At 42.8% G+C, this 72,089-nt stretch overlaps 2 protein-coding genes across 2 annotated transcripts; one reads left to right on the top strand and one right to left on the bottom strand.

Moving 5' to 3' along the window:
* The first annotated feature begins 26,152 nt into the window (after nucleotides 1-26,152).
* On the top strand, nucleotides 26,153-46,135 carry LOC124695280 (transcription factor BHLH6-like). The gene is made up of 5 exons (XM_047228139.1): nucleotides 26,153-26,258; nucleotides 26,337-26,550; nucleotides 26,623-26,913; nucleotides 27,082-27,252; nucleotides 45,926-46,135. Exons 1-5 carry the CDS (start codon nucleotides 26,212-26,214, stop codon nucleotides 46,001-46,003), a joined length of 801 nt encoding a protein of 266 aa, XP_047084095.1. The 5' UTR covers nucleotides 26,153-26,211; the 3' UTR covers nucleotides 46,004-46,135.
* Nucleotides 46,136-61,898: 15,763 nt separating this feature from the next.
* LOC124694541 (probable serine acetyltransferase 2) lies at nucleotides 61,899-67,068 on the bottom strand. Its single transcript, XM_047227517.1, has 10 exons — nucleotides 66,811-67,068; nucleotides 65,583-65,780; nucleotides 65,431-65,490; nucleotides 65,106-65,183; nucleotides 64,996-65,020; nucleotides 64,143-64,237; nucleotides 63,345-63,511; nucleotides 62,545-62,618; nucleotides 62,384-62,443; nucleotides 61,899-62,288 (listed from the first exon to the last, which is right to left on the bottom strand). Exons 1-10 carry the CDS (start codon nucleotides 67,066-67,068, stop codon nucleotides 62,242-62,244), a joined length of 1,062 nt encoding a protein of 353 aa, XP_047083473.1. The 3' UTR covers nucleotides 61,899-62,241.
* Between the last annotated feature and the right edge of the window lie 5,021 nt (nucleotides 67,069-72,089).

Genomic DNA, 72,089 nt, shown 5'->3' with positions numbered 1-72,089 from the left:
CGAGGGTGCTTTGAGAAGCAGTTCTTGCAAGAACGCAGGCTCGGCTAGGTAACCAAACGGGCCAAAAAAGCTGGACCGATGCGAGCCAATGGCCACGCAGGCTACCAAACGCGCCCTAGCTAAAGCGTCTGCAATTTTATTACATATCCCGAGAGCAAAAAAAAATCGAAAAAGAACTGAAATTTAAACAAGCTAAAGCCTTAATCTCTCGAAAGAGCACACCATTCGGTGCAATATCAAGCTTGTTTGACTTAACTGCATGGACAAGCATCTGGGTGTCAGAAAGTATCCAACGATTTGAATAGTATCTCTTGTTGTGTTGCCGACCATTGATCACAAAGTTAACCGGGGGAGCATGACCCTCAACAAGCTTGGAGAAGATCGGCGAGCACTGCAAGACGTTAATGTCGTTGTTGGATCCCGGCATACCAAAGAAGGACTGCCAAATCCAGAGATCATGGGTAGCCACTGCCTCAAGTGTCACAGTGCAGCCTTTTTTGTGACCCTTGTACATTCCCTGCCAGGCAGACGGACAGTTCTTCCATTTTCAATGCATGTAGTCAATGCTTCCAAGCATCCCTGGAAATCCTCGAGCTTCACTAAAAGCGAGGATCTGAGCAGTGTCTTCGACAGTGGGTGATCTCAAGTAGATGTCCCCGAACACTGCTATCACCACCCTGCAGAACCGGTAGAAACAATCAAGGGCGGTGCACTCCGCCATCCGAAGATAGTCATCAGCAGAATCACCAGCAGCTCCATAGGCCAACATCCGCATAGCCACCGTGCACTTTTAGAGGGCGAAAAGCCCTTCCATACCGGTGCAATCCAAATTTCATCTGAAATAGGAGTCGTACCCTCGAAGGGCATACACAATTCTCAGGAAGATCTTCTGGCTCATCCTGAAACGACGCCTAAAAATAGCCTCACCGTGCAATGGACTGTCGGCGAAGTAGTCGGCGTAGAGCATGCAGTAGCCCTCCATTCGCTGCCTCGGCTTGCACTTCCGGTGACCTGGTGCCGACCCACCGTGGCGACCAATGGCCTTCTCGGTGTACAAGCTGGACAGGCAAGCTAGGATCAATATGTATTCCTCGTCTTAGGCGACTGACATAAGCATCCCAAATGGGCCTGCCAAACATAGTACCCGGGGTTTAATGAAGGCCCACTACCCGAAGAATAAGAAGGTTCGAGAGCCCAAGATATATTAAAGAAAGTAGAGTTGTAATAGGAAGTGTTGTTTGTAATCTGGCGGGATGAGTTAGAAACCGTCCCGGACTGCGTAACTTGTACAAAACGAAACCCTCGGCTCCATCTCTTATATAAAGGGGGAGTCGAGGGACGAGGAGATCATCGAATCATTGTTCACAAACCCTAGTTTTCATAATCGTCGAGTACTTTTCGGCTGAAACCTTCGAGATCTACTTGCCCTCTACTTCTAATTAAACCCTAGCCTATAACCCGTAGGCATTAACAAATTGATACCTTGTCAATTGGCGCCGTCTGTGGGAATTAGAGGCGTAAGGATCTGATCTCGATGGCACGTTCAAGATCTTCGACATCGTCAACCGGAAGCAACACAATGGATCGAGGTAAACGGATCGGCTGCTGGTCCTGTCGATTTTGTTCCTCACCCACCCTCCCGTTTGGATGCATATGCATATATGGCGGAGCCCATGGAGATGACGTTCGGAAGGTTTCACTTTCGCATCGAGAAGGAAGGATCGTATCGTGTCGAAATTCCGATTTCGTCGGGATCGTCGGCGGTCGATTCCGATTTTTCAAGCTATGCATCGTCAACCGAGTCCGGAGAAGAAGAAATTTCGGCAACACGTTACGTCGGCACCGAGCAAGAGAGAAACTCGCCAAGATCTTCAGCGACATGTCGTTTGAGTCATCTGCGGACTCATATATAAGCGATGGCTCAAGCGATGTCGACGGTTACGACTTCATCGACAAATCTATCACAGTGGGCAAGGTTTTCATCAATCTCAACAATGATGTCACCAAACCCAACATAGATCTGAGCATAAAATATCATCAGATTTATGCCATTGAAAATCAAGAGGAAACATCAGAGGCTTTCGACGATTTGGGTAATCCCTATGTCGATCCCTCAGATCTAAGGAGAGGTATGGGCACTAAATATGTCGGGCCCACACCACGCGTCAGAGTTCAACTTCCACAAACGGCCTGGGATAGGGCTGCAAAAGCTGTCGATGGTTCAGAGCCAATGACGACAACGCGCCACGGTCCAAGAATTGCGAGGCTTATCAATATAGACTCGCACGAGCTGCCGAGAGAATTGGAAAAACGAGACGACTGAGTTGAACGGAAGAAAGGAGGCAGCTTACGCATCCGGCGAGGAGAAGGGCAGATCTAAGTCGACAATCTAGAACCTCGGGAGATAGTCATAGAGAAGCTCGGAACAGAGCAAGATCCAGGTTGCAACACATACCTGAAGGAGAAAGAGAGTACCTGGTTCAAAATCTCGACATGTCTTTTATGTCGATAGACACAAGAGGGAATATTATCCCTAAAACACCAGAAGCTGGGTATATGGCGACACAAGCTTTTATCCTTGCATCCGGGCCACCTCCAGGGAGATCCAAGGGAGGCTTTGTACAACATGGCGATAGCGAGGACAAGAAGTCATGGGAACGGCGTTTGTATCAACACCACCAGAAGGAGCTGCAAGGCAAAATAGTCCACGACCTACGGCAGCAGCAGCAGCAAACGTCGAAGGACCAAGTGGAGCAAGAGATACGACAGCACAAGCAAGGGTAGACAGAGCACGGCAAGGCAGAAGGGAACATCGACAATCCCCAGAACTAAACGATGAGGATATGTGCGGCTTGCCGTGCTTCACAAGGAGAGTACGAAAAACTCGAGTCCCTTCGGGATTTAAGTTGCCTGACCACTTCAAAAAATTCGACGGCCTGCAGGATCCAGAGGATTGGTTAGTTGATTACCTCGAGACGGTGAAGTTAACTGGCGGGACTAGGGCAACAGCCATGCAAAGTATTCAGGTGCACTTAAGTGGAGCTGCACGATCTTGGATCAAAAAGCTTCCTCCAGGATCTATCGACAGTTGTGAAAATTTCGAGGACGTATTCGTCAAGAACTTCAGATCTACGTGCAAAAAACCTGCGTCGTTAGAAGAGCTGAGAGCATGTCGACAAAAGCCAGATGAGTCAACGAGAAAATACATCCAAAGGTGGAACATCATCAAAAACTCGGCAGAAAATATATCTGACGAGATAGCAATAGATGCGTTTGTCGCAGGAATTAGACGTGGAGATTTTGTCGAAGACTTGGGAAGGACCAATCCAAAGACAGTATTCGCGTTGATGGAGATAGCAAATAGATGGGAGCATGGAGAAGATGCTGTCCACAATAAACGGCACAGGTCGCCAGAGGAGGACCGTGGTCGAAATTATCAATCGAGGCGACGATTTCCTCGGCGATGCCCGAACTATGACGCCCCGGGGCAAATTTCGGCGGGATTTCGGGCAAACACGGGAGGAAACAATAGAGATGATTATCGAGAGAAGCAATGAGCAGCGAAGCGATAATAGGGACGACTCCCGCAACAGACAAAATAGCGGGCCAAGGTTTCCAAGACCTTTCGTGTCCCCAGAAGAAATGCTTGAACGGACCATGCCGGATGCATTTTTCCTCGACGAGCAACGGGAAAAGACGGTCGGGGCACCTGCGGAAGAGCTGTCGAAATTTTCGGGCAATGTTCGGATATGCGAGAAACGCTCACGCTCGAGCAGCACGAGAGAAATCCTCGGGAGCCCGGGAGCGAGGTTCACCTACCACCACCTCCCGCTATTACGGACGACAATCGGCATCGGCTCGGAATAGCGGCAGCACCTCCACCACCACCTTATGTCGATCCTAACTCAAACGGAGCGGTGTCGATGATTCGGAAGGGAAGGCCGTCCAACGGAACTCAAAAAGTAATCTCGAGACAGGTGTTCATGGCGGAGAAAATGCCTCCACCAACGGTTGAGTACCTCAATTGGTCGGGGCAAGACATCGGCTTCACCATAGCGGATCATCCGCGAGCAAGTTCCTCGACCGGGGCGATCGGCACTTATTCTACCGGCGGTTATTACGGGATTTGATGTTTCTCGAGTATTCATAGATGGTGGCAGCGGCTTAAACCTTATGTATGCGGATACATTGAGGAAGATGAACATATCTTTAGCAAACTTGAAGCCAACGGACACAAGGTTCCACGGCATCACACCGGAGAAACCAAGTTACCCATTGGGGAAGATCAACCTCGACGTTCGGTTTGGAACCCGAGAAAATTATAGAATCGAGAACCGGAGTTTGAAGTCGTGGATTTTCCATCGCGAGTATCACGCTTTGTTGGGACGACCAGCATATGCTAGATTTATGGCGAGTACCACACTATACATACTGTTGTGGAGATTGCCGGACCAAAGGGACCAATCACGATCAAAGGAAGCTTCGCCTTAGGCGATAAGTGCGACAAGGATTTTCATCGGTTATCGAAACTTTCGGGATGCAAGCTGAGTATTTGGCGTCAAAAAGTATGACTGATTACGACGTATCGCCGGACGTTGGAAGGCCAAATAAAGAATCAACTTTCAATACGAGAGAAAAATTCTAAGGAGGTGCGGATTCACCCGACGGACCCAAAAAAGACGACATCTATCGCAAACAACATGGATATCGCATAGGAAAGCGCGCTCGTCGAGTTCCTCCGTGAGAACTGGAAAATCTTCGCATGGTGTCCAGCTGACATGCCGGGAGTACCCGGGGAACTTGCCGAGCACCACCTAAATTTGGATCCATCGGCGAGACCAATCAAACAACCTTTGCGGCGTTTTTCGGAACCAAACCGCAAAGCTATGCTTGTCAGAAATCAATCGACTACAAGAAGCTGGTTTTATCAAAGAGATATTCACAGAAGCCACATGGGTAGCAAATCCTGTGATGGTGCCAAAGAAAAACACTAAGGTCCTTCGCATGTGCGTCGACTTTACGTGTCTCAATAAACACTGTCCAAAGGATCACTTTCCCCTCCCGAGGATCGATCAAATTATCGACTCCACGGCTGGATGCGAACGTCTTTCCTTCCTGGACGCGTATTCTGGGTACAACCAGATCAGGTTGAAAGAAGAAGATGAAGTAAAGACAGCGTTTATCACACCATATGGCGTGTTTTGTTACAGAACAATGCCCTTTGGTCTAAAAAACGCGGGAGCAACATATCAGAGGATGATGCAGAAGTGTTTGGCGACACAGATTGGGAAAAACGTGCAAGTATACATCGACGACGTCGTCATAACATCAAAAGAGGGGACACCACTGATCGAGGACCTCAAGGAAACGTTTGACAACCTCAACAAATTCTGCACTGAAGTTGAACCCGACGAAGTGTTCCTTTGGCGTTCCAGCAGGAGAACTCCTGGGGTTTCTAGTCTCAGCAAGAGGGATTGAAGCAAATCCCGATAAAATACAAGCTATCGTAACAATGTGAAAGCCAACAAAGTTGAAAGAGGTACAACAGACTAGCCGGGCGAGTCGCGGCTTTGAGCAGATTCGTCGCCAGGTCGGGAGAAAAAGCGTTACCATTTTACGCTCCGATAAAGCAAGGAGACAAATTCCGGTGGAACGAAGAGGCCGACGAGCCTTCGAAGATTTGAAGCGCAAAATCTCGACACCACCAATTTTGGTGGCGCCGAAGGAAAAGGAACCTCTCCTGCTATACATCGCAGCCACGCCCCAAGTGGTAAGCTCGGTGCTAGTTGTCGAAAGAGAAGAAGAAGGAAAACTCCACGGAGTACGAGAGGCCGATATACTTCGTCAGCAAAGTTTTATCGCCATCAAAACAAAGGTACCCTCAGTACCAAAAGCTAGCATACGGAGTGTTCACAACAGCACGAAAATTGCGCCACTATTTTTCGGCACACCCGATCATAGTGGTCAATGAAGCTCCCTTGTCAAATATACGGGCCGTGTCTCCCTTTGGGGAATAGAACTTTCCCCTCGGGACATCACGTATGAAAAACGAAAAGCAATCAAGTCGCAAGTTCTGCCAGACTTCATCGCAGAGTGGATGGAGCTGCAAAACACAGGACCCCCAGACTTGTCGAGAACCTGGACCATGAATTTCGACGAGTCCAAGAGAATAGAAGGAGCTGGCGCAGGAGTAGTACTTATATCACCTGAAGGCGACAAATTGAAGTATATCCTTTGGATGACGTTCCCTAACGCATCTAACAATGAAGCAGAATATGAAGCCCTCATACATGGGATGAAGATGGCGAAAGCATGCGGCGCAACTCGACTAAAAATCTTTGGCGACTCACAATTGGTAGCCCAGCAAGTCATGAACCAATGTGATGCAGTCAACGATAGCATGGTGGCATACAAGGAGGTCTACAATGAACTCGAGAAGCTATTTGATGGATGCGAGGTAAACCACATCAGTAGATTGAGCAACGATGAAGCTGACGTCCTCGCAAACATCGGGTCGCAGTGTCTCCCAGTCCCGCCGGAGTATTTTGGGAAGAAATAGCAGAGCGATCTACGAAGCCAAAAAGGGTGCAGAAAAAAGCAAAGGAAGAGAAAACTCCGACACCCCTCACAGAAACCACGGAGGATGAAGAGGAACAAGAGCTGGTGATGATGGTACAAGTTCCTTGGATGCAAGCATATATATCATATATCCTCAGGAAAGAAACACCCGATGATCCAGTTGAGGCAAGGCGAGTAATTCGACGCTCCAAAGCTTTCACGGTGATCAAAGGAGAATTGTACAAGCGGAGTATTTCAGGCGTCCTGCAAAGGTGTGTCACACCCGAAGAAGGAAGAATAATTCTAAAGGATGTACACGAAGGAATATGCGGCCACCACGCGAGTAGTCGAGCCATCGCAGCCAAGGTTTTTCGGGCGAGGATTCTCTTGGTTGACGAGCAATCGAGGACGCCAAAGAAATAGTAAGGACTTGCGATGCGTGTCAAAGGTTCGCCGCAAAACCTCACTCTCCAGCAAGCGAGAACTAACACCAATACCATTGTCGTGGCCCTTTGCACAATGGGGACTCGATATGGTGGGAAAGTTACACAAATCATGGCCGGGAGGAAAGGAATACATGTTAGTAGGCAGTCGACAAATTTACAAAGTGGATAGAAGCGAAGCCGATAAATTCGCCGGACGGAGCATCCGCGATAAAATTCATAAAAGGCCTCGTCTTCAGATTTGGAGTGCCTCACAGCATCGTCACGGACAATGGCAGTAACTTTACATCCCACGAATTCAAAGATTACTGCAAAGAAGTGGGTATCAAGCTGCACTTTGCATCAGTTGCACATCCTCAAACCAACGGGCAAGTCGAGAAAGCCAATGGCATCATCTGCAATGGCATCAAGAAACGCCTGCTTGGGACCACTAGAAAAAGCTCGACATACCGGCCCGAAGAATTACCAAGTGTGTTGTGGAGCATCCGAACAACACCAAATACGAGCGACACAAGAGACCCCGTTTTCCTGGTCCATGGAGCGGAGGCGGTACTACCAATAGAAATAGAGCACGACTCCCCTAGAGTCACGGGGTATAATGAAGAAACTTCAAGGACAGCATTGGAAGACGACGTAGACGCACTCGACGAAGCTCGAGACGAAGTATTATCAAGGGTAACCAAATACCAACGGGACTTGAAGAATTACCACGGTCGACGTTTGCGGCCAAGATCCTTTCAAGTGGGAGACTTAGTTCTTCGGCTCACGCAAAAAAGTCATGAAAAACTCGAGTCACCATGGCTTGGTCCCTATATCGTCACGGAAGTAATCGGAGGAGGAGCATACGGGATAAAGGACAAGAAGACGGGGGTGGAGGAGCAAAACCCCCGGAACGTGGCGCAACTCGGGCGGTTCTACGCCTAGAGCTAAAATATAGTCCTTGTAAAACTTCAATGTACTGAAACGCCCACGAGTTTTCAGACGCACTCTTTTCCTTTTTCGGGGCACCGAGTGGGGCCGGGAAAGGTTTTTAATGAGGCGGGCTCGTGGTGCTGCAATATAATAAAGATAGTGTCAATATAACTTTTCTTTCTCGACATGCTCAAGTCTCCAACCCGACGAATTTCAATATAGTTCCTCGCATAAAGAAAAGCCTCGCCTTGGTATTAAAATACCTCGTGAGTCAATAAAAATACAAAATAGTACTAAATAAAAAACTCGGGGGCTGATATTCGCCAAAATTACATATTATTGCCTTGGTTCAAAACCTCGCACTATACAAATACAGCGAATAGTCACCGAAAACACTCGGGGGCTAGACAAATATAGAAATATGATGTTCGCTTCACAATATAATCACAATCACGATTTACAAGGAAGAATTAGTTACCAAAGGAAAAAATTAGTCATGGTTCAATATATTGTCAAGGGTAATCCTGTCTTCTTCGGGAGCAGCACCAAGAAAATCAGCATAATGTCCATCTGCAAAAAAGTCGGCATCCATCCGAAGAAGGTCTTCAATCATTTCCTCAGCTATGGGTGAACCCTTCGTGTTAATACGGTCGACACCAACTCTTCGGCGCCGTATCTTCTCATGGACTCTCGCAACAACTTGGGTCAGATCAAGCTTTGAGTGGCAGATCTGAAGCATGATAAGAGCAAATGCGGCGCCGGCTACCGGTTGAGCTTTGACAAAGTCATGGATCCTGTGGGCATCCTTAAACTTTTCCATTAGCTCGAGAAGAGTCTTTGGTTGAACGTTTCGAGGAAACATGAAATTATAAACCATAGACAAGGTCTTGGTACAGAAGTCAAGGAAGTTGCGAGTTTGGGAGGCGCGATCTTGAAATCTGACAATTTGGCGGGTCCTCTCTGGGGTAGCCCAAAATAGAGAGCCATGATCAAGGGAAAGGTTAACAAGGAGGTTTGTCCTAGTATTTACCCTTTCTTCTTCAGCAACAGTATCAGTAAAGGAGCCTATGATAACAAAGAAACAGAAAACTTCAAGAGACGTAGAATGAAGACGGAAGATAGTGAGAATGAAACAAACATACCCGACATATCTGCACTGGCTTCATTCAGTAATTCGAGCATGAAATTTTCTCGAGTAGTTGTCTTTTCAGCCTCAGAAGCAGCAATCTCCCTGGCAGCCACGGCCTCGTGAGCTTGTTGAAGTGCAACTTTTTCGGCTTCAGATGACTTGCGAGACTTCTCCATCATCACAAGTGTTTGCTTCTTCGCATACTGAAGTTGTTGCCGAAGTTCATCCAATTCTTGCGGTAAAGAATCTTCGGCAGGTGTAGTACCAGCAAAAGCTCTCTCTGAGTGAGAAGAAGGCGAGATATTGGAAGGACCAGGAGCTGGAGCTGGCGTATAATTGTCAAAAATCAACTGAAAAAAAGAAAATATTTCGACATCAATCACTGAGTAAAGATAGATTTCCATTCATTCCCATAATATATACATGTCTATTACAAAAGAAGGACCTTCTACAGACCTACGGAAGCAGTTATCACCAAAGAACACTACGGCGACAACGCCAAAAGGAAGAGGTACGCTAAAAAGAAAAAGCAAAGAGGCATTCAACTAGACCTCCGGCCTTGATGAGCTAGGAGTTGAAGACGGCTTGATCCCGAGATAGGCCAGGATTTTCTTCGTATTGGGCTTAGCTGCCTTGATCAGCGACTTCCATTTTGATTGCTCTATCTGCTCAGTGTCGCCAACTTTCGCCCAGTCGATAGTTTGCTGGCTATCGGCAACCAAGGCAACAGTGTTTTCAACGGCGACCTTCATATTCTCATGACGCACCCTCAGCCCAAGATCTTCTGGTGGATTAAAGCACTTGGCCAAGTTAAGGAAAGTCGCGGGTTCCTCTTTCTTTGGGAAGAAATAGGGAAAGAGCCGCGACAGCCCTGCTTTGGCATTATCAATGCCTTCGCGTGCTTCTGACCCATGAAACTCGAGGAATGAAAGGGCGTCAAGAAGGGCATCATCGTCGGGATCTTCAAGTTCAAACTCTTGAGCTGTTCTATCTGTCAAGAAAGAAATTTATTGAGCAACAGATGAATGTAAAGAAGAAAATACAAAGGATATGAAATGGTTCAGATACTTACTGAGGAAGCGGCGACTTTGCGTCCTTATGCGCTTAAGGATCGCTTCCTCGCGAGCAGATTGTGCAGCTATGTGCTCGCTCAACGAATTCTCGGCAGCGTGAAGTCTCTTTCTAAGATCCTCGACACCAGCAGCTTCAGTCTTGGCCTTGTCAGCCTGCGCTTTAGCTTGAACAGCGTCTAATTCGGCTTTCTTACGAGCCTCTTCACTTTGCTCTAATTTTTGAGCCAGTGCATTGGCACGATCGTTGATAGCCGCCAATTTTTCTGCCAAGAAAGTTAAAATTTTGATAAAATATCGGCAACAAAGGAGTAACAGAGTAATGGTACAAAAGAAAAGCAGCAAGGCATCACCTTCAGTTTGATGAGCATATTCACGATACCCAATGAATTGAGCACCGATGCGAATAAGCTCTTTGATCATGGGGCTGTTAAGGAAAGAAAAGGACAAAGCAAGAAAATTTCGGTATGAGAAAAATATAATGGCATTTAGAAGCAAACAGAGGAAATACAGACAGTGACAAGAGTATGGAGAACTTACATCATCCAAGAGAGGATTCGAAGAGCTACTCAATTGGAGATTCGGCTCCGGAATTGCTTCAGTCCTTGCCCTTTTCGGTGAAGGGACAAGGGGGCTCGAAGGAGGAGTAGATGTGCCGACGTTTTGTTGAGGAGGCGAAGATTCTTCTCCTTCAACTGGCTTCTCCGAAATAACTAGAGTATGTGACGTACTCGTTCGAGCAGTCACATCCAAAGTTGGTGTTTCTTCATCATCATCACTATGGAAAAAGAGGTGACAGCATAAAAAGCAAGGCAAACAAAATTCTTCGAATAGAAAAATAAAAAAAAAGAAAGAGAGAAAAAAGACAGGGAACTCACGAACTGATGAGACTCTCAAGATATGGGTCATACGCTGCCTTTTGCGGTGAAGGAGCAACTTCTTCGGGTTGAGAGGTCCCGGAATCTTCGACATCACTCCTTTTCCTTTTGTTCTTGGGAGAAACAGCAGGAGGAGGAGATTGTGCTGATGTCGTACCTTCAGAAGCAGCATCCTTTTCAATAGATCCCGCAGATTTTCGAGAATCTGCGGGTTCATTCACAAAAGAGGGGGCCTCCTGGTTGTCATCAGCGACAACGGCCCTTTCCTCGACATCTCCACCTTCGGGAAGAGGAGGAAGAGAATCCATAGTAGGATGGTTCTGCAGAAAAATAACGACAAAAGAAAAATTAGAGATATCAAAACAATGAGATGCAGGAGAAGTTCGGAACAAGATAAAAATTCGAGAAGACAAAATACCTTGGGGAGAGGATTGGTGGAGCTATATGGTTCCACGCGGCAAGAGGAAGGAATAGGATCCCTCTTGCTCAGCAAGGAAATTCTTCGAATAAGCTTTTCCAAGTCCTTCACAGAAAGATCATTGGAGAGCCTATTGGCGTCATTGTCGCCAGCATATGTCCAAAGGGGATTTTTGCGAGCTCGAAGAGGCTGCACTCTAATCCTAAGAAAATAGGCGATAATTTGGACACCGAGACAGCTCTTTGCCGCGAGTATTTTGAAGGCGATGAATACAAGACATAAGTGCTTCGTCGCCTTTTTCTCTTCTTCGGAAGCTTCGAGCATCCCGGGAGCGGCGGCGTTGAATTTTGGCACTTCCGTCAAAAGGGACTATGTTGTGCTCTACAGAGTTGGCACTTTCTTCGTGTATGTAGAGCCACCTTTTGCGCCATCCTTGGACAGAATCGGGAAATTTGACGTCGAAGTAATCAACGTCGGTTCGGACACGGATAACAACACCACCTATGTTATAAGTGGCGTTGTGGGAGCCATTGCGGCGGAGGCAGAAAATGCGTTTCCAAAGAACCCAATTTGGAGTGATTCCAAGGAAGCATTCGCACGAGTGTGATGAAAATAGAAATATGAAGGATGGAATTGGGGGTCAGTGGTGCAGCTGAATCCCATAGACAAAGAGAAGGCCGCGGAGGAAATCGTGAATTGGGGTAGAAAGGCCGCGGATGAGATGATCAACGAAACTAACCCGGTACTCCATTGGAGGGTTGGGGTAGCTTTCTTCGCCGGGAAAGCGGATGGCGTCTTCTTTCTTCATCAAGCCAAACCTCTTCGACATGTTGACGTCTTGGTTGGAGATTTTAGATCTCTCCCACTCAAGATCTTCGGCGGCCATCTTGGATTACGGAGTACTGTGGCGAGTGAGTCGCGTGCGCGGTGGCATCAACGGCACTTGGAAAAAGCAATGCTTGTGCGTGCGGAAGATCACACGAGTTGGGCGCAAGGGAAGTTTTTGCGAGAGGGGAACGGATGTGCGGCGCAAGCGAAGGAGTGGACCGAGGTTGAAGAAAGGTTTATATAGGCTTCGGGAGAAGTAATGAACCGTTGGATGAAGAAATCATGTGGTGAAAAAAGATCTAGTAGATAAGAGGGTAAAAAGGTATTTTTATTGAAGTGGAACAGCACAGGCGTTACCGTACGTGCGCCAGGAAAAGCGGAGGACGTGTGTCCCCCACTTGCACGACGTGTCAACGTGGTGGGAACAATGGACCCACAAGGCAGAAAAATCCCGACCATTAATAGAGATGAAGTGAATTTGACAAAGGAAAGTATGTCGACAGGAAAAATAAAAGGAGAATGGCGACAGGAGAAGTTATTTGAATACTTCGGGAGCCTTTGGTCAAATACAAGTTTTTGCCCAAATGCTCGGGGGCTACTTCGATAAAAGTAAAATTTCGACTATGGCAATATAGAAATTGCGGGAGCCTACAACCAAGCACAAGTTCTTGGCTGTAGCCTCGGGGGCTACTCCCATCGGGAGCGCTGTTCGCGCACCCGAGAGATAGTAAAAAAAAAGAGAGAGAGAATATCGGGAAATAATGGCAATATAGCGACAAGGTGGACTAAAATGTTGAGCCTACAACCAAGCACAAGTTCTTGGCTGTAGCCTCGGGGGCTACTCCCATCGGGAACGCTGTTCGCGTGCCCGATGAAATTAAAAAAAGGAAAAGGAAGAAAGATAGAAAAGCAAGAGAGTATATTTCGAGTTAAAATTAACTCTACATATACTCCCATCGGGAGATTAATATAAGTCATATTTGACTCGATAAAATGTGCCATTCCAACAGCCGGAAAAGCACTCGACAATATATTCTCAGAACGCCAAAGTTGCGATCAATTTCTGAATGCCGCAAATTTGCGAAGGTAAGACCCCGGATCCGTTCTGCTGGGCGTGGCATCGCCTAAGACTGCGCTCTGCTACTTTTATCCGTATCAACGGATACGAAGAAAAATCCTAACGGACGCGTTAGGTACTCGATAAATTTGACTGGGACTCGACGGAATGGTAAGACCTTAAGCGGCACCTGTCGAAGTTTGCACCAGTATCCCGAGATCATGTCCAGGGACGTGATCTTGAAGTAGGTTTTTGCGGATTGCCACTAAAGCAGTTAACTAGTACCTGATCCGTCAGATGAACTAGCCCCAACTACCAATATCCCTGTACAATATAGAAATTTATATAAAGAAATATAGAAAAGTTTAAATTGTCAAATAAAAATAAACAGTGGAGATTTTCCCTGACTCTACGATTCAAGCAAAATCTCGGGGGCTACTGACATAGGCATCCCAAATGGGCCTGCCAAACATAGTACCCGGGGTTTAATGAAGGCCCACTACCCGAAGAATAAGAAGGTTCGAGAGCCCAAGATATATTAAAGAAAGTAGAGTTGTAATAGGAAGTGTTGTTTGTAATCTGGCGGGATGAGTTAGAAACCGTCCCGGACTCTGTAACTTGTACAAAACGAAACCCTCGGCTCCATCTCTTATATAAAGGGGGAGTCGAGGGACGAGGAGATCATCGAATCATTGTTCACAAACCCTAGTTTTCATAATCGTCGAGTACTTTTCGGCTGAAACCTTCGAGATCTACTTGCCCTCTACTTCTAATTAAACCCTAGCCTATAACCCGTAGGCATTGACAAATTGATACCTTGTCAGCGACGGCTGTCATCTCTTCTTCAAAAAGCTCGGCGAACATCTGCTCCTCCTCGTCGCCAGAGTCCATGTATGGCCAGGAAAATGGACGAACACCTGCCGGGGAGTTGCCCGATGGCGGAATATAGGCAGACGACACGACGGACGGCGGAATATAGGCTGCTGGGTGGAGGGACGGTGGAGTTCAGGCAACCGGCCGGCAGATTGGCGAGGGGTAGTCCCGGCGGTGACAGAGCAACGAGAGGGGAGGGGGATTTGCGACGAGAAAGTGGTGAGGTTCGTGTGTTCTCTCACCGACAGAGCGGGCCCGTCCCTGCTTTTCTCTCGTCCGGAGTCCCCGAGCGCACCCCGGGGTGCGAGGATGACCTGGGCTCTTCGGATGGATTAAGAGCCTATTCCGGGAAAAACGAGGAACCGGGGGCGTGGCTGGGCCGAATAACGTCGTCCGGATGAAAAAAAACTTGTCGGGGGCCTAGTCGGGGAGACGGCTCGAGATGCTCTAAGATACATACATCTCCATCTGCATCATGGCCGATGAACCCCCAACCTGCCACTCCTTCTCCAGCTAGGAAGATACCGTTAGTATTCAGCTTTATCACATCAGAACATGGATGCTTTTAACGTCCCGCTCCGGTTCACTCATTTTGGAAGGGTGTGTTGTGGGCTGTTAAAATTGTTAAAATAGGATACCAACGAGAAAGTAGGAAATGGTAAGAAAATAAAGTTCTAGGATGACATTGGTTTGGTTCTTGTAATCTAGCCATTCAGTATTGGGAGGTTTCACTAGTAGAAAAGAGCCTCTAGTCTCAGTTGGGAACTGATTCCATTCCCGGTTAGATAATCGGGACTACGAAATCGACAATGAAGATAAGACAAACCGGGATTAAAGGCCTCCACATGGGGGCAAATTGAGGGCCGGGATGGAGGACTTTTTTGTGTGTTTTCCATTCTTTTTTTTTCTATCCCCACCCATAATTTCTAGTATTTTTCGTAATTTTACCAGTTTAGTATGTAGCTACACTTAATCTCTAGTCAAAGTACTTACTCGTGGTCAAACTTCCCGATCAGTCACCCATCCTCAAACTACTACTTCGGCCCAAGCACATTTAACTTTTAAGTTACTTCCGAACAAGCTTCCAAGTACACCAGCACATCTTATTAATATTAGTATCATATCAATCCTATTAACCTCTCGGTCACGATATCACACTTCTGTTAACCTCTTGGTATCATATCAATCATATTAACCTCTTGGTCACTATGTCACACCTTATTGATGTTAGTATCATATCAAAACTTTTTTGGCAAAACCTAAAATCTGATTTTTTTTTTCATATTTCCGTTTCGTAGTTTGAGAATATACAAATTGGCTAAATGGCCGAAGGTACAATTATTTTTCAGATGTAACTTTTTGCGTACATACATTTTCATATATTAAACATTTTCCCAAGTTCATATGCAAAAGTTGTAGGCATTTTACCAAAAAGATATAGTTATTTTTGCAAAATAAGTCAAAATTCATGCTTGTTAGTTTTCATAATAACTAGTTTCTTTTTTTCGAGTTCGTTTGCAAAAGTAGCATGCGGAAATCAGCAACTACTCTTATGTTTCACAACTTTAAGACATCCATATGGTTTAAACTTGGTACTTTATTTGAATGACCAAAGAGATAACTAAAAAAAAAACTCTCGTGCTACTTCAAGAGTGCATAGGAAAAACTAAAAATAAAATAATATGGAATGCCTCCCGCCAAAGGCTTTCTTTATAGCCATATACATATGCTTTACTTACTTGTTTCAAGTGGCATGTAGATCATGTGGTGGCTTGTATCTTTGTGCTAACTCCTCCTTCCATGGAAAGTGTTCCTTGCACTTCTTACGTGGGAATTGAAATTCACATTCTTTTCCTTTGAGTCAATCATTGCACCTGTTGTTTTCAAAAAAGGTCTTCCAAGGATTATAGGACAAGAGGATTTATTCCCCATGTCCATGATAAGAAAATCAACAAGCACAAAAGTCATATGTAAATCAACCATTATATCATATACTTTTCCTAAGGCTTGTGTTGTTGAGTCATTAGCAAGAAAAAGATCTATTGGGCATTTTCCCATAGTTTTGAGTTATAGTAGAACATATAATTCTTTAGATAGAAAAGAGACACTAGATCCAAGATCTAATATAGCATGATGGGTATCTTTTCCAATAGTGATTAAAATATTGGGGATCCAAACATCCCCAAGCTTTTGTGGTATCATAGCTTCATTATTGTATGTTTATGTCTCTTCTTCGATTACGAAGTTTGCAATGTAAGAGCCAAATCATGCTTGATGAACATTAATGGATTTTTATTGTAGAATATTAATAAGTTCATGCAAGAAATATTTATCAAGATCAAGTAGATGCTCTTTTGTTTCATTTAGCATTTTAACATATTATTTTGTGTATCATTTGTAATCATTGGTGGCTCTTTCGTATCAATAAGCATAATATTTTCTTCTTCTTGTTTCATTGGTTCTTTCATGGGAGTTCCAAATTGTAATATGAGTGGTTCAAGAAGATCAGTATATTGCATTAATTCATTGTATGTTTCTTCAGAGGTGAAAGGTATACTTGTTGTAATGGTGATAGAGTTCATACCAATGGCTGGTGGTCCCTGTGGTTTCCTGCAGACATACTTACTAGGGTTATTTGGTTGTCAACTAGTTTTGACAAAGATTTATCTAAGCCAGACGTTTGGGGTTGTAATAATTTAATGTCAGAACTTATGGATGAAAGTGACTTGTGTAATTCTTCGATCATAATAGCATGGTTAGCTACTTGTTCAGCAAGGTCTTTATTTGGCTCTTGCTGTTTTTCAGAGTTCTCGCCAATTTATGGGATCATGATAGGCTTCCATTTTTTTATTGAAATTAGGGTATGGAATGAAAGGGCGATTTCTATAGTTTTTTTTTTAGCATAAGGTGACCTACGAACAATAGGGCGATTTCTAGTTGTTATAGTTGTTCCCATATCCATTATTACCAAAATTTCTTATGTAGTTGACATTTACATTTTCATTGGTGTTTCCAACTAATTCTTGTAAGGGAACATTTTCAATATTTTGCTTTGATATGTAGGCAAATATGGTATCTATTTTATTTGATAAATGATCTACTTCTTAAATAGAGTTTATTTTCCTAGATGGGTTTGCTCCTCTTTCAGTATGCCATTGACTATGGTTGTGTAGCATGCTTTTAGGATGGATTTAGCTTCACGCACTGTTTTACTCATAAAAACATCGCTCTCCCGCGCAGCAGAATGTATCAATCTTCTTGACATATAATTTAACCCATTGTAGAAAGAGTGTAGGATTGTCCATTCATTTACTCCATGTGATGGGCAAGTTCTAAGCATGTTTTTATTTCTTTCCTAGGCTCTTGCTACATGTTCATTATCATTTTTCCTAAATGATAAGATATTATTTCTATTTTGTAGAATTTTAACAGGTGGGTAATATTTCTTTATAAAGACTTCTTTGAGGTCATCCCAAGAGTTCATGCTAGCAGAAGGTAATGATAGTAGCCATTCTTTAGCTTTGCTTCTAAGTGAAAATAAAAAATAGTTTAAGTTTGACAATGTTATTTTCGACATTTTTAAAATTTTGCATGTCACAAATTTCCTAGAAATCATGCAAGTGCATAGAAGCATCCTCACTATAACTTTTCCCAAATTTTTCTTTAGCTATGAGGTTTAGACCAGGACTTACTTCAAAACTTTCAGCAGTTATGTCAGGTGTTGTGATGGGCTAGCAATGAATTGATCATTAGGAGTATTTATGTAGTCACAAAGTTTTGTGCCTCTTTATCCCATGTTTTCAAGCAAATTTTTGATACTATTTTTATGTGTTTTAACGAGAAACTAAAAAGAAATACTAAAATAAGACATAGAAAATTATTTTGAAAATCTAAAGGAGAAACCAAATATAACAGTGGTGCAAGCTCCCCAAGCTTAGATGTTTATACAAGGTTGATGAAGATGTTGATGTGATGTCCCTCTTCGCAACTACGGTGCCAGAAGATGTTCTAGCAGTGACTGTGAGGATTAACGACACTACAACCAAAGTGATGTAGCTTCTTACAATTCCCCGGCAGTGGCGTCAGAAAATTGTACTTGATGATGGTTGATGATGTCACCAAATATCGCTAGATGGAAACAACTCTATGTCCACCAATTTGTTGGGACTCCAAGTGCAGAATGTTGTAGCAAGCGTCTTTTCCCCACAATGGCGAATCGAGGGTTTATATTGAACTCTCGGGGAATCGGCTTAGGAGCTGAATTCTTCCTTCTCCTCTTCTAGCAACCAGCAAAATAAAGTTCTTGTCTTGTGTCCCCAACTCCTCCGTATGGTTGTCAAGCACGAGGTTTTGGATTAGTAATAGGAAATACAATGATAAAAATAAAGTGGAGTAAACAACTTAAGTAAACTAGAACAAAGCAAATAAAGGCTAGTGGTATTTGGCTTGTGTGTGTGTGTGTATGTAGAGATAGTATTTTTTGTATTATTGGATTAAATAACAGTAGAAAATGTAAAGCAAGGTAAAAGTGTTGGAAAGGTTTTTATAATGATTTAAAATGGACCGAGGTTGATGGGTTCACTTGTCTACTCTCTTTTTAAGTTCTTGAAAGAGCATTTCATGATCTCTAATATTTTGTGTGTTTGACGACAACTTCGGTGATCGTTTAATATGCTGCTAAGTGTTGCAGAGAAAGTACTTAACTAATTATAGACGGGATAGTCCCCGAGAAGCAAATATGAAGGTAACCAGTTTTCCCTGGTTGTGCCAAATCTGGGCGGCACTACCGTTGGTCTGAGCGGTAATGCTGTTTGGACTGGCGGTAGTGCCTCCGCCCCTGGCGGCACTTGAAATCGGGATTCTCTTTTGGGAGGTACTACCGCCGGTGCGGCCGGCACTTCCGCTAGGAGTGGTGGAACCTCCGATGGAACTAGCGGCACTGCCGCTGTCCTCTGGTGGTAGTGTCGTCCCTGATCATCTGTGTCGACTGTCTCTAGACTTCCTGCCAGGAACGGTACTGCCGCCCGTTTTCGGCGGTAGTGCCGCTGAAGACGCTCCAACGGTTAGAATCAGCTGGGTGGTATAAATAGGACCTTTCACCTACCTTGGAAAGTTTCTCGAACCCTCAAGACTTCTTCCACCATTGTTGAGCCACCAAGAACACGAAAATCATCAGATCTCCTCCCTCAACCACCCAAATCTCTTGAGCTTTGGAGAATCGAAGGAGAAGACCCCGATCTACATCTTCACCAAAGCAATTTGCATTTCCCCCTTTTTTTTCTTGAGGCCCCTTTTCTAGTGTTCCATTTGGAAACCCTAGTTGTTTGTGGTTGATTTGTTCTTGTTGTTGTTGTTGTGTTGTTACATATATGGGGAGGCTCCAATTCGGTTGTGTGTGTGTGCCCCAAGAACCTTGTAAAGGCCCGGTTTCCGCCTTGAGGAAATTCCTTAGTGGACAAGTGGGCTAGGCCTTTGTGGCGTTGCTCACATGAGACCTGGGTAAGGCCTTCGTGCCGTTGGTTAGGCCTTTGTAGCGACCACACCCCTCCAAACGTAGATGTACTTCCCTTCAAAAGGAATGAACTACGGGAATCATCTCTGTATCTCCGCGTGCTCCACTCTTGGTTACCTCTATCCTTGATTGAGCCTTTATATCTTGTCTAGCTATATCTTGCTTAGTTGTATATCTTGTCATCTAGGTAAATTCACATAGTTGCATATCTAGATAATTTACCTTTATGTCAATCCTAAATTGAAAAAGAACCAAAAATTTGGGTAGCACCTAATCACCCCCCTCTAGGTGCGACATACAATACTTTCAGTTGTAGTGGACACTAACAATCCATTAATGGCATAATATTGGTTGAACTTCAATATGTGCTGGATAAACATTCATATGGGCATTATGTCCTAACATAGAGATGATGCAAAACATCTCTCTTATACTCCTCAAGAAAGGGAAAACTCCAAGCTATCTTGAATTAAAAATCAACAGAGTATAGTCTTAAGTAATATGGCATAATTTTTGAATATCAAATATGATACCTTGAGCAAACAAAATTATCACAAAGTCACATGATAAACATAGCACATGTATATATTCACTTTATCTCTAGTGAGGCAGCAAAAGAAAGGTAAATACCATAGTAGATCATGAATTTGTTGTCACTATTCAATCACTACCACCATGCTACTCCATCTAAACACACTTCTCCCCACACATGTTCTTGCATAGAAGTTGGATCAGAACAAGCAGTTAAGCATGGGGTACATGATATGCATCTATCAGGACATCTTACACATAATAGATTCCAATCTCATATATCAATATGATAGAATAAATATTCACCACATATGAATTACATATATGACCGTAATCATATTGGGCAGCTCATATGGTACTACAATCTATGAAGAATGAGAGAGAGAGAGAGTTAGAGATATAGCTACTGCCAAAAACCCATAGTCTAGAGGTGGACTACTCCCTCTTAATCATGGTGATGATGGTGGAGATGTTGGAGAAGGTGGATATACCTCTGGCGGTGACTCCGACGGAGTTCTCCCACCAATCTTCACTGGTTCTGGCTTTGTTTCGGTGTTTCTGTGATTCCACCACGCTCTCCTCGAGGAAGCCTCGGGAAGTCCTATATATAGGGTTTTTTAAGGTCAAAAAAAGTTCATGTGCGAAAGAATTAAGCGAATCGGACGCCGAGGAGGAAAAGAGAGAGGGGTGGCGCGCCCACCCTACCTGGGCACGCCACTAGCCCTCTTTTGGTCCTCATGGCCCATCTCATGAGGTCCAAGCAATTCAGATGCTTCTATTGATGAAATATTGATATCCCCGAAACTATAGCTCAACTTGACTTCGTTAAGGTCCCTGAAAGTCAAAAATAAATAAAACAAGGTTTTCCTATGTTGCAGAGGTATAACCCAAATAAAGGGGATCATTGGTAAATCACCAAAAATAAATAAAAACACATGGATATAACATCATATATGTTGCAAATATATGGGAATATGTGTCAACAAACTACAAAGTTCATGCATGCATTTTACATGCATCAACATCTAATAAAAGAGGTTTGTTTGTTATGAGTTGAAAAAACTTTTATGATCATGAGCATGGCTATGCTAACAACAAAGAGCGTGGATTATTTGGCTGAAAATTTGGAATGAATAGATCCAAGTCATTGACATGCTATGAGACATTATTATAGTTAATAGAAAATATGTTAAATTGTTTAATTATGTAAAATTCCCTTAACCATGAGAATATTATGGTGGCTCGTATCGGAGGGTATGCTTTGATGTTATCCACCCTCACCGGTTAACCCTGAGTGTTCAAAAGGTTAAGGCTCAGGTATATGTGAAGATATAGAAAGATTAATGATTCAAGACTGGGAATTGTTCCTCCTGACAAATGATAGATATGAACTTGGCCCTCTCGATATTGTGATATCAAGTAAAATATATGCGCAAAAACATTGTGATAGTGATCATAGGATAACATCAATATTCTTGAAACGAGAAAAAAGAGAATTGGTACCAGATCGAGGATAACATGTATAGTAATCAAAGAGTTTTGATCATGGGAATACCAAGTCTCACGTTGGGTTATCAATATATCGTGTAACAAAGGTTTGTTAAGTTCCAACTATGCAAAGGAGCCAATGTGAATGTCTAGATCCCAACATTGGTTATTGATTCGAAGGTGTTCGGACACATCACTCACTATATTGAACATGTTGGGTCCCACGTTTAAGGTTGCACAACCTGTTGTGAGAGTTATATTTTTGGTATGTGGTTGAGAGAAGCTGTCCGGAATAATTTCGATAGCTCTTTAGTTGTTCCCGAGATTTTTTGACTAAGAGAGAAAAACTTCCGGAGTCAGTATGAGCAGGTCATAGCTGACTCAGGGTAACATCAGAAGTGTTCCAAGGTATATGGAATTATTTCTGGGATCATTTCAGTGATATTTCATATAGGGGAACACTTGTTTTGGTGAAATATGGAAGTGTCCGGAGGACACCCGAAGAAGAGAGGGAAGAGTTCCAGTGGATAGAGAGAAGGTGATCGGCCAAGGCCACCAGGGCTATAGGGAGCCCGCCAACGCCCCTCCCCTTGGCCTCCGTCTGGAGGGTGTGCCTTAGGTTTGGGGTGGCCGACCCACCCCTTATAGAACCGACCTAGGGAGGGGAGACGATCAGCCCTAGGCACCTCAAGGGTGGTGGATGCCCCCTTCCCAAGTTGGTGCCCCCTCTTCCACCTATAAATAGATGTGCCCCTCACCTTAAGTAGTGTGAAAATTCCTCGGAGTATCTCTTGGCCCTTTGGTTGGTCGTGTCAATATCTCTCCATCTCCACATATGTCGAAAGGATGCACCACTCTCGCCTCGTAGCCTAGCCCTAGACGGTGAAGCCCTCGCGGATTGTACCTCTGAACGTGTGGACTACATCGAGGAATCGTCCATTCGACTCTTCGAGCAAGGAGGAGATATCCTCGCGATTGGGAGTTATCTCCTAGCTGTGGGGATTGCCTGGATGATCATCTTCATCGGGCTCTACCGCTTTAGTCAGTGAGATGATATCGATCAAATCCCGTTATTGCAACTACATAGAGTAGATCTTGTATGTTCGTATAGATGTAAATTTTTGAAAGACATGCACAATCTTGGAAGCTTTGCCCTATTATTGTTTCAACCATAGTGCTCTGCACTCTTGCCAGAATTTGGAAAGAGCGTGGGTTCCCCAAGAACCAGGACTACCGGGCCACTACTAGACTACTATTGGTCGGGACCCTAGCGGGCTTGGACATCCGCCAGACAGATACCGGTACAAGGTTGGTACTACCGTCGGTTGGGCCGGTACTACCACCTTAGCCAAGTGAAGAAGACTAAAGAAGTAGGGTGCCCCAGGTGTCGGTACTAATGCCCTTGACATACTTGTTTGTGGATTTTAGGTCCTTGACCATGTAATCCTTATACATAACTTACCCCTTCGCCTCTAGCTCTATATATAGCCCCTTGTGGCTCAGATCTAAGTTTAGACTAAGATTTAGATTAGACTTGAGCATGTGCTCCTTGCCTCCCATGTGGGAAACCTTCAAGACCACTCCATATATCTTCTTTAGGCTCTGTTTGGATGTTTGTATTGCTAGGCTTGACATTGCATTCGGTGTAATATCAATATCTTGAGATATTTGCAATGAGATTCAGTGTCAATATTTGTGTTTGGATGTTCATATATTGGTACCTAGAATTGATATCTCATGAATTCCAAACCATGTTTAGATGGTCAAAATGATGTATTGCATTTATATGAGAGTATGATCATGATACATGTTTGAAAATGATTTCTTGTGTAACTTTTGAATATGTATGAAAAGATTATATGCCATATAAATTAATGAAAGTCAAATAACTATTTACAGAAAACATTTTCCAAAAATATTTAAATAGGATGATGTCATCACGACATCATCATGAAGATAGCACAATGTTGGTCGAGCATCGATACAACGATAGAGAGTGCACGAAGATGAGAGACTAGTCGCGTTAGACGCACATCCTCACAAGGAGCACTTCAGTGGCCTTGAAGATGTTACGGGATGTCGGAGACGACGGATGGTGGCCGGACTTCGGTAAGGTGAGCACATTCTGATTCCTTCGTACGGGAATCTACATATGGCGAGGAGGTGCGGCGGAGCTTCTCGGAGGAGCAGAAGGTGGCTTGGAATGGCGGTTCTAAGAGCTCGCATAATATGGGGACAAAGATAGAGGAAGAGGATGTGGTGGAGTCCAAATAGGATAGAGGAGATGCAGAGCGACCCGGGGGTGCTCTTGGAAGGGTGGGATAGCGATGGCTAGAGAGCAGGATGGAGACGGCGGCGGGAGCATAGTGTGAGAGAGCGAGCGTTCACGTTCGGAGCAGATAGAACGAGGGAGACAGAGAAAAACGTTTCAGACTGAATGCCTCAAAATGTCTAGCTCCAAGCTGATTCATTCGGGAGCAGGCTGCATAGGTAAAAAAAAAGCTCCCCATTAATATTCAGCCCGAATGCACAACATCAATACCGAAGCCATCCATCTGAAATTGGGATATTCGTCCCTAAACAATGCTAATGCGCCATACCAAGCGTGAATACAAACGTCCAAACGTAGTGTTGTACATGGTGTTCCAAGCATTTGGTCTCTCCCTTGCTAGGATTTTAGTAGTGTTATGTCTATCCCTTTGGGATTCTACTTAGTTGCTACTCTCTCTTGCAAGTGATTCTACTAAGAGCATCTCCAGCGGACCAACCCAAATAAACGACTCAGATGGTCTGTTTCTGTCCGTTTGGGTCGTTCCGTGGACAAAATGTGTCTCACGGTCCGGCTGGCCCGGACAGCACGCCTAACAGCGCGACCCATTCGGTCCGCTAGCAATTTTGAAGATCTAGCGAGTTGTCCACTGCATTTCAAATAGAAACACAAAAACATAGCAATTAGCAAGCACAATTTGTGGCAAGCATATGCCATTGCCTTTCAGGCAGCATCAACTAGTGGCAAGTTCTCCCGAATTTGCAAAGTGAGACAATATCTTACAATTTATCTAAAAAGTGGAAAGTTCACCCAAAAAGTGGCTACTTTCACCCACATGGTAATCATCTATGCCAATGCCATTCAATCATCGCGAGCAAGGATCATCTTTTGCTTCTTCTCAATCCAAGTCCTTTGCACGTGATCGGAGATGGTGGCCAAGTCCGTGAGCATGATCCGGTTCTCCTCGGCCATGATCTTGGATTCGACCTCCAAGAGCCTAGACTTGGCCTTGGCATCCATGAGCCTTACCATGGCCTCGGCCTCGACGAGAATGGACTTCGCCCATGCCTCTTTCACCTCAAGAGCTCTCAGTTGAAGATCAACAAAGCTCTTGGTGGTTGCCTCTTCTCTTTGCGCCGTCTCTCTTCCCTCTCGACGATGGCATGCACGCTTGTCATACTCGACTCGACGCTCCTCCACCGTCATATCCTTGGTGGCCTTCTTCGGCTTCGCCCGCTTCTTCCCGACGGTGGCCGTGGCAGGCGTGGCGGTGGAATCCATCGCTTCTGCTGGCTTTCCCGCCGACCAAATTTCTATGGAATTATTTTTGGAGGCAATGTGTGCGCCACTGGCGGGAGGGACCATGGTATTCTAGGGAGGACAAGGGAGGATGCACTAATTGTCCAGCCCAAAGCATTAGCGTCTCAAATTTGGGGAACGGATGGATCGGTCCGCGCGAGTCAGTCCGTTTGGATCGCCCCGCTAGAGCATGCGTGGCGTATCCTCATGTCCGCACAGACCGTTTCGGATAACCCAGGACCATCTAGATCAGCCTGCTGGAGATGTCGTAAGGTCATGTCGATCTCTCACAGGTGATTCTACCTCAGGATCTCTGCCTCATGATTATGTGGGTTGGTGGATCCGGACCAACTAGAGCCTACTGGATTTGCATCGTGTTTGCGTGTGTATTCGTTTTTCGATGTGTTCATCGCCGTTCGTGTCTATTTCATGTCTATTCGTGAAGATCGGGCCACCTCCTGGAGGTTGCACCTCATCATAACCTCATTCTCAAAGTTTTGAACTTCACATGGCGTTTGTGCCTCTGATGTTTTCTAAAAACTGCACTTCAGATGCTCCCTTTAATAAGACGTTTTTGGCATGTTTGATGTTTCAGTGGTTTATTAAAATGTTCTACAAAAAGAGGTGGATGTGTCTTATGGGAGCATATACTCCCTTTATTTTCAAAGACATCGTAGACACATCTTACGGGAGCCCTAGGAGCACAATTGAATTCCCGGCCGACAGACCTATATCCACAACCTCAGTGAGTCAGTGTGCCAACCAATCAAGATCTACAACATTATGTTTGTTGTCCCTCTGCAATGCAAATCTAATGTGGAGATTCGTGGACCCCAATCTCATCTCTTATATCCATGAAGAAATTGCTCGATACGCACGAATGGTGACAAGACATACGGCAGCTAAAACTGTGCGAGCAAGGGGATAGACGGATGCAGATTCAGCGATGGGTGATAACATGAACGAGCACTACCTGGAGCGAGAAGAGCGTAGGTAAGAACTGAACCCATGATTCTTCTCCAATATAATTCCTGTCGGGATAGAACTGAGGAGAATCGAACTGAACTGCAGCATGCTGTTCGGCGTGTGGCACGACGGCAGCAGCAGCAGGGTGTCCAGCGGCTACCACGACTCAAGCTCCCCGGATACCTGGTACAGCTCCCCCGTGGCATCGGCGGTGGCGCCTAGCAGCAGGAGAGTCGCCGTCCCGGCGGGGAGTATCCGTGGCCGGAGGCTCAACGACAAGCTCTACGCCATCAGGAGCGTCGTCCCAAACATCACGAAGGTCAATCGTTCATCCTGCATATATATGCGTGCCTGTTTTGATTGTGAAATGTGCAAACTTGGGAAGACGCAGATGGACAAGGCGTCAATTGTCAAGGACGCCATCGAGTACGTACAGCAGCTGCAGGAGCAGGAACGACAGCTTCTCGCCGAGATGTCCATCGTCGAGTCAGCGGCGCCGGCGACGCACGGGCAGGTGCTTGCTACAGCAGAGCGCGGCGCCCAAGCTGTCGTCTTACCGGTTAGTTGCGCCCAACATGCCATGCCGCCGATGAAGAAAATGAGGAGCTTCATGTCATCCTCGACCGCCGCGACCCCGGCCTTCAACATGGTCACCACCTCGCGCCGGATCGAGGCTCTGGAGGTGAATGTGAACGTCCAACTTACAGATTCAACCAATAATTGTAATAACGACAAACAATCCGACGGCGATGCATGGTCCGATCTTGTCTGCTGCGTTTCCACCATCCATCGCCACGCGGCAGGGACAGTGACGACTCGGATCGATCTGATAAGTTACTTTTGGATGCAGGTGAAGGTGACGGGCGTTGGTGATAAGGTGTTGCTGGTGAGTGTCGCGTGCCGCCACCGAAAGGAGGCCATAGCCAAGGTGTGCCTCGCGTTCGACGGCCTCCGCCTTGACATCATCTCATCCAACGTCACATCAATATCCGGGACACTCAAGTACACCGCACTCGTGCAGGTAATTAACAGCATGATGTGTGTTTTACTCTCATGACCTATATTTGGAGCAAGAGCAAAGTCACAGGATTAAAGCAGGGTTAGTACTTAGAGCATCTCTTGCCGACCTCGGCTTGTTTGGGGTTTTGGATGAAAAAAAGGACTAGATATAACTTAAAACCGCAAATATTTTTTAGAGGGGGCGGTAAACACGGTCTCCCAACCCGAGGTGATCCTCATCCGTGCGAGGCGTTGGCACGAAGGATATTTTCCCTCCCCTTCGTTCCCACCTACCCGCCACCACGGCCGCAAATCCCCCCCCCCCCCCCCCCCGCCCGACACGGCCCTTTCTCCCCTTGCTGCGCCTCTCTAGTTGCCGCCATGGCCGCTTCGAACGCGCCAAAGGTTGCTGACCAGATCACGTCGGTCGAACCGGCCACTCCAGCCGCGCCTGCATCTCGATAAGCTCCCGGGTGACGGATCCGATAACGAGTGTGAGGAGATAGAGGTCGTGGTGTTGATCGATGGGGCGGTGCCGATGAAGGGTAAATAAGTGCGCACCTCGAACTACACCGACATCGAGGACGCAACATTTATAAAGGCTTGGGAGGCGGTGTCGCTCGATGTTGTGACCATCACCGATCAAACCGGGAAGAGCTATTGGCAAAGGATCGAAGACAAGTTCTGTTATGGTGCTGCTAGAGGGATGGCGCGAGAGGGCCAGCCGAGGGCCTTGCCCACGGCTGGTGGCAAGAGGGAAGGGATTTCCTTCTTAATTTTGCTTGATTAGATTGATACATCTCCTCTCCATATATAGAGAGGTTCACTTGACTCCCAAGCAAGACTTACTTGACCCCTAAGCAAACCATAAGACTAACGGGCCCAGGCCCATGACGTACTCTAACAAGTTCTTTCAATTCATGCCGTGTCTCGCCTATACGCACGTACTGCTCGCTCCAATGTCGTTGGGACTTCATCAAGAATGCTTGTAGCCGATGGACCGGTTGCATTGAGCAAGTGAGGAATGCTGACAAAGTGAGGAATGCCTCCATAGTGGCACCAATGTTGGCGATTGGACCGGTTTCATACTATGTATTGTGTGATTTTGCGTGTACATTGTTTCATCTTCATATGCTTATGCAGTGTTTTGCTTTTGCATTGAAGGATAGAATTGCAATGGAACGGTACAACCAAATGTCGGCTTCAAAAGGAAAACCTTTTTTGATTCACCATTGCTTCGAGTTACTTGAGCATAGTGAAAAATTGAAGTTGAGAGAACAAGAAGCACCATCGGTGAGGGGGTCATTTGTCCAATTGGAAAATGATGAGCATGATGAGTTCACAACCAAGAAGAACAAGGAAAGGCCAGATGGCACCATCATGGCAAAAGATAGGATTAGAAAGCAAGCTGAGGCATCTACTTTGAGGGACAAGGTTGATGAGATGGTGAAGTCCAAGAAACATTTCTTCGACGAGACCTTGGAGGCAAAAATGGCGATGATGGAGAGGAAAAGCCAAGAGAAACAAGTGAAGTGGTTCCGAGAAGATGCGAAGCGCAAGGCCGATATGTAGGAGATAAGTGCAAGTGTGGACGAGAAGCGTGCCATGGCGGAGCTTATTGGGGAGGATGTGATGACCCAGCGTACCACTGCATGGTGTAGTACACAAGTCGTTGACATAACACAAGTGAAACACCGTTCCACCCATATTACATCTCTCAGAGTGGTACAACAGAAACATATGCGAGTCCAAGGTATGTCTATAGAAGTACACCCGAGTCTGTTTACATAAGATCAACACAACCTCCTACTTTACAGGTGAGGTAAAACTTCAAATAAAGCTCCGGAAGAACGACTCGTAATCTATATTATTGCTAACTCAAGTTCAAGAGCTACTTGGCTTGCTATAGAAATCTAGCTACTTAGGTGCTAGGATTAGGGAAAGGTTCCCTTCTATTACTAGTCTAGGTTTCCATTATAGCTGATGCAGAAGTTGACTTCATTGACTTCTTTGATTGGATTCTTCATCTCGTTGCAGTTGACTCCTTTGTCTTCGAGTTCCACGGTAGTTTCTCCTTCGGTTCCTTGCTCTAAGAAGGGGGTTCAAACGAGATAGAATGAGTACGAGCGTACTCGGCAAGTTCATATTAGGAAATATGTGTATCATGCACTAGCTACGGCCATAGACCGGAAAGTCATAGGCCAATGCGGGTTTTCATAATCATTTCTTCAAAAGGTTTATTTTATTCGAAAACTATGCCCGTCGGTCTTCACAGGTTGACCGGAACTTCATGGAGTTCCTTTCCTCGCCGCGTTCGCAGCTCCCTTCCCGAACAGGGAGTGACGAGTCACAATTCGGTATCCTCTCGCAGAGGTGCGTTACTTTTCCCATAAGAGACCTTATCCTTGTTGCCAACCGGGCGTATACTTTCCCGTCCACACTTCCTTTGGTGTGAGGCCAGGTGTAAGATCCAAGTCCACACCGCCTTCTCCGCGATCGCAAACCCACCCTTTTGTCCGACCCTACACCTCCGAGTAGACTTCCCCGATAATACGGCTTTACTCATGGTGTACTCCGGACAATCCTTCATAGATCGGAAGAGATTAACATCACCAATGGATGGGGATTTAAAAGGATTTCCCAACCTATTGCGGCAGTGCCTCCAAGCACCCCACCGTCTCTCCGATCCGTTGGCGTGCGAAGGGAAAAGATACAACTGACTTCCCGCGAGCCATTATAGATCTTATGGTCAACGCGATATGTACGGCGCTAGAATCACTGGACGGCATTGGTAATTTAATCCTAGGGTGATATAACCCATTGCAATGGAACCTCCACCATATCAACACATACCATGGTTCCATTGCCCACCACATAGTCATATTCATAATTGTAAAATAATACTTTGCTTTTTAATGCATGAGTGATAAGTATAGTACTTTGCATATAATTTGATAAAAATAATCAAATGACATGAGCAAGTGATGAACTTGCCTTTCTTGACTCGCAAGATTATGCAGGCAAAAGCTTCGATACGTGATAACTCCAAATTCGAAATACCATCATCGTCCGGTAAGGACAATGTTTAAAGAACCGGCAAAGATGCTATAATGCATAGTATGAGATGCAATCGCCCGAGCGTAAGCTAACCTTGATGATTTAAGATATGTGAGTTGTAAAGATTCCTTTAGGGTTGGTTGCACTTTTAGAATGGTTCTCAAACAAGGTTCTTATTAGGGTTTGGTTATATTAGCATCATAATCAAGTGATATAAGACATCATAACAATCATACACATAAAGAATAGTAGTGGAATAATATGTGAAGAACAGTTGTCAATTTTAAGTTCTACAGGACATGGTTGATGATTACTTCTATTATACTTCAAAAGAATAACTTTTGAAGAACATGTTAATTAAGAATTAATGAGTATTTCAAAGAAGGATTGGGGCTTCTAAGGTTTGATTAGCATTTGTACTTCAAAAGAATAACTTTTGAAGAACAAGGTTAAATAAGAACAAGAACTACTATACATAGGAGCTAAGTGCTATTAGGGTTTACTAATAGGACTGGTTGGTGCTTAAGTAGAAGTGATCTACATGTAGCAAGTATTAGTAGGTTTATTACTATAGTTTCTCCTAAGCATCATATCAAAGGATGGTTATCAAGGTGTTGCTATGATTTAGGGTTTACTATGACTTCATATTTGCTTTACCAAATAATCTCTAATAGTTTCTAAGCTAAGTGGTTTATCATTTCCTAAGTAAGGTTTAGTTGAATAGGAACATGTGATGTGATTTGCTACACAAAGTTGATACTAGGGTTTATCATTATGGTTCTACTAGGGTTTAATGATTGAGGTTGATCCTCATGGTATGGTATATAAGAGTTGTGATCAATGTACTAATTCAATTAACAAGTTAGGGTTTCTACCTAGGTGACATTAGTGGATCATATAGGTTTTAATTAAGAATAGGAACATGAAATGATAATCTCATGTGACTTGGTTTTATGCGGGTGGATCATAAACATGCATTCATTGGTTACCTATCAAGGTTCTACATGTAGAGTTGAGGTGGCTATGATCACATGGGCTAAACCCCTAGGGTTTTAGGTTTGCAACTACTATGGATGAACACATGGAATAATGAGTTCAAGGTTCTTATTCAAATTGAAACTAGGGTTTCTAAATTATGGTACATCTCCTAAAATGATGATTGGAAATATAAGTGTGGTAACTAATTACTTTGAAGCATAATTAGTAATGGTTTGGCATTTTATTAATTTACACAAGACTTAATAATTAGAATAACTCCTATTTTAGTTTAATTAAGAATCGGGGTTTAATAATTGTTATTAGGGTTTAAAATAATTAACTTGTTATCTAAAGATGTTTAAGTAAATAAGTTTTGATTTACCAAAATAATATTGGCTTATAATATTTTCTTGAGTTATCACTTATTTAAAGAAATAGAAAATAGTAATTTGCAATTAGGGTTTATGAATTACCACTAATAATTAAGTTAATGCAAATATGGTAAATAAAATTAATCCTAACATTTTACTTAGTTACTGAATAGTTAAAATTTAAGTTTGAAACTTCATTAATTATTGAATTCAAATTGTATTTTAAATAATTGAAATGATATAATTAATAAGGATAAAAATAAGTGAATTTTTATTTTGACACACATTTTTGTTTTATATTTTATTTGAATAGATTTTATTTTTGTGAACATTTTGATATATTATTTATATTTTTCTGAATTGAAATGGATTTTATAAAATTTTGCCAAGTTTCGGTATTTTACTCGGAATTTGAAATTAAATGAAAATACTAAACATACCGAGCTAACCCTACCCTCACTCACCGACTCGTGGGGTCGATGATCGGGTCCATTGCCACGCGGGCAACGACCAAGTCAACATGTGCGGGGAGCCCACGGCCACGTCATCTTTACCGGCGGCTTGACGCCGGCGGTCGACGAAGACGGCGCCGCCGCTACAAGGCACCCCGGATGCGCGGTTTGTATCAATCGAACGAGAAGAAGACGAGGAACCTTATGGTGGTGGTGGAATCGGCTAGTAGTCGCCGGAACTTCGTCGGAATTCATGACCCGCGGCGGTGCTCTCCGGCGAACTCCCAATCGTGAGCCACGGATGCTTCTAGGAAACGAAAGTAGGTTCTAAAGACGTGTATGCTCACCCTGAACACGTTGGTGTGGTCGGCGACGACGATTGCCGCCGGAGTTGAGCTCAATTTCACGGTTACCGGCGATGTACCGAGAAAGGGGAAACCGAAATTGACGTTGTCCGCAGCTCCCCTTGACGATTGCTTGTACCCGGACGCTTCCCTCGACGTGGCGCACCTCCTCGACCATGCGCCGGAGGCCGAGGTGGCTCGTGCCGCCGTGTTCATCATCAACGCCGGCGACGGAGCGTGGAAGAACACGAGATATAGAGGGCTACCGAGAGAGGATGGATGGGCGTCGAGGTATTAGGGTTTCCCGGAGAAGCTCTTGGCCTATTTATAGAGCTTGGCGAGGGCAAATGAGGAAGTTCACCGCCGGCGACGGCCGAGATGTTGCGGTGACATTGTTACCGCAAACGAGCACGAATCGGGACGCATTTGGATAGGCTCGGACGCGAAGAGGATTGGACGCGGTTCCGAGATGATGGGCAAGGTCCGAGCAATCCTTATCGTCGGTGAGGACGTGGCCAAGCTCCTCCTCCGCGCTCGTCGTCTCCGGAGAAGAAGAAGAAGGAGACGACCTGCCTCGCACGATTTTTGACGCAACCGAAACGGTATGGTGGGTTGGTTTCGTTCATGGGCTGGGCTACGTCGTGGGCTGCTGTTAGGCTTCGGTCGGAGAGGTGCTGGGCTGCGACGGTCCAGGTAAGTTTCCCTCCTTTTCTCATTTCAAATTTTTGTTTTGCATTTTGTTTTCTCGGTTTGACTTTACTATTTGATTTCAAATTTGAACTCGGCTTATTTTGCGGGTTCAAAACTATTTGAATATCTATATCATTTTATGATAATACCCACTGCATTGTTTTGTTTTTAAACAACCATTTATAATGGATTAACTTTAGTTCTTATAAAGCACAAGTTAAAATTCAAATAGATATGAATTTTAGGGTTCAATTCAATTACTTTAAATTTAGGAATCAATTCTGTTTTAAAAGATCTAAAATTGATAACATGTGAATGGTGATCATATTATATTTTGCAAGTGCTTAACCATATTGATTATTCACATAGAATTTGGGTATAACTAGGGTTTAACAAATGGTAAAGGAAAATGGAATTGGGTTTATGATTTTATGTGAAGGATTATTTCTTAGGGTTTAAGAAGATGGTTATATAACCTCTATAATCATCAATCAAGCTTTGGCTTAAATTATTTAGGATGAATCCTATAATCCTCATAGTTAATTCAATTGCTCTTGTGGTGATTCTATTTTATAAAAAATACTATTTCATTTGGTTCCCAAAGCAAGTACTTGGAAAGCCAAATAGAATTGAATGTTTGTTTCACTCTACTCACCAAATGGCATTTAGTTTATAAGTGTATATGGATTGGTTTATACTTGTGATCCATGATACACAAGTTAGGACCTAATATTCTATGTGGTGTGAATTCTACTTGAGAGGTTTAGGGTTTTGCATAAGCTTCACTAAATTGAAGTGTTAATAGGCATGAGGTATGGCAGGGTTTTAATTATAATCCAAGCTAATCCATGGGTTGGAATTCAAATGTAGTTTAGGGTTTAAGTAGTGATCACCAATGTGATACACAACTAGGATTAGAATATGAGCATAAGCTTTGGTTATGTTTCACTAATGGAACATGGCTCTCATCTACAAGATTAAAGGTTGGTTTAAACAAGTAAGATGTAATACTACTCTAAAATTCTCTAGGATAGACATGGCTATGGTTAGCATCTATAATCTCTCTCACTTCTAAATATCTTGGAATATCCTAAGGTCCTACTCAAGATATGATGATATGATCCTCTAAATATATGGTTTGCCTAAGAATTCTACCTTGGTATCTTATGTAGCTTGTTCTTCAGGAAATCTGATAAACCTGCATCTTGTGGTATGCCTCCACCTCCTAGCTTCTTCATCTTGATCCTAGCTAATTCATATGGAGTGGCTCTATGTGTTTGTTCACATGTATCATGCTACAAGATGAGCAAAGGGATGAAGGGTGTGGCTCTATTTATAGGCTTGGGCAAGCTCTAGTATCATGACACATAGGTGGTGACTCTTGTGTTGGTTTGATGAGTAAGGTGCTTGGTTGTCATGCCCTCATCCATAGCAATCCTTTGAGCATGAGGTGGCATAACTTGGAAAGCAAGTCATGTAGATATTTTCATCACATGTGGCATGATCATTATCCTCTCATATGATTTATTTTTAGATAGCCAAGTGGCATTTGTTACTAAATATCTTGTGGATGGTTTTATTATTGTTGATGACTCACTATATCATATTGGATTGAATTTATATTATAATATTGATCAAAAGATCAAGGTTGAAGGTTATTTCTCAATTTTGGATAGTTGGGTTTGATTTCACCAAGGCATGATCATATGAGTTTCAAAATACTCATAGTTAGTTTTATTCAAATAGTTTGAACTATAATTTGGAATGTAAATGGATTTAGTTTTATGATATTCCATATACTTAATAAGTTATGATTTAAATAAGAATGTGTGGCTTTTATGCACTTTAGACCCTGTGATTTACCTTATTTATTAATAAGTTTAGAAGTGAATTAAATTACACACAAAAGTAGTTGCTAACTTTGAAGTGTTAATAAGTTAGTATTTGATTCTTAAAGAATGTGTTGTTGTAAGGAATGTCATGTTGAGATCCTTTATAAAATCTTATAGTTGACCCTTACTTAAGGTGTTGTTTGTTGTAAATCTACTTCTATTTGATCTAGCCCATAGATCAAATCATCTCTACCCAAAATAAGGTTTTAGCAAAGATCACGAGTGAAGTTTATAGCGCTTGACTTGATGATCTACTTCAATTCCAGCAAGTCAAGTGAAACTTCGATTCATCGTGGTAAGTTTTATTTGAAGCGCGAAAATTCCCCGCATTTTCTATGCATGAATGCAATGCACACTTTGGTGTTCTCTCATTTATTGCCTCTAAACCTGGGATATTACAGCCTCTCCCCCTTAAACTGAACTTCGTCCCGAAGTTCGAACGCTCTCATGTTTCGGAATGTTGAAATGTCTTGAACAGATCACCATCCTTCAACTCCATGGTGATCATACTAGATATAATTGGATATATCCCTTATCCAGATCCTTCCTGGAATCTTCTAATGATCGGCACTCGATATTTTCTTCAATTCTATGGTTTCTTCCAACACTCTAAGCTTATAGGCTTACTCTCCAAAGATTCTTGGCTTAGGACATCTTATTGAGTTAATGGACTTTACTAATGGCTATGGTGACATCTTCCTATTTGGGTACTCAAAGCTTGGTTCTACTAGCTGTGGTAATCCAGCTGCGGTGTAATATGGCACTATGGTGTACCAGCTGCGATGTTCAAACCTCGATTCTAAAGGATTCATTTAAAGCAGGGTATTGTTTTTCCTTACTACCATAACGAAAGTAATGGTACTTCGTAAGGTGTTTACAATAGGCATGGTCCTGGTGGTTTATTCCTACGAATGGATTAGACTCATTTAGTCCATCCAATCATGGCTTCTAGTTTATGCTAGTTACCTTTCTTTTGGTTTCTTTAGGTTCCATGAAAGGAATCTTTCTAATAGGCTTATGTTTTGGTATAGTCAAACCCTTCGGTCTTTTGTTTTCTTAGACTTTGATTGTCCTCCGACATCTTCTTCATCCAACTTCATTATCTTAAGCTTACTTAAGTTCTCTTGGTTTTGAGTAATTACAATTACCCACTCAAGTTAAGGTCTAACCCTTACTTCCTCGAGATATGAACCTTGGCTTCTGGTCTGACATCCTCCTGAGAGTACTTTGGTATGGATACATCCCAACAACCTTATAAAATAAGATTGGACTTCCTCTCAGTTCAGACCTTTTTCTCCGTCTATCATACTCCAAATAATATCTTAATACTTCTCCTTCAGCCTTCCTCTCCCCCTTGGAGTTTACTAATGATCTTCCAACTTCGTTTCTTCTAATCATTAACTCCAAGGTTATGTAGTTGGTTTAGGCCTGGTTTATATTTTGTACCTTTCGAAAGTCTCATCAAGAATTCTTTGTGGTGTATCCACACAGTTGTGGGTATCCATTATGAATCCTCCGGCTAAATATTTATTAGCTATGGAATACCAGCTGTGAAATACTAGCTGCGGAATCCCCTTTTCTTTTAGGGTAAAGAAATGTTCAGGCTGTGGGCTATCTGGTACCAGCTGCAGACTACCTAGTACCAGATGTGGCTTATTGGATACCAGCTGTGGCTATGTTATGGTTCTAGTCAATATCTACTTACCAGTTATGGCTACTAACATAGTTTTAGTTAAGATGTACCTCACTTCACATACTTTCTCTTCATGATTATCCTATATCAGCTGCGGTCTGATGATACCAGCTGCGACTTCACTTGATCTATTTTCCTTCTTCCAGGGTTTGTTTTGCAAGAAACCACTTGTTGACACTATGAAAATAGTATTGTAAGTGACTTCGCTTACATTCCCTTCTTCCAGAATGAATATAGCTCCACTTCTTCTGCTCCATATTCACTATTTTCCTCACTTTCATGATACTTCCATGTTGAAGTACTCCTTGATTAAGGATAAAAGTGAGTTTTGATTGGTCCTTCCTTCGGAGTATTGTGGTTACTTCCCATAACTTTACTTCCTTCTTCAAGTGAACCATCATCTTGACTTCAAAATCTTCAGATTTCGTCACTCCCTCACACGAGTACCTTTACCCTCTAGACCTATAACATCAAGTAAGAGCTTGATATTGCAACATGCATTTGCATATCAAAGTCAAACTTCATGTATGGATCTAGTCAATCAATGAAGATTCAATAAAATCCAAGAAGATTCAGCTTTGTGCTTATAATACACATCCTTATATGCCTGAATATAGTAGTTGGGTAAGACATCCCTAAACATCAGGTTCAGATGTGTAGTATATAACACCACATAAGATAGGTTTAGGTCGTGATACTTAGCACTTATACGTGAATTTCTACTATTTGTCTCAACATTTATCTTAATTGCACATTTGCAATGAGACAAACTTGAAACAAAATGGCTTGGGATAGTTGAAGTTAACCTAGTTTTCTTTGGAAGTACTAACAAAATAGTATACCCTATATGTGCTATTGAAGACTACCTCCTATAATACAATTATTTCTAATATGTTTACTCTAAACAAATGATTGTTTAGAATAAACCACCTATAACTCTAGGATTTCTCTATGTGATATGCTCTAAATAAGCCCTCTTTAAATTAAGGACTATGATTCTAACATACTTGGTACAGTTTCCAGGATTTTAAGGCCTAAGCTTTCGAACTATTCCCTAAATCCTTACTCCTTATCATTATTTTGTTATCGTACTTATGATGTTCTACTCCATCATACCATGATTCTCAAGTGAATCATATATGATTACCAACTTTATCATGAAAAGTAGAGTTGTATAACTCTTATCACTCTTCCTTACCTCCTATGATTGACTCATCATAGACATATACTACCTTATATAACTTATCTCCCTTACTTAACATCAGTCATTTGACATTTTTAATGACTCTTACTTAACTATAACTTGCATTGGTATACTTCTTCCAATAGGATATCTTCCTTATGGTTGTATCCTCCCTTTGGACTACCATGTATTGTATACCAACCGTGGTCTACTACCACCCATTATCTTAAGCTTCAATGGTGTTCTAATTATTTGGAATGAAGCAAGATAACTAATTAACCCTATTTAAGAAATATAGATAAGAAAGCTTGACTCAAGTGTGTCAGGATTATTCTCAAGTGAATACCCATCTCAAGTCAAAATAATAGTTGGTTTAACTAAGACAACTTCCTATAGACACTACCAAACCTATAGGTCTCCTTTAAAGGGTTTTAATCCTAGGGTCAAAGCATTTGCTCCGATACCGACTGTGATGACCCAGCGTACCACTCGCATGGTGTAGTACACAAGTCGTTGACATAACACAAGTGAAACACCGTTCCACCCATATTACATCTCTCGAGTGGTACAACGAAACATATGCGAGTCCAAGGTATGTCTATAGAAGTACACCCGAGTTGTTTACATAAGATCAACACAACCTCCTACTTTACAGGTGAGGTAAAACTTCAAATAAAGCTCCGGAAGAACGACTCGTAATCTATATTATTGCTAACTCAAGTTCAAGAGCTACTTGGCTTGCTATAGAAATCTAGCTACTTAGGTGCTAGGATTAGGGAAAGGTTCCCTTCTATTACTAGTCTAGGTTTCCATTATAGCTGATGCGAAGTTGACTCCATTGACTTCTTTGATTGGATTCTTCATCTCGTTGCAGTTGACTCCTTTGTCTTCGAGTTCCACGGTAGTTTCTCCTTCGGTTCCTTGCTCTAAGAAGGGGGTTCAAACGAGATAGAATGAGTACGAGCGTACTCAGCAAGTTCATATTAGGAAATATGTGTATCATGCACTAGCTACAGCCATAGACCGGAAAGTCATAGGCCAATGCAGGTTTTCATAATCATTTCTTCAAAAGGTTTATTTTATTCCGAAAACTATGCCCGTCGGTCTTCACGGAGTTGACCGGAACTTCATGGAGTTCCTTTCTGCCGCGTTCGCAGTTCCCTTCCGGAACAGGGAGTGACGATCACAATTCAGTATCCTCTCGCAGAGGTGCGTTACTTTTCCCATAAGAGACCTTATCCTTGTTGCCAACCAGGCGTATACTTTCCCGTCCACACTTCCTTTGGTGTGAGGCCGGTGTAAGATCCAAGTCCACACCGCCTTCTCCGCGACCGCAAACCCACCCTTTTGTCCGACCCTACACCTCCAGTAGACTTCCCCGATAATACGGCTTTACTCATGGTGTACTCCGGACAATCCTTCATAGATCGGAAGAGATTAACATCACCAATGGATGGGGATTTAAAAGGATTTCCCAACCTATTGCGGCGAGTGCCTCCAGCACCCCACCGTCTCTCCGATCCGTTGGCGTGCGAAGGGAAAAGATACAGCTGACTTCCCGCGAGCCATTATAGATCTTATGGTCAACGCGATATGTACGGCGCTAGAATCACTGGACGGCATTGGTAATTTAATCCTAGGGTGATATAACCCATTGCAATGGAACCTCCACCATATCAACACATACCATGGTTCCATTGCCCACCACATAGTCATATTCATAATTGTAAAATAATACTTTGCTTTTTAATGCATGAGTGATAAGTATAGTACTTTGCATATAATTTGATAAAAATAATCAAATGACATGAGCAAGTGATGAACTTGCCTTTCTTGACTGCAAGATTATGCAGGCAAAAGCTTCGATACGTGATAACTCCAAATTCTGAAATACCATCATCGTCCGGTAAGGACAATGTTTAAAGAACTGGCAAAGATGCTATAATGCATAGTATGAGATGCAATCGCCTCGAGCGTAAGCTAACCTTGATGATTTAAGATATGTGAGTTGTAAAGATTCCTTTAGGGTTGGTTGCACTTTTAGAATGGTTCTCAAACAAGGTTCTTATTAGGGTTTGGTTATATTAGCATCATAATCAAGTGATATAAGACATCATAACAATCATACACATAAAGAATAGTAGTGGAATAATATGTGAAGAACAGTTGTCAATTTTAAGTTCTACAGGACATGGTTGATGATTACTTCTATTATACTTCAAAAGAATAACTTTTGAAGAACATGTTAATTAAGAATTAATGAGTATTTCAAAGAAGGATTGGGGCTTCTAAGGTTTGATTAGCATTTGTACTTCAAAAGAATAACTTTTGAAGAACAAGGTTAAATAAGAACAAGAACTACTATACATAGGAGCTAAGTGCTATTAGGGTTTACTAATAGGACTGGTTGGTGCTTAAGTAGAAGTGATCTACATGTAGCAAGTATTAGTAGGTTTATTACTATAGTTTCTCCTAAGCATCATATCAAAGGATGGTTATCAAGGTGTTGCTATGATTTAGGGTTTACTATGACTTCATATTTGCTTTACCAAATAATCTCTAATAGTTTCTAAGCTAAGTGGTTTATCATTTCCTAAGTAAGGTTTAGTTGAATAGGAACATGTGATGTGATTTGCTACACAAAGTTGATACTAGGGTTTATCATTATGGTTCTACTAGGGTTTAATGATTGAGGTTGATCCTCATGGTATGGTATATAAGAGTTGTGATCAATGTACTAATTCAATTAACAAGTTAGGGTTTCTACCTAGGTGACATTAGTGGATCATATAGGTTTTAATTAAGAATAGGAACATGAAATGATAATCTCATGTGACTTGGTTTTATGCGGGTGGATCATAAACATGCATTCATTGGTTACCTATCAAGGTTCTACATGTAGAGTTGAGGTGGCTATGATCACATGGGCTAAACCCCTAGGGTTTTAGGTTTGCAACTACTATGGATGAACACATGGAATAATGAGTTCAAGGTTCTTATTCAAATTGAAACTAGGGTTTCTAAATTATGGTACATCTCCTAAAATGATGATTGGAAATATAAGTGTGGTAACTAATTACTTTGAAGCATAATTAGTAATGGTTTGGCATTTTATTAATTTACACAAGACTTAATAATTAGAATAACTCCTATTTTAGTTTAATTAAGAATCAGGGTTTAATAATTGTTATTAGGGTTTAAAATAATTAACTTGTTATCTAAAGATGTTTAAGTAAATAAGTTTTGATTTACCAAAATAATATTGGCTTATAATATTTTCTTGAGTTATCACTTATTTAAAGAAATAGAAAATAGTAATTTGCAATTAGGGTTTATGAATTACCACTAATAATTAAGTTAATGCAAATATGGTAAATAAAATTAATCCTAACATTTTACTTAGTTACTGAATAGTTAAAATTTAAGTTTGAAACTTCATTAATTATTGAATTCAAATTGTATTTTAAATAATTGAAATGATATAATTAATAAGGATAAAAATAAGTGAATTTTTATTTTGACACACATTTTTGTTTTATATTTTATTTGAATAGATTTTATTTTTGTGAACATTTTGATATATTATTTATATTTTTCTGAATTGAAATGGATTTTATAAAATTTTGCCAAGTTTCAGTATTTTACTCGGAATTTGAAATTAAATGAAAATACTAAACATACCGAGCTAACCCTACCCTCACTCACTGACTCGTGGGGTCGATGACTGGGTCCATTGCCACGCGGGCAACGACCAAGTCAACATGTGCGGGGAGCCCACGGCCACGTCATCTTTACCGGCGGCTTGACGCCGGCGGTCAGACGAAGACGGCGCTGCCGCTACAAGGCACCCCCGGATGCGCGGTTTGTATCAATCGAACGAGAAGAAGACGAGGAACCTTATGGTGGTGGTGGAATCGGCTAGTAGTCGCCGGAACTTCGTCGGAATTCATGACCCGCGGCGGTGCTCTCCGGCGAACTCCCAATCGTGAGCCACAGATGCTTCTAGGAAACGAAAGTAGGCTCTAAAGATGCGCAAGCTCACCGTGAACACGATGGTGTGGTCGGCGACGATGATTGCCGCCGGAGTTGAGCTCAATTTCACGGTTACCGGCGATGTACTGAGAAAGGGGAAACCGAAATTGACGTTGTCCAGAGCTCCCCTTGACGATTGCTTGTACCCAGACGCTTCCTCGACGTGGCGCACCTCCTCGACCATGCGCCGGAGGCTGAGGTGGCCTGTGCCGCCGTGTTCATCATCGACGCCGGCGACAGAGCGTGGAAGAACACGAGATATAGAGGGCTACTGAGAGAGGATGGATGGGCGTCGAGGTATTAGGGTTTCCTGGAGAAGCTCTTGGCCTATTTATAGAGCTTGGCGAGGGCAAATGAGGAAGTTCACCGCCGGCGACGGCCGAGATGTTGCGGTGACATTGTTACTGCAAACGAGCACGAATCGGGACGCATTTGGATAGGCTCGGACGCGAAGAGGATTGGACGCGGTTCCGAGATGATGGGCAAGGTCCGAGCAATCCTTATCGCTCGGTGAGGACGTGGCCAAGCTCCTCCTCCGCGCTCGTCGTCTCCGGGAGAAGAAGAAGAAGGAGACGACTCGCCTCGCACGATTTTTGACGCAACCGAAACGGTATGGTGGGTTGGTTTCGTTCATGGGCTGGGCTACGTCGTGGGCTGCTGTTAGGCTTCGGTCGGAGAGGTGCTGGGCTGCGACGGTCCAGGTAAGTTTCCCTCCTTTTCTCATTTCAAATTTTTGTTTTGCATTTTGTTTTCTGGTTTGACTTTACTATTTGATTTCAAATTTGAACTCTGGCTTATTTTGCAGGTTCAAAACTATTTGAATATCTATATCATTTTATGATAATACCCACTGCATTGTTTTGTTTTTAAACAACCATTTATAATGGATTAACTTTAGTTCTTATAAAGCACAAGTTAAAATTCAAATAGATATGAATTTTAGGGTTCAATTCAATTACTTTAAATTTAGGAATCAATTCTGTTTTAAAAGATCTAAAATTGATAACATGTGAATGGTGATCATATTATATTTTGCAAGTGCTTAACCATATTGATTATTCACATAGAATTTGGGTATAACTAGGGTTTAACAAATGGTAAAGGAAAATGGAATTGGGTTTATGATTTTATGTGAAGGATTATTTCTTAGGGTTTAAGAAGATGGTTATATAACCTCTATGATCATCAATCAAGCTTTGGCTTAAATTATTTAGGATAAATCCTATAATCCTCATAGTTAATTCAATTGCTCTTGTGGTGCTTCTATTTTATAAAAATACTATTTCATTTGGTTCCCAAAGCAAGTACTTGGAAAGCCAAATAGAATTGAATGTTTGTTTCACTCTACTCACCAAATGGCATTTAGTTTATAAGTGTATATGGATTGGTTTATACTTGTGATCCATGATACACAAGTTAGGACCTAATATTCTATGTGGTGTGAATTCTACTTGAGAGGTTTAGGGTTTTGCATAAGCTTCACTAAATTGAAGTGTTAATAGGCATGAGGTATGGCAGGGTTTTAATTATAATCCAAGCTAATCCATGGGTTGGAATTCAAATGTAGTTTAGGGTTTAAGTAGTGATCACCAATGTGATACACAACTAGGATTAGAATATGAGCATAAGCTTTGGTTATGTTTCACTAATGGAACATGGCTCTCATCTACAAGATTAAAGGTTGGTTTAAACAAGTAAGATGTAATACTACTCTAAAATTCTCTAGGATAGACATGGCTATGGTTAGCATCTATAATCTCTCTCACTTCTAAATATCTTGGAATATCCTAAGGTCCTACTCAAGATATGATGATATGATCCTCTAAATATATGGTTTGCCTAAGAATTCTACCTTGGTATCTTATGTAGCTTGTTCTTCAGGAAATCTGATAAACCCGCATCTTGTGGTATGCCTCCACCTCCTAGCTTCTTCATCTTGATCCTAGCTAATTCATATGGAGTGGCTCTATGTGTTTGTTCACATGTATCATGCTACAAGATGAGCAAAGGGATGAAGGGTGTGGCTCTATTTATAGGCTTGGGCAAGCTCTAGTATCATGACACATAGGTGGTGACTCTTGTGTTGGTTTGATGAGTAAGGTGCTTGGTTGTCATGCCCTCATCCATAGCAATCCTTTGAGCATGAGGTGGCATAACTTGGAAAGCAAGTCATGTAGATATTTTCATCACATGTGGCATGATCATTATCCTCTCATATGATTTATTTTTAGATAGCCAAGTGGCATTTGTTACTAAATATCTTGTGGATGGTTTTATTATTGTTGATGACTCACTATATCATATTGGATTGAATTTATATTATAATATTGATCAAAAGATCAAGGTTGAAGGTTATTTCTCAATTTTGGATAGTTGGGTTTGATTTCACCAAGGCATGATCATATGAGTTTCAAAATACTCATAGTTAGTTTTATTCAAATAGTTTGAACTATAATTTGGAATGTAAATGGATTTAGTTTTATGATATTCCATATACTTAATAAGTTATGATTTAAATAAGAATGTGTGGCTTTTATGCACTTTAGACCCTGTGATTTACCTTATTTATTAATAAGTTTAGAAGTGAATTAAATTACACACAAAAGTAGTTGCTAACTTTGAAGTGTTAATAAGTTAGTATTTGATTCTTAAAGAATGTGTTGTTGTAAGGAATGTCATGTTGAGATCCTTTATAAAATCTTATAGTTGACCCTTACTTAAGGTGTTGTTTGTTGTAAATCTACTTCTATTTGATCTAGCCCATAGATCAAATCATCTCTACCCAAAATAAGGTTTTAGCAAAGATCACAGATGAAGTTTATAGCGCTTGACTTGATGATCTACTTCAATTCCAGCAAGTCAAGTGAAACTTCAGTTACTGTGGTAAGTTTTATTTGAAGCGCGAAAATTCCCCGCATTTTCTATGCATGAATGCAATGCACACTTTGGTGTTCTCTCATTTATTGCCTCTAAACCTGGGATATTACAGAGGAGAACAAGACCATGACAATGGATCCATCCAACAAGGACGCCTTCACAAGAGAATGGTTGGAGATCAAGAGGATGGAGATCTTCCAAACGAGGAGAGAAATGGCGATGGTGCGTGCAACAGCTGCGGCTCGTCCAGCGGCTAGTGGCAGCGGTGGTGGTGGCAGCGGCGTGAACGGTGCGGCTTGATTCTTCATCGATCGGCCTCGCGACTTCTCTTTTGGTTTCCGACTAGTAGTGCGATGTGTTAAGCAGCTGATCGCGTAGATGAACAATGAATTTGGTGGTTTAAAAGATTGCTTAATGTTACATATTGTTGGATGTGTTCCAAAACATTTATAAAACCCTAATGTACGGTTTAGTTTGCAAAATTGGTGCGATTCTCCGCAGAGCGGACCCCGCATAGGCAAGCGGTGTAACCGCATGTTCGGGAATATGTGGTTATGCCGCTTGGCTATGTGGGGCCTACTCTACGAGAGCTTTTTTTTATCCACAATTCACGATTTCCGTGGCATGCAAACACGCAAATGCGGATTACGGTTTGAGGATCTGCTAAAGATACCCTTACAATCATAATAAAGTTTTGAAAAAATTGTAGTCAACTTTGTAGAATTTACGATCAATAATTTCAAGAATTGATATTATCAAGATTATCTATGTGATTACTCTATTATTATATCTGTAGTGTCCTCTTCATAATATATTAGTCTTGTAATATACGGCCGTGCGCATTCCCTTCGTTTCAGGGAAAAAAAGAAACATACTAATGCAAACTTGAACATTCATAGCCATAATTATTAGATTCCAAAATACTACTCCACCCGTCTCATGAAATACTAGATATATTAGATGCCAAATACTTCAGAGTGAAATAAAGGAAGTTAAGATAAATTTCATGAAACGGAGGAAGTACATAGAATTGTCTTTAACTTTTCTCTTGCAAATTGAAAAATAATGCACTCTGCTATTGATTCTAGTCGTAATGTCTTGTAATTGCTAAGTTTTTTTTTCACAGAAAGGGGAGATACGCCAAAGCGAAATGAAGGAAGTGATTGAGACTGCAATCGCCCAGGTTGATGCTATGAGTTACTAAGTAACCTTTGAATATTTAAACAATAAATCATGCATGTTTGTAAAAGCATTGCGAGTACAGACGATCGTGTACTCCGTAGTAACAGAACACTGTTGGGTGAAACTAAAAATAAATAGAAAAGTGTTCGCTCCATGTACGCTTGCAAAAAAAATGGTGCACAAATGTTCATTATTGTATTATATAAGCAGTAAATTGATAATGCTATATGCATCGATCGATCCACATACCGGCCGGGGTCTTTCCCCTTTACGAAGATTTTTTTATTAATACATTGGTCTATTGATGGCGTGTAACTCACACGTTCGTTGGGAACCCCAAGAGGAAGGTATGATGCGCACAGCAGCAAGTTTTTCCTCAGAAAGAAACCAAGGTTTATCGAACCAGGAGGAGCCAAGAAGCACGTTGAAGGTTGATGGCGGCGGGATGTAGTGCGGCGCAACACCAGGGATTCCGGCGCCAACGTGGAACCTGCACAACACAACCAAAGTACTTTGCCCCAACAAAACAGCGAGGTTGTCAATCTCACCGGCTTGCTGTAACAAAGGATTAGATGTATAGTGTGGATGATGATTGTTTGCAAAGAACAGTAAAGAACAATAGCAGCAGATTTGTATTTCAGATGTAAAGAATGGACCGGGGTCCACAGTTCACTAGAGGTGTCTCTCCCATAAGATAGCATGTTGGGTGAACAAATTACAGTCGGGCAATTGAGAAATAGAGAGGGCATAACAATGCACATACATGATATGATAAATATAGTGAGATTTAATTGAGCATTACGACAAAGTACATAGACCGCTATCCAGCATGCATCTATGCCTAAAAAGTCCACCTTCAGGTTATCATCCGAACCCCTTCCGATATTAAGTTGCAAAACAACAAACAATTGCATTAAGTATGGTGCGTAATGTAATCAATAACTACATCCTTAGACATAGCATCAATGTTTTATCCCTAGTGGCAACAAGCACATCCACAACCTTAGAACTTTCATCACTCGTCCCACATTTAATGGAGGCATGAACCCACTATCGAGCATAAATACTCCCTCTTGGAGTTAAGAGCAAAAACTTGGCCGCAGCCTCTACTAATAACGGAGAGCATGCAAGATCATAAACAACACATAGGTAATAGATTGATAATTAACATAACATAGTATTCTCTATCCATCGGATCCCGACAAACACAACATATAGTATTACAGATAGATGATCTTGATCATGTTAGGCAGCTCACAAGATCCAACAATGAAGCACAATGAGGAGAAGACAACCATCTAGCTACCGCTATGGACCCATAGTCCAGGGGTGAACTACTCACTCATCACTCCGGAGGCGACCATGGCGGTGAAGAGTCCTCCGGGAGATGAATCCCCTCTCCGGCAGGGTGCCGGAGGCGATCTCCGAATCCCCCGAGATGGGATTGGCGGCGGCGGCGTCTCGCAAGGTTTTCCGTATCGTGGCTCTCGGCACCGGGGGTTTCGCGACGGAGGCTTTAAGTAGGCGGAAGGGCAACGCGGGGGCCACACGAGGGCCCCACACGCCGTGGCCGCGCGGCCTAGGGCTCGGGCCGCGCCGCCCTATTGTGGCGGCGCCTCGTGGCCCCACTTCCTTTCCCCTCGGTCTTCCGGAAGCTTCGTGCAAAAATAGGACCCCGGGCGTTGATTTCGTCCAATTCCGAGAATATTTCCTTTGTAGGATTTCTGAAACCAAAAACAGCAGAAAACAAGAATTCGGCTCTTCGGCATCTCGTTAATAGGTTAGTGCCGGAAAATGCATAAATACGACATATAATGTGTATAAAACATGTAGATATCATCAATAATGTAGCATGGAACATAAAAATTATCGATACGTCGGAGACGTATCAGCATCCCTAAGCTTAGTTCTCGCTCGTCCCGAGCAGTGTAAACGATAACAAAGATAATTTCTGGAGTGACATGCCATCATAACCTTGATCATACTATTGTAAGCATATGTAATGAATGCAGCGATCAAAACAATGGTAATGACATGAGTAAACAAATGAATCATAAAGCAAAGACTTTTCATGAATAGTACTTCAAGACAAGCATCAATAAGTCTTGCATAAGAGTTAACTCATAAAGCAATAAATCAAAGTAAAGGTATTGAAGCAACACAAAGGAAGATTAAGTTTCAGCGGTTGCTTTCAACTTATAACATGTATATCTCATGGATAATTGTCAACATAGAGTAATATAACAAGTGCAATATGCAAGTATGTAGGAATCAATGCACAGTTCACACAAGTGTTTGCTTCTTGAGGTGGAGAGAGATAGGTGAACTGACTCAACATAAAAGTAAAAGAAAGATCCTTCAAAGAGGAAAAGCATCGATTGCTATATTTGTGCTAGAGCTTTTATTTTGAAAACATGAAACAATTTTGTCAACGGTAGTAATAAAGCATATGTATCATGTAAATTATATCTTACAAGTTGCAAGCCTCATGCATAGTATACTAATAGTGCCCGCACCTTGTCCTAATTAGCTTGGACTACCGGGATCATCGCAATACACATGTTTTAACCAAGTGTCACAAAGGGGTACCTCTATGCCGCATGTACAAAGGTCTAAGGAGAAAGCTCGCATTTTGGATTTCTCGCTTTTGATTATTCTCAACTTAGACATCCATACCGGGACAACATAGACAACAGATAATGGACTCCTCTTTAATGCATAAGCATGTAGCAACAATTAGTGTTCTCATATGAGATTGAGGATATATGTCCAAAACTGAAACTTCCACCATGATTCATGGCTTTAGTTAGCGGCCCAATGTTCTTCTCTAACAATATGCATGCTCTAACCATTAAAGTGGTAGATCTCTCTTGCTTCAGACAAGACGGATATGCATAGCAACTCACATGATATTCAACAAAGAGTAGTTGATGGCGTCCCCAGAAACATGGTTATCGCACAACAAGCAACTTAATAAGAGATAAAATGCATAAGTACATATTCAATACCACAATAGTTTTTAAGCTATTTGTCCCATGAGCTATATATTGTAAAGGTAGAGAATAGAAATTTTAAAGGTAGCACTCAAGCAATTTACTTTGGAATGGCGGAGAAATACCATGTAGTAGGTAGGTATGGTGGACACAAATGGCATAGTGGTTGGCTCAAGGATTTTGGATGCATGAGAAGTATTCCCTCTCGATACAAGGTTTAGGCTAGCAAGGTTTATTTGAAACAAACACAAGCATTGAACCGGTGCAGCAAAACTCACATAAAAAACATATTGTAAACATTATAAGACTCTACACCGTCTTCCTTGTTGTTCAAAACTCAATACTAGAAATTATCTAGACTTTTAGAGAGACCAAATATGCAAACCAAATTAGCAAGCTCTAGGTCTTTCTTCATTAATGGGTGCAAAGTATATGATGCAAGAGCTTAAACATGAGCACAACAATTGCCAAGTATCATATTATTCAAGACATTTTAGAATTACTACATGCAGCATTTCCCGATTCCAACCATATAACAATTTAACGAAGAAGATTCAACCTTCGCCATGAATACTATGAGTAAAGCCTAAGGACATATTTGTCCATATGCAACAACTGAACGTGTCTCTCTCCCACACAATGAATGCTAGGATCCATTTTATTCAAACAAAACAAAAATAAAAACAAACCGACGCTCCAAGCAAAGTACATAAGATGTGATGGAATAAAAATATAGTTTCAGGGAGGAACCCGATAATGTTGTCGATGAAGAAGGGGATGCCTTGGGCATCCCCAAGCTTAGACGCTTGAGTCTTCTTAGAATATGCAGGGGTGAACCACCGGGGCATCCCCAAGCTTAGAGTTTTCACTCTCCTTGATCATATTGCATCATTTCCCTCTCTTGATCCTTGAAAACTTCCTCCACACCAAACTCGAAACAACTCATTAGAGGGTTAGTGTACAATAAAAATTAACATGTTCAGAGGTGACACAATCATTCTTAACACTTCTGGACATTGCATAAAGCTACTGGACATTAATGGATCAAAGAAATTCATCCAACATAGCAAAAGAGGCAATGCGAAATAAAAAGGCAGAATCTGTCAAAACAGAACAGTCCGTAAAGATGGATTTTATTGAGGCACCAGACTTGCTCAAATGAAAATACCCAAATTGAATGAAAGTTGCGTACATATCTGAGGATCACGCACGTAAATTGGCATATTTTTCTGAGCTACCTACAGAGGGGCAGGTCGAAATTCGTGATAGCAAAGAAATCTGTTACTTGCGTAGTAATCCAAATCTAGTATGAACCTTACTATCAAAGACTTTACTTGGCACAACAATGCACAAAACTAAGATAAAGAGAGGTTGCTACAGTAGTAAACAACTTCCAAGACTCAAATATAAAACAAAAATATTGTAGTAAAAACATGGGTTGTCTCCCATAAGCGTTTTCTTTAACGCCTTTCAGCCTAGGCGCGTAAAGTGTATATCAAGTATTATCGAGAGACGAAGCATCAACATCATAATTTGTTCTAATAATAGAATCAAAAGGTAACTTCATTCTTTTTCTAGGGAAGTGTTCCATACCTTTCTTGAGAGAAAATTGATATTTAATATTACCTTCCTTCATATCAATAGTAGCACCAACGGTTCGAAGAAAAGGTCTTCCCAATATAATGGGGCAAGATGCATTGCATTCAATATCCAAGACAACAAAATCAACGGGGACAAGGTTATTGTTAACCATAATATGAACATTATCAACTCTCCCCAAAGGTTTCTTTTTAGCATTATCAGCGAGATTAACATCCAAATAACAATTTTTCAATGGTGGCAAGTCAAGCATATCATAGACTTTCTTAGGCATAACGGAAATACTTGCACCAAGATCACATAAAGCATTACAATCAAAATCATTGACCCTCATTTTAATGATGGGCTCCCAACCATCTTCTAACTTCCGAGGAATAGAGGTTTCAAGTTTTAGTTTCTCTTCTCTAGCTTTTATGAGAGCATTTGTAATATGTTTTGTAAAGGCCAAATTTATAGCACTAGCATTAGGACTCTTAGCAAGTTTTTGTAAGAACTTTATAACTTCAGAGATGTGACAATCATCAAAATTCAAACCATTATAATCTAAAGCAATGGGATCATCATCCCCAATGTTGGAAAAAATTTCAGCAGCTTTATCACAGGCAGTTTCAGCAGTTTTAGCAGTTTCAGGCAATTTTGCACGCTTTGCACTAGGAGTAGTAACATTGCCAACACCAATTATTTTACCATTGATAGTAGGAGGTGCAGCAACATGTGAGGAATCAACATTATTTGTGGTGGTAATAGTCCAAACTTTAGCTACATTATTCTCTTTAGCTAGTTTTTCATTTTCTTCTCTATCCCACCTAGCACGCAATTCGGCCATCAATCTTATATTCTCATTAATTCTAACTTAGATGGCATTTGCTGTAGTAACAATTTTATTTTCAGTATCCCTATTAGGCATAACTTTCGATTTCAAAAGATCAACATCAGAGGCAAGACTATCAACCTTAGAAGCGAGAATATCAATTTTATTGAGCTTTTCCTCAACAGATTTGTTAAAAGCAATTTGTGTACTAATAAATTCTTTAAGCATAGCTTCAAGTCCAGGGGGTGTGTTCCTATTATTGTTGTAAGAATTCCCATAAGAATTAGCATAACCGTTACCATTATTATAAGGATATGGCCTATAGTTATTACTAGAATTGTTCCGATAAGCATTGTTGTTGAAATTATTATTTTTAATGAAGTTTACATCAACATGTTCTTCTTGGGCAACCAATGAAACTAACGGAACATTATTAGGATCAACATTAGTCCTATCATTCACAAGCATAGACATAATAGCATCAATCTTATCATTCAAGGAAGAGGATTCTTCGACGTAATTTACCTTCTTACCTTGTGGAGCTCTTTCCGTGTGCCATTCGGAGTAATTAATCATCATATTATCAAGGAGCTTTGTTGCTTCACCAAGAGTGATGGACATAAAGGTACCTCCAGCAGCTGAATCCAATAAGTTCCGCGAAGAAAAGTTCAATCCCGCATAAAAGGTTTGGATGATCATCCAAGTAGTCACTCCATGGGTTGGGCAATTTTTAACCAAAGATTTCATTCTTTCCCAAGCTTGAGCAACATGTTCATTATCTAATTGCTTGAAATTCATTATGCTACTTCTCAAAGATATAATTTTAGCAGGGGGATAATATCTACCAATAAAAGCATCCTTGCATTTAGTCCATGAATCAATACTATTCTTAGGCAGTAGATAGCAACCAATTTTTAGCTCTTCCTCTTAATGAGAAAGGAAACAATTTTAATTTTATAATGTCACCATCTACATCTTTATACTTTTGCATTTCACACAATTCAACAAAGTTATTGAGATGGGCAGCAAGCATCATCGTAACTAACACCAGAAAATTGCTCTCTCATGACAAGATTCAAGTAAAGCAGGTTTAATTTCAAAGAATTCTGCTGTAGTAGCAGGTGGAGCAATAGGTGTGCATAAGAAATCATTATTATTTGTGGTTGTGAAGTCACACAACTTAGTATTTTCAGGAGTGGCCATTTTAGCAGTAGTAAATAAAGCAAACTAGATAAAGTAAATGCAAGTAAATAATTTTTTTGTGTTTTTGATATAGAGTGCAAGACAGTAAATAAAGTAAAGCTAGCAACTAATTTTTTTGTGTTTTGATATAATGCAGCAAACAAAGCAGTAAGTAAAATAAAGCAAGACAAAAACAAAGTAAAGAGATTGGATTGTGGAGACTCCCCTTGCAGCGTGTCTTGATCTCCCCGGCAACGGCGCCAGAAAAAGAGCTTGATGGCGTGTAACTCACACGTTCGTTGGGAACCCCAAGAGGAAGGTATGATGCGCACAGCAGCAAGTTTTCCCTCGTAAAGAAACCAAGGTTTATCGAACCAGGAGGAGCCAAGAAGCACGTTGAAGGTTGATGGCGGCGGGATGTAGTGCGGCGCAACACCAGGGATTCCGGCGCCAACGTGGAACCCGCACAACACAACCAAAGTACTTTGCCCCAACGAAACAAGCGAGGTTGTCAATCTCACCGGCTTGCCTGTAACAAAGGATTAGATGTATACTGTGGATGATGATTGTTTGCAAAGAACAGTAAAGAACAATAGCAAGCAGATTTGTATTTCAGATGTAAAGAATGGACCGGGGTCCACAGTTCACTAGAGGTGTCTCTCCCATAAGATAGCATGTTGGGTGAACAAATTACAGTCGGGCAATTGACAAATAGAGAGGGCATAACAATGCACATACATGATATGATAAATATAGTGAGATTTAATTGGGCATTACGACAAAGTACATAGACCGCTATCCAAGCATGCATCTATGCCTAAAAAGTCCACCTTCAGAGTTATCATCCGAACCCCTTCCAGTATTAAGTTGCAAAACAACAGTACAATTGCATTAAGTATGGTGCGTAATGTAATCAATAACTACATTCTTAGACATAGCATCAATGTTTTATCCCTAGTGGCAACAAGCACATCCACAACCTTAGAACTTTCTCCGTCACTCGTCCCGCATTTAATGGAGGCATGAACCCACTATCGAGCATAAATACTCCCTCTTGGAGTTAAGAGCAAAAACTTGGCCGAGCCTCTACTAATAACGGAGAGCATGCAAGATCATAAACAACACATAGGTAATAGATTGATAATTAACATAACATAGTATTCTCTATCCATCGGATCCCGACAAACACAACATATAGTATTACGGATAGATGATCTTGATCATGTTAGGCAGCTCACAAGATCCAACAATGAAGCACAATGAGGAGAAGACAACCATCTAGCTACCGCTATGGACCCATAGTCCAGGGGTGAACTACTCACTCATCACTCCGGAGGCGACCATGGCGGTGAAGAGTCCTCCGGGAGATGAATCCCCTCTCCGGCAGGGTGCCGGAGGCGATCTCCGGAATCCCCGAGATGGGATTGGCGGCGGCGGCGTCTCGATAAGGTTTTCCGTATCGTGGCTCTCGGTACCGGGGGTTTCGCGACGGAGGCTTTAAGTAGGCGGAAGGGCAACGCGGGGGCCACACGAGGGCCCCACACGCCGAGGCCGCGCGGCCTAGGGCCGGGCCGCGCCGCCCGTTGTGGCGGCGCCTCGTGGCCCCACTTCCTTTCCCCCTCGGTCTTCTGGAAGCTTCGTGCAAAAATAGGACCCTGGGCGTTGATTTCGTCCAATTCCGAGAATATTTCCTTTGTAGGATTTCTGAAACCAAAAACAGCAAAAAACAGCAGCTGGCTCTTCGGCATCTCGTTAATAGGTTAGTGCCGGAAAATGCATAAATATGACATATAATGTGTATAAAACATGTAGATATCATCAATAATGTAGCATGGAACATAAGAAATTATCGATACATCGGAGACGTATCATCTATTAATTCTGAAATTTTATTGCATATTTCCTCTTCCTGTGCCAACAGAAGTCAAGCCGCGAAAGTGCGTTCTTGAGATCCTCCTTGTAGCCTGTACTGATGGAGTTGATGTGCTCGACGTCATGTGAGATAGTTACAAGGACCGGAAGCCTAGCAAGGCCCGACTCGATTGGGGCCAGCGAGGTTATTCAGAGCTACTCTTCCCACGTCAAGGAGGCCTGACTCGATGGAAGAACACATTGGCACCATAGTGCTTAGCAAAGTGGACACCATTCCCGCGTCATGTTATGTTTTCAAGGTGGAGAGTACAACACCTGCAATGGACACTACGAGCGTGTTTGGTAGCCTGGGGCTCCTGGGAACATGGCCCTGGCAGGCCTGCCCCATCCAAAACGAACTTTGGGTCACGTTCTTCATTTTTTTTGGTAGCTTATCATGCCACTATTTGCATGGAGTGGGCAACTATCCCTTCTTGGTTATGTACGCTGCATACAAGTCGGTTTAGATCGAATGATGCAAATCAATCATGTTTGGTTTTATACATGAGGTTTCTCTGGTAACCTCTTCCGTTGGAGTGGTAAGGTTACCCAACAATTGGTAACTGAATACTAACCGCTACAAATATTCAGTTTATGGGGTGGTAATAGGAAAATCACCCTAACTAATAGTTACCATAATGGCCAATGCAGCACGAGTAAAGTAATTATAGCTTTAATCAAAGCATCCAGCTCCCACAATATTATAGACCATGGATCAACTTTAATCAAGTCCCACCTAATGGAGCGATATCAGACCACCTCCTAAAATATACATGATCTCCACCATCGGTAGAATCTTGATGAGCAACACTAATCAAAGTGCTTGCGTAGCCGGTGTTCTAACCAGACCCTCCTCTCAGTTCATGTCATCTTCGCATAGTCGCCACCTTTAGTTGTGTTGTCATCGAGGTAGTCTATTACCTTGAACAACAAGCATGTATCAAAGAGGTGGCCCTGATTAACGTACTTAGGTGTGAATATTGATAGCTTGAAATTTAGCACTATTTTACTGAGGTTTTTAAGTATACTATTACTTATATTATCACTTATTTCATGCTCCAGCTAGATACATGTATGCCTATTTTACATACTTACGAGTTCTTGTTCATTTTCATATGAGCTTCGCATATTTAGTAGTTTTAGTAGAATCTTATCATGTTTCCCATTTCTTTGACATGCATTCAGGTGTTATTGGAAATCATGGAAAAAGGAAGCAAAAGGGAGCAAAAGGGACAAAGAGGGCACAATGTGGGAGAATTACAGGCACCAGACTTAGCCATATGAGGTGTGGGAAAAATGTGATATTTTCCAACATCTTATATTTAAAGTCTAAGGCCATGGTGCTGTAGCCCTCGTCCATACGAGTTCAACGAGCTGAAGAACACCCACATCGGAGTTCGTATGAAGAAATGGCGTCCAGAATTCGAAAGCAACAGTAACTTTAGCGACCATCAGTACGGGCAGACCCGTTCGTACCGTACGGTCGTACTGGGCTCCGTCGGGTCCGTTTCGTCAAATGGAACAACATTTTTGAAGTCCCGATGGGCATATTCGGCTCCAGTCTCCATCGGTTCGCAAAACCGACCTTCAACGCCTATATAAAGAGGGGAGGGGGCAAGGAGAGGCACCACTTCATCATCCACGCCCTAGGGGTGGAGCCCTGCTGCTCCACCGCTGCCGCCGTCTGCATAGCTGCCGCCTCCATCACCATCCCACCAACACAGAAGAGGAGGAGGGGCTAGGATCTTGAAGGGCAACGCATCGATCTCCATCATCATCATCAACGTCTCCATCACCGATCCCCTTTGTCTACTTAGTTGTGATCCAAACTCTATTAGGATTTACACTTGTATGCAATTGTACCTTCATATTCATATTGCCATGATGTTGATCCCCTTCATGTATGAGTAGTCCCTTTGTTCTTGGGGAGATATGGAGAAACCCTAGTAATATTATGATGTGAAATAAAGATGTTTTATACCTTTGATCTATGAATGTGTGTTAGTTCTCTTCTTGATGTTATGTGAAGTGCACAATATAATATTTTCCTGGATAAGGAGGGAACTACCCTTTGAAGTGTGGTAGAGTGAATGGCGGGAAGTGACATTACCGTATCGGCTCTCTAACACATGGATGAGGGGGATAAGGAGGGATTTACTAAGCTCATATTGATAACCATGGGGTAAAAAACCTTAATAGCAATAGTCAATATGTGACTTGCAGAAGACTAGATGTTGTGGTTATTTACAGATGTGATGACCGATGGTTTTCTGTGCGCATCTTATTATGGAGCTCTTCCCACACATAGCTTGGCAAAGATATAGTTTATTCTAATCATAAGTAATAGCAATACTAGTGGTAGAACCTACACTTCTTGAGAACCCCTCAACCATACCACAAACACACTCTCAACACTCTCTAGCTCTCTCTAGCTCTTGGTTACATTAGTTTATTTCTTTGTTCTTATTTACTTTAGCTATCAACAAAAAACAAATTTTATATACTTTATCTTGGAATTAGAGTAACTTACAAGTACCCCTAGATAATAGTAACAAGGGGCATTAAGACCCTAACCAGTATCTCCTTGTGGTTCGATACTCTTATTTCGAAACTAGCTACAATCGATCTATGTTCTTGCAGTTATCAAATATCATCTTCATATTAGCATAATTCACTATGGGCTTGGTCACCAAATCAGCATGTTTTAGGTAGGTCTAAGATTGAGTAGACACTACGTTAGTGCGAGATCAACATGTAGGTTATGAACAAGTGAAACGGAAAAAAAAAGTTCCATGCTATCTTACCATGAGGTGATGCCACATGTTCTTAGAATCGTGGATCAGAAAGCATGTGTTTTCATTGCACCATGTGATGTCATCTTACTCTCTAATCTTGCATATTTGGTTCCACCTATTCTCCATTTCCTGACATGGCTGTAAAACTAAAGAGTGATCATTGTGATCCTACAGTTAAGAACACCATTGAAAATCTACTACATCTAGTTTTCTATGAAGCACGTGTGATATCTTACTCTACTCTTCATGAGCTCAAGAAGATTCCCAAACCATTGAAGGTTTGCGGGCATACATAACTCGGATCATGGATAGTATTGGAAGCCTGCATCTAGGACATGTAAATGTTCTACACCGAGGAAGCATACGGATCGGGGAGCTAACATGTGTGATCTCCTACGATACGTATGCAAGAACAATGTTAAGCATGATACACCTGCAAACAAACTCTACCAACTAACTACACGCATTTAGCACATGCTTACAGCTCTAAGTTGCAACATCAAAGGTTTGACCTTTATTAAAACCAAAGGTACATGATTCGGCATAGAAGTCGGAGAAGCCAACGGGGCCATTGATGACGTGCTCAGGGGGAGAAGAATGCAACACCATCATCGCGGTGCTTGAGGGAGAAGAAGGTAGGGCCATCATTGCCGTGCTTGAGGGAGAAAAAGGCGGACTTACATCGAAGACATTGAATCCCCACTTGGGTAAGCATGAAAATAGGTAGTACATAATCTAAATTGCTAGCAATAACTATGGTAATAACACAATCAGTACCAACAAGCACCATTAGATCCATACCGATCAATCCACATCTAGCACATGCTTATAAATCTAAGCTACAACTAGGGTTTGAGGTTCTTAGAACTACTCGAACAAAATCCAACACATAGGTTAGGAACAGAGGGAGAAGCCGGCAGGATGTCGACGGTCACCTCTGCCGGCGAGTGGATGAGCTTGAAGGGGATAAATGATGGGTTTGGATTTGAAGGCGACTGTGTCGCGCCTAGATAGAGGGGCAAACTTTCATTGGCGGTAAACAAATTTTCCCGCCACAAATTCGCAGCAGCGCACGAGCTCACACCATCTTCATGGATGGCTCTGCGGGAATACATCATAGGCATGAATTCGGGCTAAGGACACCAACCCGCACCATCTGATTCTATCTTCTGAGAATGCTTGCGACTAAATCTACATTGTGAAAGAGGTGAAAAGGGCACAATTCTCGATTGGGGGTATGAAAGCTCTAGCGTTGATGGCTTACATGATTTGTCTTTCAAAAAAATGTTGACATTTTATTGGTAATGTTCATGCAGGAAGTACTATTGGCTATAAACAGTAAGAAAACCCTCAAGGGTGAAATGACAAGATTATATAATTCATCCCTAAAGTGGAGACTCTGGAGAAGATCGCATAATATAGACCAATTGGTCTACGTAATGTGTTGTACAAAGTGATTTCTAAGATGATTGCATCAATGCTGAAAGTTATATTTGATGGGGTACTATTGCAAGTCCAAAGTGCTTTTGTATCTCGTAGATGAACAACTAGCAATATCATGTTAGCTTATGAGAGCATGGGTACAATCAAAAATAAGAAGATAGGGAAAAGAAGGATATTATGCAGTAAAATTAGACATGCATAAAGCTTATGACTGAGTGGAATGGATTTTCCTAGAAAAAGATGCTTACTCGCCTAGGTTTCCAAAGTGAGTTTGTTGATCTTATAATGGCATGTGTTGGGTCTGTGAAATATAAAGTGAGGTATAATGATCATGAGACAAACGGGTTTACACCTATTAGAGGTCTCTGTCAAAGAGATCCTCTATCAACTTATTTATTCTTAATTTGTGGAAAAAGATTGTCTAGTGTTTTGGCACATAGAGAGGAGGTTCGTGGCATATAAGGTGTTTAGGTATGCAGTAATGCACCATGAGTGTCTCATTTATTATTTTATGATTATTATCCAATACTTATAAAGGTAAATTTTACTAATGCAACCTCATCGAGACAAGTTTTGAAGCAATATTGTGCAATTTCAGGATTAATGGTTAGTGAAGCTTAATGCAATATTTCCGTTAGCCCTAATGTGAGAGTTGAGGCAAAGACACAAGTTTGTGACCAATTAAATATCATGAATGAAGAAAATTTTGACAAATATTCGGGCCTTCCTTCAATGGTTTGTCTTGACTGAACTGAAAGTTCCGTCTACCTGTTCGATCAAGCGGGTAATTGAACAATTTAAGGGTGGAAAGGAGAATTTGTTATCTTTGGGAGGCAAAGAAATTTTTTTGAAAGCCATTATATACAATCCATCATTGTTTATGGTGTGTATGTTTTTACGATCCCCAAACAACTTTTTTTTACCAGCAAACCGTAGGGGACACCCCCACACAGTAATTTTATTACATGTTAAAAAAACAAACAAAACAAGTCTCCAAGACCATAATAATTACAAATAAGGTTGAAAGAATCAACCCATCAAGAAAGAAAGAAAAGAAGACAACTAGAGGATTAATCTAGCGACATTGTCCAAGCTTTTAAGCAGTCTGCTTTGGATTTTTTAAGATGGTGGCATGTAGAATGAAGATCTCCCAAGAATTTGACTCTCCAGTAAGCAAAACTTGACCTTTTACCCTCAAAGATGAAACCATTCCTTTCTTTCCAGATATTCCATGTTGCATGTATGGTCATCTCTATGAAATTTGGGCCCTGGAAATCTTGCTTCTTAGTCATGAAAATATCACTCGTGGAGCTACCAGATTGCCACTATAACATAAATAAATTCCAATGTTTTCTAGCAAAAGGACAATCAAGAAAATGATGATATTTGTCCTATACGCAAGATAACCTGCACATCACACGGTCTGGTCCAGTATCAAAATGCCAATGCCGTATGATCATCATGTCTCGAATATTCCCTTCCGTCGAAGACGAGGGGGAGGAGGGGGTTTCTGCGGCGGTGCTCCATGGGAGGAGATGTGGCATCGGTGGTGGAAGCTGGGCGGCACGGCTGCTTGGTCGGGGCCTGATGCCCTTCGTCGGTAGCCATGGTGGAGTGGGTGGAGCGGTGGCGGCCTCCATCCCCGGCAGCGGTTCGGCGGTGGTACGTATGATCCACGCTGCCATCTTCTTCCCTGGTGCTCCGGCGGAGAGGGACTGGCGGTGTGGGGGCTGCTGGTCTTACTTTGTTTTGGTGGTAGTCCTCGGGTTTCTCGCAATCGAAGATGAAGATCTCCCGGTGGTCAGTTTGCTTTGATCTGGCTGGAGAGATGAGTTCCGGAAAGCTCCACCGGCGAATGGAACAGTGCATCTTTTGCATGGAGTTTGTTGGATCAGGTCGTATTCGGTCGCGCGCACCCATGTTTTTATTCCGACCATTTGGTTCCAGAGGGAGCGGCGCGAAGCTCTATTATGTGTTGACAGCAGATGACTTTTTGGTCCATGATGAAATCAGAACAAGGAATATCATGAAGGCCAGATTGGTGGACTGACTAGAGGAGGTTCGAGTCTCCGTGATGTTGAGGGACTTGCTTGGCGTTCCGGGCTCCACAACAGTGGTATGCAAGTGGGGGAGCAGCACAGGTGAAGTTCAGAGTCTTAACTTTCAGGGTGAAAACCTAAGGTCTGGCTTTACTAGTTGTGTCTAGCAATGACCTTGTTGAAGGCATTGTTTTGAGAGTGGGGACTATCTTCAGGATGAAAACCTAAGATCTTTGGTCGGGCGATGACGGCGCTGGTGCACTGTTCCTTTCTTGGAGGCGTCGCTTTTGGAGAGTCTGTATTTCAGGTGTTGTCACGGTGGTGGTTGTATTGTTGTTGCTATAGCGGGACTTTTATTTCTTATGTTTCTTTATTTTTTTAGTTGTGTGCATCCGTACTACCACTAGAGTGGGGTGTTGTTGTAGAAGCTGAGTGTAATTGGTATCTTTTGATATTAATATATTCTCTTTATCGAAAAAATGTCTCGAATATGGAACCTATCCATTAAGAAAAAAGAATATGGTGTTGAAATTCTGAAGCAACGCAACAATGCTCCACTGATTTTGTATCAGTGTGTGTAAACTGAATCTGGAGTTGAAACTCTTTTATAGAAATAAGAAGTTGACTACTTTTTGTTGGGTTGCTTGTGGCCTCAGAGAGTTTGCTCCGGTGGTAAAAAGGACGTACCCAGTGCTGAGAGCTCCCGCACTGTGCGGGATCTGGGGAAGGTATTAGTGGCAAACCTTATCCTCACGAAGTCGCATATGAGAAGACCAGCGACTCAAACCTGGGACCTCTCCCATAGTATAATAGCAGATCGATCTCGGGAAGCACATGATGAACGTGCAGCGTGTCTGGAAGATACCACACGTAGCTGGTTAGTGGTTAGCTCTATCGTCCTTTCACTCTTTCCAAAACATCAGGTGATGTTTTTTCCTCCTTTTTCATCACGGGTGCATGGGCGCATGGCTGTCACATGGCAACAACGTTATGTTGCTCAAAAGATCTATCGTTCCAGGAAACGTGTGAATTGCTCCCGTAGCATGGCAAGCAGGTGACCCTGCCAGTCGCTCGAGTCTTGAAGAATCTGATTCATATTCAGACTTTTTGAAGATGCCATATTCAGGCTCCGAATGCAAAGACAAGTTCAATGGCAACTTACTTATTTTTCTGCTGATTCAGAACGGTCACAAACGCTACACTGAGGTATGCAGTATTGCAGTTGGAGATCTCTACAAAAGACTTGTACCATCCCCTCCAGCTTTACAACAAAATGTCTCCACATTATTGCACCAGTTAAAAGGGCGCATCAAAATATACATCTGGGGGAGCTTCAGGAGACCCGGGCGACTCGCCTGCCTGTGTGGCCTCACAAGAGGGTTCCTCGCGAATAGGAGAAGCACTCATGCGTCACCAAACATCCACCGGCGTGCTCCTGCTCTAGGAAGTAGGGACGTCAAGAGAGATGCATTCCTTGTGTCGCCACTTCATCCAAGCTTCACTTCATAGCACTTCCTGCACAGAAGACACTTTCCTGCACAGAAGACGTGAGTATGTCGCTGTAAAATAGCAGGGAGTGCAGAAGTGGTGACAGAGCGCAGACATGTTCCGGATAAATGGGAGACTCACCGTTGGATCTATCATCTGCGAAACTACCAGCGACGTGCTCAAAATAATCTCGCCTTGCGTCTGCGTTGAAAAAAAGGGCAAAACGTAGGTTAACGACACATAGCTAAAAGCTAAAAGTAAACTACAGACATGGCTTGTAGAAGTCTGTGTGAAATACTTACCATGCTTCATACTTAAAGAAGGATCTTCCTTCTCTGTGTAGCCAACTACCTTTGCAGGATTTCCAACCGCCATGCTTTTGAACATAAGAAAAGTGTCAAGTCACTGAATTCAACATATAGCACGTAACAATCATGCCGTAGGACACGTCATGACCGAAGTGATAACTTAACATGCAACAAGCATGGAGGCAAATGCTAAGAAATTAAAAATGGACTTCTTAGGATAAGTCATTAGGATATGGTAAGGCATACTGAATTACAAAATTTAAGCTTCCATACGTACATATAAAAGAAATGCACATATCTTTTATACTTTAACATACCACTAATGAACTTATTAACTGCCAGAATATTATAGATCTGTGTCAGGCCGACCAGGTTACAAGGAAATATGTTCAAAATGAGAAAGGAATAAAATTACCAAGTGGTTCATAAGAGCATGATTCCACCAGCATTTCAGTTAGAGTGTTTTCAAACTGAACTTACTAATGAACATAGTTAGGCTTCGATGTCAAGCTAGTTGAAGGGAAATCAGATGACCATGAAAAGACAATATCCTATGGCACAATCAATTCCCCTTTTGTACGAAATGTGTCCATCTGGCAGCTCAGTTAGTAAGAAAATATATCCTAGACTGAACAACAGTTTTCAGATCATGCATTCTTTTTGTTTGTTCTCTTTCCAAGGAAATAGCATCGCAAATACGAAAAAAATATCATATGTTCATTGCAAGGTAGAAACCAAATTTGGCATTGCAGCATCATTATTTAAGAACATAAATTAACAGTCTAACTTCTAACCTGTGGGGAGGTACATCCTTTAAAACAAGGGAACCAGCTGCAATCATGGCCCCTTCGCCTACGCTTATGTTGCCGAGGATGGTAGCACCAGCTCCAAGAAGCGCTCCCTGACCGATCTTGGGGTGCCTATCCCCATGTTCCTTGCCAGTACCTCCAAGCGTAACACCCTGTATCAAAGGCCTGTTAAGGTGGTGAACTTCCATCCTTGCTATGGCTTTCCCTAATGAACAATTAGGAATCTTCTACTTTTTACCAAAAACAAAAACTAGCATAGGAACACACATATAGGGTAGCAATGTCATACTTATGGTATATAATCATGTCAGAAGCTATTAGAATATTGAACGAAAACATGCAGTTAAGAAAGCACAAAACAAGCACCCTTTTATGTTATCCTACCTTTATTTCTATTATCTGGTACAGCAAAAATTGACATGTTCCTCGATCCTATAAAATATTCAACTAATGCGAAAAGGATGATTTACAGTTGCAAAAAATAAAAAATAATAACCAAAAGAATAAAAAAAGGGTATGTGCTAATGTGCATAGATAGTTAGATACTTCATTATCGGAATCAGATCATCCATTCGTTTATCGTTTATTATTAAAAAACAAATGAAATAAATATTCAACTACTGAGGAAACTTTGAAACTATATCAACCAAGATATTGGAACAGAGCTAACAGTCAAGCAAGAAGGAAAAGAAGTTAAATTGTGGGCAGAACTACAAAAAATTGTATCGAAAAGCAGCGCTTTATGTCAAACTTAGAAGAAAAAAACTGGGTTATGCACTGCACCTGCATTAATGAAACCCAATTGCCAATAACTGCAGTTTCACCAATGACTAGACCTGTTCCATGATCCAACAATATCCCCTCCCCAATTTTGGCAGCTGCAGATTTAGCAATAAAGAATGTTTAGAGAACAAACCTAAGTACCAAATCATACCAAAATATAACAAAACAAACGAAATTATGATGAAAAAATCACTTCTCAAAAGTCAAAAAACAAACAACGTTTTTTTACTTTTTGAGCAATTCAGACCCCGCACCTTAAGCATCAGCTCAACATGAGGATGATTATAAGAACTTCATATACAAACTCATGAATAATACAATTACAGCCTCATATGTAAGGAAAACATGGGAAATGCTTTTATGCTCTCACAAAAGGTGAAAACCACAATTTAAGGGTCTAATTTGCAGCCAAAAGTTAATCCGCAACAACAAAACATGGGCAATAATTTTATGCTCTCACAAAAGGTGGAAAACACAATTTAAGGGTCTAATTTGCAATCACCAGTTTAATCCGCAACAAAAAAAAAACACTTATAATTAGTAGTTGTGTAATTAAGTTTGGGAGAGAACACTGTGTATCTACAGAACTGTTTCTGGTGACTATGAATCTACACAAAGACCAAACCTTTGTACAAATTAAGATGTTTGCTAGAATTAATTTAACATACATCTTTCCAGGCAGGAAAGCAACCAATCTATATGCACCCACTAGTAAACGCAACAAAACATATATCAGAAAAGGTAATAAGATAGGCCAAACATCATATGGGTGCATGCAAAACTCGTGTTAAACAGATTAGCAGGACATGCAAGACTTGATTTTGAACAGATATTATGACTCATCATGATATACCTGGGTGTATATCCACTGCAAAAACCTGAAAGCAATGCGATAGCGTATGTTACTCCACAGAGAAGGTATGCTTACACGAAAAAATCTGCATCTGAAGAATCAAGGTTCACCTCACTAATACGACTTTGCAATGCCAACGCCAAAACCTTACGCCCTTGATTCCATAACACGTGAGCTATCCTATACGACTGCAAAGAATGGTAACCCTGAAGCAATTTGCAAGCAACATGAGTCTTGTTGCCTTTTCCAGAAATGAGTGATAGGGTAACAAGAATTCATGGTCATTTATGTCTGTAGAAGTATTAGATAATGTAGGACAGTAGGAGTACTGCCAAAACTGAAGTTAAGCTATACTAGTAGTAAGTAAAAACAACAACTGAATTTTCTCACAACCTAGATCATATGGCAACTGGTACTAAAATAGCACGCACATACCTTTAGGTATAATAGGGCCCAGCTATATTGTGCACATGAAGGATCTCTGCCTTTGAAGGCCTAAATTTGGACAAAGACCATTAATGGAATGATACAGAACAAATTAACAGGCACACATAGAACATGATACCCCAACAAGACAGTGCACTCACCTGTGCATCGAGGCGAATGGAACGGCGTATATCTACGTTGTTCATCATGACATCATTAAAGATGTCAATTAGCTGAGTAGCAAGCAATGTTGGGTCTTCAAGCCTGTTTGCAAGGACGAAGCTCAACGCTCGCTCCAGACAGTCGTGAGATAATACGCTCGCATATAAGAAGCTACTTAAAATAGGCTCCTTCTCTGCCTGTAAAATGAGAATACTGCTTTCAGACAAGGAAAACTAGGAGTAATGTGATATGAAGCTTAGCAATAATAAGGCGGTAACAGTACAAAAGTCAACAGTCTTAACGAAAGGGCACACACAAAGTTCAGATGTTGGATGTAACTCATGTTTAAGGTTGGATGGGCATAAATGTTTCGGATCCTGAGTATTTTCGGTGTTCACACGCCTTTACACGACAATCAGATTTCAGCATCTTGACATGTGAGTTGCCTGAGGAGTTTTTTTTCACTCAGAGGTCACGACACACAAATGAACTCAAGACAATCAGATTTCAGCATCTTGACATGTGAGTTGCCTGAAAAGTTAATTGGTCTGGCTAAACTGAACTATCCACTAGTATACGACAATCAGGCGCCTTTATGACACAATCAGATTTCAGCATCATCAGATGCGAGTTGCATGAAATTTTTTCCATTTCGAGAGTAGCCCTGGGAAGTCACAGCAATTGCCCTGAGGCTTGTAGCTTACATCACATAGTCCCAATTGATTGAACTTTCGCGTCCATAAATAACTCTGGCTAAACTGAACTATCTATCTAGTAGTATTACACAATATCTATTTCGGGAGAACATTAACTATACTCGCTTAAACAATGAAAAAAAATCAAGACCAATGGATCCTGTTGTGGAACTGGAAATTTTAGTGCTTCACTCAGGCACTGGACGGGAAGCGGACATATTTGCTACCAAGAATTCAGTGGATACTGCTGCTGGACTGAAAAACCTGGCGCTTCACGAAGTCACTAGACACAGAGCAGACATATTACGTTCTATCAAAATCCAACGCTGGTAAAAGATAGCTGGAAAAGTGTGGTAAAAAGGAAACTAACTGAAAAGCGCAGAAAGAAACTCTAGCTGCCGCCAGGAACCCAGAAATTAGCACGAAAAAACGCAACTTTTGCACACTCCAATCCCAGAAATTCACCATCCGCGCAACCAAAGAAGGACAAAGAAAGCGATCGAATCCAATCGGGCGGCGGAAGGGTGCTCACCTCGGACTTGGCCTCGGACTTGACGGCCTCCCATATGGGGTCCCCGGCGGCGGAGTCGGGCAGGCCGCGCGCGCGCGAGCTCCCCATGACGTAGATGGGGAACATGGTCTCGAGCCGGCGGCGCGCCCCCGCGCAGGAGCCGCACCAGCACTCGGCCCGCCCCCTCCCGTTGCCGTTGCCGTTGCCGTTGCCGTTCCCCCTGGCGTCGCCGCCGTGGTCGTCCGCCTTCTCGACCACCAGGCACCCGCACGACGCCATCGACCCAAAGAACACCGAGCGCCGAAGCTCCCGACGGCCGGCTCTAGGGTTCCGCCGCCGTCACGGGCGTCCGGCGCCGGCGCGGCGAGTGGTGGGGGGCGCGCGAGCGCGGAAAGGGAGGAATAAAAGGGAAAAAAGAGCGGTTGGGAGCGAAGGAGAGGTTGGCGACGGCGTCGGTCTTTGGGATGCGTGCCCGGGCGGTGTGGCGCGGCGCGGCGGGGCGGCTTTGGAAGCTTGCGCTTTTGGTGTCGCTGGCTGCCGTGGGCTCGGGATTTTTGCGGCGCGCAGGCGCAGGAGGAGGATCAGACTTTGGATCGCGCCTCTCTCGGCATTGGGCACCTGCACCTGCTGCCGCTTTTGTAACGGGTGGATTGGATTGATAGATGGGTGGGTGGAGGAGGTCCGGGACGTGTTTCATTCCATACATAGTTTGCCATGCCAAAATTTGGCAAACCTTTCCAAAATATTGGCTAAATATTTCTGGATGGGGTTAACCAAAAATGGCAAGGTTTGTGAAGGAAAGGTAAGAGGAGTTGGCAAGATTTCATAGCCAACTCAAATTTTGGAAACCAACCAAGCAAATACCAAATATAAATTATGCTGCCAGAATTTTGGTGAGCCAAAATTGGGCACCAAGCAAACACGCCTGATGTGTGCGTGCGCCACGGGCCATGGGCATGGGTGTAGGCGCCTCCCGTGGCCATCCGTGTACATGTATATATGAAAATGGACCGATTTAACCTATTTAAAAAAATCAACCCAAATTGAACTAGTTTTGAAAAGAACCATATTTTGGATCTTTTGCACAACACCTGTCCACACGACACCATGGTTACATTGCGTGATTCCATGGGTAGGATGCCATGGTATCATATCGGGATTCATTCGAACCACAGCGCCCTACCCTATCTCAGGAGCGCCATGCACAACCATGCCGACCTGGATGCCATGCAATATAACCATGATATCTTGAAATTACCCTTCTTCTTGCTTAAGGTGTCAATTTGTGAAGAGAAAAATCAAAACCGATTCATTTTATGGTGAAGCTGCCGAAAAGGGTAAAATTGCTTTATTTTGATACCAGAGCCACGAAAATCCTCCCATGCCTCATGTGTCTCTCCCAAGGGCGACACCGGAGGCCCCTAACCTTAGCCCACTGTCAGCTCTCTCCACCCACCCTCCCCACCTCGCCGCCACCATACACAATCGCTTAGAAAGCATGTTGGCTCGTTACGGACGGTGGTGTCGGGGACTTCGCCGCTCCCCCGCGAGGAGGGCTCCGGCATACGAGGCGGCGGCCTCGACGGGTGAGGCGACACTAGCTCGGCAGCGAGCGGTGCTTGTAGGTGCGGGATGACTTCGTGGTTGTATGGGCAGCGCATAGCTGGTGGGGGCTGGTCTTGGGCGGGTGGTCCTCGTGGCCATCGGGTTCAGATCTGAAGCGACAGCCCCTTCCTCTCCCAAATACATCCCACTCCACAAGGTCTATGGCTGGTGCTTCCGGCTCTCGATCTGGCAGAGGTGTTCTTGATGGGATCGACGACCGAGAGAAATCCCAGACCAGGTGGCCGGTCTAGACGGGAGTGATGCCTCTTCGCACCGCCTACCTCCTTGGGTTCGCCATCGTGCTTGGTCTTTCCCTCTTCCCCCTGCCTCCCCGGTGAAAACCCAGATCTTTGACTGGGCCACGGCGGCGCCGGTGGTTTCGTTGTCCTTGTTGAAGGCGCGGCCTTGGGCGAGAAGAGGGGTCTGTGGACTCTAGTGGTTGGAGTGGTGGTGTGCATGTGTCTAGTGGGCGGTCTTTGCGAGCGGTTGGTAGCGCCCACTTCTTCTTCGGCTTCCGGTGCAGTTTCTTCTCTGAGGTGAGCGTTTGATCAATGGTGCATCACTCTTCAATATGTGTGCTAGCAGTGTTTGGTCGTGCACGGTGGTCCTCCTTGGGCCTACGCTTCAATTCTCACTTAGGCTCAGGGTGAGCGCTGCCATCAGCTGACGGTACGATGTCCTACAAGCTAGGACAAGGCGGCAGGGACACTTCTTCGGCGTTGGACGGGATGAGGTTGCAGTTTCCGCAGCCTAGGTGCAATCCATGACGACAGTATTGCTAGATCCTTCTTCAACTAGCTTCTTCAATATCGGATGCTTCTAGTGGCGGATGAGGACCTCGACTACCTCAAGATGTTCTTAGTGTTATATCTACTGTTGTGCTTGTTTGTTCGTTGGTTTGTAAGCTTTTCTTCGGCACCTATGTAGTGGCCGCAAATTTTTTTACTCCGTATATTAATTTAAAGCTAGATACTAGTGCCTTCTGTTTTAAAAAATGCTTTATTTTCACATGCCGATGGGACGTGGCCATGTGGGTCAGATAACATGTGGTTGTGTGTATCGTTTCACGCAGAGGCAAGGGCTTCCCTCTCCATCTCGGAAAAAAAACATGCCGATGAGCGCTTTCCTTCTCTCTCTCCCTACAGTTCCTGAGAGCGTCTCGGTCGTCCCCGGCTCCTCTCCCCCACCTCTCCGGCGGCCTTGCCGGCCGGAGGCGTCGGGGGAGAGGAGGCTGGTCTCCTCTGTACAGCAGTAGTCGTAGGGCTAGGTGTCTAGGGTGTGGTTTGTCCCGTGTGGCGACTGGCGTCATGCCGATGGGGTGGTTCTGGCCGGAGTTTGCAGGCAGCTTCCGGCGGCTGGTGGAGGTGATGCAATGGTTCGTGGTGTTCCAGAGGTTGGAGCCGTGTACGAGCTGTGGTGTCCCTCCTCCTCCCCTTCAAATAAAGCCTGATGGTAGTGGCTCTGTTGTGGTGATGTGGATTTCTGCCCTTGTCTTTCTTGTTGGCCTCAGAGGGTGTGGACAACGAGGATGGTGGGGAAGGATTTTGCTTCGCTCTACAGGGCGGGGATCTGGTGATGTTGTCTTCTTCGAGAGATCCTCAGCAGTGGACTTGCGTCGGCGCGTTGCGCCTTGCCGCTGCTTCTTCTGGTCAAAGGGTGACCCTCTCAAGGATCTTGCTGGGAGTGTATTCTCGCCGGCCTCTCGCCGGCCATGGGCTGGCCTGCCGACGACTTCGATGGCCGAAGGGCGGCTGCTCCCTTCCTCCAAGCTGGCGATAGCACGCTGGTGCAAGGTCTTCTTCAACCTCCAGGCTATGCCGTGGAGGCCCTTCAGCTCCAGTGCGATTGGCTCCCGCCGCTGCGACCCAAGTGGCCATGTCCCCGGTGTCGTCGTGGTTGATCGTGGCTGGAAGCTCGGTGAGCTTGGTGGAGATGGAGCTGGACCTGATTGCTTTTTCAGTTTTAGATCTAGGGTCCTCTGTGTCAATTTGCAGGACTGGGTTGTAATTTTCCTTTCTTGTTGGGTCCTCTATGTTTTTTGTAACTCCACCGCTCACTTTTAATGCAACATCTCGGTCCTTCCGGACCGATTCCCGTTCAAAAAAAAACATGCCGATGGGACGTGGCCATGTGGGTGCGGGCAAAGGAGATTCGGGTTGCTGGTGGATGCGAGCGCTTTGCGCGACGCGGCGCACCGGTCGAAGGGTGCGGGGTGGTGATTGATTATGTCCCGACCAGTGTGGTTGTGCGTCCGTATTTTTAGGCCTGACATCGGCAGCGCAGAGGTTCTGCCTCACTCAACTCACGCTCGAGTTTTGGTGTGGGCGCAGTGTGTCACCAGCCCCGATCAGTGGAGGACGCCTGATGGTGGTGTGCTGCGTGCTCACGGGTTAACCCTTGGAACTGAGTTGAGTGCACTAGTTTTGTGTACTTCCTCCGAACTCCGTCCTTCATATAAGTGTACATATAGGATTGTAAAAAAAAATCAAGTGGATAAAAAATTACATTGGAAGACGCAAACCAAATCTCTTTTTTAATTTTTTTTTACCTCCAATGTGTTAAACACACGTAGAAAAATGAAGATAACATCTAACGGATATTATTGGGTTTGATTTCCGTGCGACGATAGAGAAGCAAGTTTTACAATTTTAAAGTGCATTCAGAAAATGGAAGTACATTTTTTTATGGACAAAATTTGAGACCAAACATCCGCTTACTTAAGGATGGAGGGAGTACTTCTCAAAATCGACACGTGACATGAGCAGGCAGGACCGCAAAAGTGACAAATGTGACTATGAAGCAAAAAAAAATCCCAACTGAATTAGTTTCAAATTTTAGCTTTATTTGGCCTTTTTAGAACCGCCAAACATTACGGTGTTTAATTTTGCGTTGAACCGTCAGGGTCACTCATGGTTCTAAACTCGTCGACCGTCCATTTTAGTGTGGACACCATGGACCTGTCATTGACTCTAACCGTTCTACACTGAGTCAAATGGCAAACTATTTGATGGTTCTCAATATGGTCAAATCCAACTAACACATTGAAAAGGGTTCATTTCGGCTTTTGCGGCTCTCCCCACATGTTGAGTTCTTGTACATCTTTAATCCGTCAAACGGTTAATGAAAAGGGATTGCTTCCACTAAAAAAGAAATACAGGGCTCACCCTTGACAATCATATATATTCGGTCGAAGCTTGTTCTTCGTCAGCAACGAGATTAAACATCTTGTCTCTATGGTTGTGAGCCTAGATGGAGATGTACGATCTAGGAAGTCTTGTGTGAGGTGAAATCCCTGGTCGACGGTGACAACAACGACACTTGAGGGTGGTTTACTTATTGGAGGCATTCTTATGGTGCTTATTATGTGATGGATATTATTGGATTTGATTTTCGTGCGATGAGAGAGAAACACCTTTTGTTATTTTAAAGTGCATTTGAAAAAATAGAAGTACACTCTTTTATGGATAAAGTTCGAGGCTAAACGTTCACTTACTTAAGGACGGGGGGGAGTAAAAGTGCATGGAACCCCCATGTGTGGTTTTGGTAATTAATGAGAATCCCTATGAACTAATGTTTGCATTGAGTTATATATGTAGGTGTTGTCCATTAAAAAATATTGGCAACGCTACGTGACGGGTTTAAGGTCAAACCTATTTGGATGATTGAACTTATAGATCTAACAAACTTGCATTGGA

The sequence above is a fragment of the Lolium rigidum genome, chromosome 3 (genome assembly GCF_022539505.1).
Source record: "Lolium rigidum isolate FL_2022 chromosome 3, APGP_CSIRO_Lrig_0.1, whole genome shotgun sequence".
NCBI classification, from domain to species: Eukaryota; Viridiplantae; Streptophyta; class Magnoliopsida; order Poales; family Poaceae; genus Lolium; species Lolium rigidum.
The sequence above is the reverse complement of the archived record's forward strand: the minus strand, read 5'-3'. Positions and strand labels throughout refer to the sequence as shown.

Coding starts and splice junctions, on each gene's coding strand:
- LOC124695280 (XM_047228139.1), top strand. CDS start 26,212: ATGGGTGATAACATGAACGAGCACTACCTGGAGCGAGAAGAGCGTAG. Junction 26,914..27,081: donor GCCGGATCGAGGCTCTGGAG/GTGAATGTGAAC, acceptor TTTTGGATGCAG/GTGAAGGTGACGGGCGTTGG. Junction 27,253..45,925: donor AGTACACCGCACTCGTGCAG/GTAATTAACAGC, acceptor TTTTTTTCACAG/AAAGGGGAGATACGCCAAAG.
- LOC124694541 (XM_047227517.1), bottom strand. CDS start 67,068: ATGGCGTCGTGCGGGTGCCTGGTGGTCGAGAAGGCGGACGACCACGGC. Junction 65,184..65,430: donor GGGCCCTATTATACCTAAAG/GTATGTGCGTGC, acceptor CATTCTTTGCAG/TCGTATAGGATAGCTCACGT. Junction 65,021..65,105: donor TGCAAAGTCGTATTAGTGAG/GTGAACCTTGAT, acceptor CATTGCTTTCAG/GTTTTTGCAGTGGATATACA.